At 42.9% G+C, this 56,622-nt stretch overlaps 1 protein-coding gene across 1 annotated transcript; it reads left to right on the top strand.

The window, feature by feature from the left end:
* The first annotated feature begins 5,242 nt into the window (after window positions 1-5,242).
* ERO1A (endoplasmic reticulum oxidoreductase 1 alpha) lies at window positions 5,243-49,061 on the top strand. Its single transcript, XM_067463115.1, has 16 exons — window positions 5,243-5,387; window positions 15,312-15,431; window positions 17,860-17,943; window positions 20,020-20,058; window positions 20,846-20,925; window positions 23,283-23,356; window positions 28,550-28,670; window positions 31,757-31,803; window positions 34,031-34,048; window positions 39,852-39,878; window positions 43,250-43,342; window positions 43,453-43,699; window positions 44,135-44,204; window positions 44,339-44,425; window positions 46,807-46,940; window positions 48,262-49,061. The coding sequence occupies exons 1-16, from the start codon at window positions 5,292-5,294 to the stop codon at window positions 48,320-48,322; spliced, it is 1,398 nt and encodes a 465-aa protein (XP_067319216.1). The 5' UTR covers window positions 5,243-5,291; the 3' UTR covers window positions 48,323-49,061.
* The last annotated feature ends 7,561 nt before the right edge of the window (window positions 49,062-56,622 follow it).

Raw genomic sequence — 56,622 nt, 5'->3', positions numbered from 1 at the left:
AGGCTTCCTGTTCACCCGATGGATAGACACGGCTCCCCTGTATGCTAGATATGAGATACTCCCCTATACACCCAGATTCATCAACAAAGGCCCCACCTATATATCTGCACTGAATAATCAGATAGCAATATTGCTTATTCGGTGCATCCGCTCAGAGATCTAGATAATTGCAAACATAGTTTTCCAGGCAGATGAACCAAGGCTGGGGCTACAGCTAAATACTGGGACAAGATCAAGGATGAATACAGCAAGACTATGGCCCCTTCAACACTGCCATATAAAATCCAAATTATCTGTGTCGAACTGGATTATAAGGCAGTGTTGTTGTTGTTGTTGTTCATTCATTCAGTCGTCTCCGACTCTTTGTGACCTCATGGACCAGTCCACGCCAGAGCTCCCTGTTGGCCGTCACCACCCCCAGCTCCTTCAAGGTCAGTCCAGTCACTTCAAGGATGCCATCCATCCATCTTGCCCTTGGTCGGCCCCTCTTCCTTTTGCCTTTCACTTTCCCCAGCATAATTGTCTTCTCTAGGCAGTGTAGACTCATATAATCCAGTTCAAAGCAGATAATGTAGGTTATATCATGCTTTGATAATCTGGATTACAGGGCAGTGTATAAGGGGGTCTAGATCTCTTTCCCAGGCATTCTCATATCCTATTTCTGTTCATATCATTTTTATTGCCTAAGAGTAATACCTTGCATTATTCTCTGTTCAGATTCATTCACTTTTGACACGACACAAATAGAAAGAATGCCATAGCAAAAGCAACAAATCTCATTTTACATGGCTCATGTTTAAAATAATTTTCAACCTGCCACAGAATGCCAATTGGTTCAAAGCATATGCTCTGAAATGACCGATTTATTTATTTATTTATTTACTATATTTGTATGCTGCTTTTCTCAGCCCTCAGGCGACTCAAAGCGGTTAACAATAGCAAAATTCAATGGTCAGAACAACATAAAACAGTTAAAAACAATTAAATCAGTAGCATATTAAACAATCAGTTATAGAATCATAGAGTTGGAAGAGACCTCATGGGCCATCCAGTCCAAGCCCCTGCCAAGAAGCAGGAAGTTATACATCAATAAACATCGCGTTAGCGTCTCATAATTAGAATCAGGATCCAGTTTCATCATCCAATTGTTCCATATTCCTATATTCTTTACACTGCCTATTCAAATGCCTGCTCGAACAACCAGGTCTTCACTTTCCTCCGGAATGATAACAAGGAGGGGGCCGATCTAATATATGTATGAAGGACATTCCACAGCCGAGGGGCCACCACTGAGAAGGCCCCGTCTATCGTCCCCGCCAGACGTACTTGTGACACAGGTGGGACCAAGAGCAAACAATCTTAATGTCCTAGTGGGTTCATAGGAGGAGATGCGTTCGGACAGGTAAGTTGGGCCAGAACCGTTTAGGGCTTTATAGGCTAAAGCCAGCACTTTGAATTGTGCCCGGTAGCAGACTGGCAGCCAGTGGAGCTGGCACAACAGAGGAGTTGTATGCTCCCTGAGCGCCGCTCCTGTTAATAACTTGGCCGCTGTCCGTTGGACCATTTGAAGCTTTCAGACAGTCTTCAAAGGCAACCCCACGTAGAGAGCGTTGCAGTAATCTATACAGGATGTAACCAGAGCGTGGACCACCGTGGCCAAGTCAGACTTCCCAAGGTACGGCAGCTAGTACACAAGTTTTAACTGTGCGAATGCTCCCCTGGTCACCGCCGAAACCTGAGGTTTCAGGCTCAGCGATGAGTCCAAGATCACACTCAAAGCGGAAGCTGCGAACCTGCATCTTCAGGCCATTGGATCTATGCCTATAGTCACATGGGAAACTTCCTGGTTTGTCAGTTGCTCTAATACACTATACAATATATATATATATATATATATATATATATATATATATATATTAGCGGTCCCCTGCCACGCGTTGCTGTGGCCCAGTCTGGTGATCTGGAAAATAAAGTGATGAGAAAGTGTTGGTTTCTAATATGTGTAATGTCTTTCTGCTTGTGGGTAAACAGTATTTCTTGTTGTTTCTTTGTCAGTGTTGATGTGGAGATTGTCTGGTTTGCCTACTCTGGAACATGCAACATATCATTGTCCTTCTTTAGGGGTCCCTTTCAAGTCTTTGATACTGCATCTGTCATATACATATATGTGTGTGTGTGAATGACTGGATGGCCCTTTGTCAGGAGGGCTTAGATTATGTTTTCTTGCCCTAGTGAAGGGAGTTGAACTGGATGGTGTTAAGGCAGGATTTCTCAACCTGGGAAGTCAAGACCCGGGCGGGGGGGGGGGGGGGTGTCACCAGGGGGGTGTCAGAAGGGTCACCAAAGACCACCAGAAAACACAGTATTTTCTGTTGGTCATGGGGGTTCTGTGTGGGATGTTTGGCCCAATTCCATCATTGATGGGGTTTGGAATGCTCTTTGATTGTAGGTGAACTATACATCCTAGTAACTACAACTCCCAATTCCAATGTCTATTTCCCTCAAACTCCATCTGTGTTTACATTTGGGCATATGGAGTATTCGTGCCATGTTTCGTCCAGATCCATCATTGTTTGAGTCCACAGTGCTCTCTAGATGTAGGCGAACTACAACTCCAGAACTCAAGGTCAATGTCCACCAAACCCTTCCAGTGTTTTCTGATGGTCAGGGGAGTCCTGTGTGCCAACTTTGGTTCAATTCCATAGTTGGTGGGGTTCAGAATGCTCTTTGATTGTAGGTGAACTATAAATCCCAGCAACTACAACTCCCAAATGACAAAATCATAATTTTTTGAGTGATGGGGTCACTCCTTGTGTTGTGAGACGTTTTGTTGCCAAATTTGGTGTGATTCCGTTCATTGGTTCAGATGCACAGAGTATTTATAGATAGATAGATAGATAGATAGATAGATAGATAGATAGATACAGATAGATAGATATAGTAATTCAAGCCTGAACTTTCATCAGAAGGTAAGATGAGAAAACTAATTATTCTACTTATGCTACATGATAGGACATCCTTCATAGATAAATGCATAAAAAATACATAAATGCAACAAACATTTTTTCAAGAAAAGAGGGATTGACTCAGTCAAGGAAGCCACAGTAAGATCTTTTTGCAACGCACTGACTCATAGAGTTGCTGCAATCTGAGATTGACTTGACGGCACATAACACACGGACACAGAGACACACAACACACGGACAAACACATGAAATCATTTGTCTTGCTAATATAATTGAAATGTCATGGAGATCCTACATAGGGTTGCATAACTCTCATAACTCTTCCATTGTACAACGTATGCCTAAGTAGAAAGGCAGTGTAAAATAGATGATGATGATGACAAGCTGGAACGTGTCCAGAGGAGGGCGACTAAAATGATCAAGGGTCTGGAGAACAAGCCCTATGAGGAGCGGCTTAAGGAGCTGGGCATGTTTAGCCTGAAGAAGAGAAGGCTGAGAGGAGATATGATAGCCATGTATAAATATGTGAGAGGAAGCCACAGGGAGGAGGAGGGAGCAAGCTTGTTTTCTGCTGCCCTGGAGACTAGGACGCAGAACAATGGCTTCAAACTACAAGAGAGGAGATTCCATCTGAACATGAGGAAGAACTTCCTGACTGTGAGAGCCGTTCAGCAGTGGAACTCTCTGCCCCGGAGTGTGGTGGAGGCTCCTTCTTTGGAAGCTTTTAAGCAGAGGCTGGATGGCCATCTGTCAGGGGTGATTTGAATGCAATATTCCTGCTTCTTGGCAGAATGGGGTTGGACTGGATGGCCCATGAGGTCTCTTCCAACTCTTCGATTCTATGATGATGATGATGGTGATGGGTCTTAAATCCTACTGGGTGACCTTGGAGAAGTCACACTCTCTCAGCCTCAGAGGAAGGCAAGGGAAAACCCTCTCTGAACAAATCCAACCAATTGACACACAATCCAGATTATCAAAGCAGATTATAAACATTATCTGCTTTGTACTGGATTATAGGAGTCTACACTGACATATAATCCAGTTCAAAGCAGATGATCTGTGTTTTATATGGCAATGTTGATGGGGCCTAGGATAGGTTGGCCTAAAACTGGATTTACACTTCCATATAATCCGGTTTTTGAATCCAGTTTATCTGTTTTGAACTGGATTATATGAGGCCCTTCCACACTGCCATATAACATTTAGATTATCTGCTTTGAACTGAATTATAGGACAGTGTAGACTAATATAATCCAGTTCAAAGCCGATCATGTGCATGACCTGCTTTGATAATCTGGATTACATGGCAGTGTAGAAGGGGCCTCAGGCTGGATCTACACTGAATTATATCCCAGAATGCAATCCCAGATTATCTGCTTTGAACTGGTCTTTATGGCAGTGCAGACTCATATAATCCAGTTCAAAGAAGATCATGTGGATTATCTGATTTGATAATATAGATTACAATACAAGGCAGTCTAGAAGGGTCCTCAGGCTGGATCTACACTGAATTATATCCCAGGATCCAATCCCAGATTATTTGGTTTGAACTGGATTATATGTTAGTGTAGACTCATATAATCCAGTTCAAAGAAGATCATGTGGATTATCTGCTTTGGCAATCTGGATTACCTCGCAGTCTAGAAGGGTCTTCAATTTGGATCTACACTGAATTAGACCCCAGATTATCTGCTTTGAACTGGATTATATGTCTGTGTAGACTCATAATCCAGTTCAAAGAAGATCATATAGATTATCCACTTTGGCAATCTGGACTACATGGCAGTCTAGAAGGGTCCTCAGGTTGGATCTACACTGAATTAGATCCCAGATTTTCTGCTTTGAACTGGATTATATATCAGTGTAGACTCATATAATCCAGTTCAAAGGAGATCATGTGGATTATCTGCTTTGACAATCTGGACTACATGGCAGTCTAGAAGAGGCCTCAGGCTGGATCAACACTGAATTATATCCCAGAATGCAATCCCAGATTATCTGCTTTGAACTGGATTATATGCCCCTTTACACACAGCTGTGTCAAATCCACATTGAACTGAGTTAAATGTCAGTGTGGGCTCAGAAAACCCAGTTCAATGCAGACATTGTGTATGATCTACCTGGATATCCTGGACTATAGGGTATAGGTATAGATCTATAGATGTTGCCGTTTTGGGGGGTGGGCTAGATGCCCTCTGGGGTTCCCCTCGGTGGAGTGGAGTGGAGGGAGGCTCCTCCTCTTGCTCCTCCTCCTCCTCCTCTTGGGCCAGCCTTTTCCTTCCTTGGCCAGAAGAGCCAGAGCCAGAGACAGAGAGCCACGCCATGCTTCTTGCCTTCCTCCTGCTCCTCCTTTCCTCCTTCTCTTCCTCCCATTCTTCCTCTTCTTCCTTCTCAGCCGAGCAGCGTTGCTTCTGCCAGGTGAGACCCCCAAAGACCCCCTTAAGACCCCGCACTTCCATAGGAAGCCTCAGGTTTGGGGTAGTTGAGAGAAGAAGGAGGAGAATGGGGTCTGTTTTGTTTTGATCATCATTTCTAGGCTGGGTTTCCCTATCCTGTTATTTTGTCATCATTTTAGTGGGAGTTTCTATTATTATTTCATTTTTAGTGAGAGTTTCCCAGCTGGGTAGTTGTAGGTTTTTTCGGGCTATATGGCTATGTTCTAGAGGCATTCTCTCCTGACGTTTCGCCTGCATCTATGGCAAGCATCCTCAGAGGTAGTGAGGTCTGTTGGAACTAGGAAAATGGGTTTATATATCTGTGGAATGACCAGGGTGGGACAAAGAACTCTTGTCTGCTGGAGCTAGGTGTGAATGTTACAACTGATGACCTTGATTAGTATATAATGGTCTGACAGTGCCTGGAGCAAATCACCTCTCAACAAAAGTTTGCTCCAGGCACTGTCAGGCCATTATATGCTAATCAAGGTGGTTATTATTATTATTGTTGTTGTTATTATTATTATTATTATTATTTGAAACACAACAAGATATCTGTGGAATGACCAGGGTGGGACAAAGGACTCCTGTCTGCTGGAGCTAGGTGTGAATGTTTCAACTGATGACCTTGATTAGCATATAATGGCCTCACAGTGCCCGGAGCAAATCACCTCTCAACAAAAGTTTGCTCCAGGCACTGTCAGGCCATTATATGCTAATCAAGGTGGTTATTATTATTATTATTATTATTGTTATTATTATTATTATTATTATTATTATTATTTGAAACACAACAAGATATCTGTGGAATGACCAGGGTGGGACAAAGGACTCTTGTCTGCTGGAGCTAGGTGTGAATGTTTCAACTGACCACCTTGATTAGCATCTAATGGCCTGACATTGCCCAGAGCAAACTTTTGTTGAGAGGTGATTTGCTCCAGGCACTGTCAGGCCATTATATGCTAATCAAGGTCATCAGTTGAAATATTCACACCTAGCTCCAGCAGACAAGAGTCCTTTGTCCCACCCTGGTCATTCCACAGATATATCAACCCTTTTGCCTAGTTTCAACAGACCTCACTACCTCTGAGGATGCTTGCCATAGATGCAGGCAAAACGTCGGGAGAGAATGCCTCTAGACCATGGCCATATAGCCCGAAAAAACCTACAACAACCCAGTGATTCCGGCCATGAAAGCCTTCGACAATACAGTTTCCCAGCTATTACTATTGCTCAAATATTGCTACTATGTTGCTACTAATGATGGCACCTTTGTTTTCCCATAACCTTTGTTGTTGTCAGCTATTATTATTGTTCCTATTATTGCTACAAATATTGCTACTATATTGCTACTAATGATGGAATCTTTACGTTACCATAATTTTTGTTGTTGTTGTTATTATATTTATTTCTTCTCTCCTTTATCTCTCCCAAATGGGACTTTATTGAGAGTTTTCCTCGAGTTCTCTTTTTTTATCATAACTTTTAGCAAGAGTTTTCATATTATTATTATCATCATCATCCTTACTACGATCCTGCAATTATTTTAACATAATTTAGTGGGGTTTTCTATTATTGTTGATGTTATCATCTTCATCATCATCATCTTCTTCATCATCATCATCATCGTCATCATCATCATCATCATCAAGGTCCTGCTATTATTTTATCATAATGCTGTGGATTTTTCTATTATTATTATTACTACTACTACTACTACTATTTGCTGGTTGTTGAATTGGATCACACATCGGACACGTCCCAAGTGTCTAGGACTGTGTGATGTATTGGCAAATAAGGAAAGGAGATTCCATCTGAACATGAGGAAGAACTTCCTGACTGTGAGAGCCGTTCAGCAGTGGAACTCTCTGCCCCGGAGTGTGGTGGAGGCTCCTTCTTTGGAAGCTTTTAAACAGAGGCTGGATGGCCATCTGTCAGGGGTGATTTGAATGGAATATTCCTGCTTCTTGGCAGAATGGGGTTGGACTGGATGGCCCAGCAGGTCTCTTCCAACTCTAGGATTCTATGATTCTAAGAGCTTTCATATTATTATCATCATCCTTACTAAGATCTTGCAATTATTTTAGCATAATTTAGTGGGGGTTTCTATTATTGTTGGTGTTATCATCATCATCATCATCACCACCATCAAGGTCCTGCTATTATTTTATCATAATGCTGTGGAATTTTCTATTATTATTATTATTATTATTATTATTATTATTTGAAACACAACAAGATGAGTCCAGAGCAGATACTCTGCTGGCTGTTGAATTGGATCACACTTCGGACATTTTCCAAGTGTCTAGGATTATTATTATTATTATTATTATTACTATTATTATTATTATTATTTATTTGAAACACAACAAGATGAGTCCACAGCAGATACTCTGCTGGCTGTTGAATTGGATCACACATCAGACACTTCCCAGTTCACTAGAGTGGCCTTTTGCAGCTGGCAGATGGTACTTGTGTCAGCGCCGATTGTGTTTAAGTGCAGGCCAAGGTTTTTAGGCACTGCACCCAGTGTGCCCATCTCTACTGGGACCACCTTGACTGGCTTATGCCAGAGTCTTTGCAGCTTTATTATTATTATTATTATTATTATTATTATTTATTTCTATGTTACATTTTAAGTGAGAGTTTTTCCAGTTATGGTGATGATATGATGATGATTGATTGATATTATATTTAACATTAATGCTTATGGAGAGTTGCCCAATGTCTAATTGGAGAAATATCCAAATAAAAATGTAATGTTCGTTTGTGGGATTAACAGAACTCATAAACCACTGGACGAATTGCCACCAAATTTGGACACAAGACACCTAACAACCCAATGTATGTCCTTCACTCAAAAAAAATGTATTTTGTCATTTGGGAGTTGTAGTTGCTGGGATTTATAGTTCACCTACAATCAAAGAGCCTTCTGAACCCCACCAACGATGGAATTGAACCAAACTTGGCACACAGTTCTCCCATGACCAACAGAAAATACTGGAAGGGTTTTTTGGTGGGTAGTGTCCTTTGGTTTTGGAGTTGTAGTTCACCTACACCCAGAGATCACTGTGGACTCAAACAATGATGGATCTGGACCAAACTTGGCATGAATATTCCATATGCCCAAATGTGAACACTGGTGAAGTTTGGGGAAAATAGAATCTTGACATTTGGGAGTTGTAGTTGCTGGGATTTATAGTTCACCTACAATCACAGAGCATTCTGAACCCCACCAATGATGGAATTGAACCAAACTTGGCACACAGTTCTCCCATGATGAACAGAAAATACTGGAAGGTTTTTTTGGTGGGAAGTCTTTTGGTTTTGGAGTTGTAGTTCACCTACACCCAGAGATGACTGTGGACTCAAACAATGATGGATCTGGACCAAACTCTACACGAATACTTAATATGCCGAAATGTGAACACTGGTGGAGTTTGGGGAAAATAGAATCTTGACATTTGGGAATTGTAGTTGCTGGGATTTATAGTTCACCTACAATCACAGAGCATTCTGAAACCCACCAAATCTCCCACACAGAACCCCTATGTGGGCCACAGCAACGCGTGGCAGGGGACGGCTAGTGTTATGATAAGAATTAAAAGAGATCATAACCACCATATCATCACCGTAATTGGAGAACATACTGCATGGGGTTTTCTTAGGCTGCATCTACACTGCCCTATACAATCCAGATTATCTGCATTCAAATGGATTATATGACAGTGTCAACTCATATAATCCAGTTCCAAGTAGAACATGTGGATGATCTGCTTTGATAATCAGGATTATATGGTACTGTAGATCCAGCCGAAGTCATCAAAAGCATAGGGCAGGGATTTATGCCATGGGAACAAGTGTGTATGTGCTTTCAGGTTGTGTTGACTAATGGCGTTGCCATAAATTTCATCAGGTTTTCTTAGGCAAGAAATGCTCAAAGGTGGTTTTGCCAGTTCCTTCCCTCTGAAGGACAGCCTACAGCACAGTATTGACTGGCGGTCTCCCATCCAAACACCAACCAGGGCTGACCCTGCTTAGCATCCAAGACCAGATCTCTTCTGGTTGCCTTTAGGGTATTTAGATTGATGTTACATGTATTTCAAAAAAAAGATGAGAAAGAAATATCAATGCTATGGAATGGCAGGAGTTGCAGTTTGGTGATGCATTAGCATTCTTTGCAAGAGAACTAAAACTACAACTCCCATAATGCCATTGCATTGAGCCCAGGCAGTTTAAAGTGGGGCCAAACAGCATTCATTCTACGGTGCACATGTATGTAATATGATATAATTCTATGTTTCTGTCTTTGCAATGGTAAATTGAGGCTTTCGATGGTGAACAGATGCCATTTGGTTGTTGTTGTTGTTGTTGTTGTTGTTGTTGTCTTTTCTGACTTATGGTGATCCCAAAGTGAACCAATCAAGTGGGTTTTGTGAATATAATAATAATAATAATAATAATAATAATAGTAATAATAATAGTAATAGTAATAATAGGTTGTTGTAGGTTTTTTTGGGCTATATGGCCATGGTCTAGAGGCATTCTCTCCTGACGTTTCGCCTGCATCTATGGCAAGCATCCTCAGAGGTAGTGAGGTCTGTTGGAAGTAGGAAAAAGGGTTTATATATCTGTGGAATGACCAGGGTGGGACAAAGGACTTTTGTCTTGAGCTAGGTGTGAATGTTTCAACTGACCACCTTGATTAGCATTTAATGGCTTGGAAGTGCCTGGGGAGAATCTATTGTTGAGAGTGATTTGATGTGCCTAATTGTTTACTCTCTGTTTTGCTGTTGTAATTTTTGAGTTTTTTAATACTGGTAGCCAGATTTTGTTCATTTTCATGGTTTCTTCCTTTCTGTTGAAATTGTCCAAATGCTTGTGGATTTCAATGGCTTCTCTGTGTATTCTCTGTGTAATAATAGTAATAATAGTTCTATTTCCTATCTGCCTCGCCTCCATGGCTCAAGGTGGGTTACAACATTGCTAAAATACCTAATCAATAATAATAATAATAATAATAATAATAATAATAATAATAAATTATTTGTAGACTACTCTCTCTCCCCGAGGGGACTTGGGACAGTTTACAAACACAAGATTCAATGCCCTTAGCAAATACAAACACCTCAAAACAATACAAAATAATAACAGCTCCCAGGATTCCCAGAATTCCCTAGCATTTGTGGTGTAATGTCAAAATAAACCATGTGTAGTTTACGTTTGATCAGCCCATACATTGCCATGCAGATGAACAATAAAGAATAAGTAGTTCACTTTTCTTAGTTCAGAACAGCATATGTGCAATGTGATTGGTTGCATCAACACACATAATGTACTTTTATGAGACATTTAAAATTGTCTTTCTTTGTCCAAATGGATAAACTCCTTCAGCAGCTCATAAAGTAAGAGCACACTCCAAACTCTGTCTCTCTCTGCTTCTCTCTCTGCTGCTCTAAGCACACACATAGCCCAAGCCTGAACAAAAATGTAACAATATCCAAAAGTCCCAGGCTCAGCCTGCTCCCCTGGTGTAGCCCGACCATGCACACGCATAGCTCAAACCTGAACAAAAATGTAACAGTATCCGAAAGTCCCAGGCTCAGCTTTCTCCCCGGTGTAGCCCGACCATGCACATGCATAGCTCAAGCCTGAACAAAAATGGAACAGTATCCAAAAGTCCCAGGCTCAGCCTGCTCCCCTGGTGTAGCCTGACAATACACACGCATAGCTCAAGCCTGAACAAAAATGTATCGGTATCCAAAAGTCCCAGGCTCAGCCTGCTCCCCTGGTGTAGCCTGACCATGCACACGCACTAGCTCAAGCCTGAACAAAAAAGTATCGGTATTCAAAAGTCCCAGGCTCAGCCGGCTCCCCTGGTGTAGCCCGACCATGCACATGCATAGCTCAAGCCTGAACAAAAATGTAACAATATCCAAAAGTCCCAGGCTCAGCCTGCTCCCCTGGTGTAGTCCGACCATGCACACGCATAGCTCAAGCCTGAACAAAAATGTAACAGTATCCTAAAGTCCCAGGCTCGGTCTGCTCCCCTGGTGTAGCCCAACCATGCACACACATAGCTCGAGCCTGAACAAAAATGTAACAGTATCCAAAAGTCCCAGGCTCAGCCTGCTTCCCTTGTGTAGCCTGACAATACACACGCATAGCTCAAGCCTGAACAAAAATGTATCGGTATCCAAAAGTCCCAGGCTCAGTCTGCTCCCCTGATGTAGCCTGATCATGCACAAGCATAGCTCAAGCCTGAACAAAAATGTAACAGTATCCAAAAGTCCCAGGCTCAGCCTGCTCCCCTGGTGTAGCCCGGCCATGCACACACATAGCTTAAGCCTGAACAAAAATGTAACAGTATCCAAAAGTTCCAGGCTCAGCCTGCTCCCCTGGTGTAGCCCAACCATGCACACGCATAGCCCAAGCCTGAACAAAAATGTAACAGTATCCAAAAGTCCCAGGCTCAGACTGCTCCCTTGGTGTAGCCAAATAAATCAGCTTCATGCTTCTTATTTTACAGTCGACACACACACTCACAGATTCCTTACATGCTCCAACAACATTGAGCCACATTAAAGTGGTGTCAAACTGCTTTATTTCTACAGTGTAGATGTGCCCTAGGTCAGGATCCTCATGGGCCCACACAGCTGAATCAAATCCCACAGTGTCTGCTTTGAACTGGAATATATGGCAGTGTGGACTCAGATAACCCAGTTCAAAGCAGATACTGTGGGATTTTCTGTCTTGATAGTCTGGGTTATATGGCTTTGTGGATGAACCCATGGTTTGGGTACTGCAGTGCAATTAAGTTTTCCAAGCACTATTTAAGACCAAAGAGGAATTAAAATGATGTAAAACAATAAATTAATGAAATGACATGCATTCGAAAGGGACTCAAAGCCAGAAGAGGATTGCTAGATCGATGCAAAACTTTTGCAAAGTTGTGCCCAATAGCCTTTGCAAACACATGCATTCACTCTGCTTTAGAAAGCCTTAAGGAAAGTGCACTTTCACCCAGGAAGAAGCAGAACAGAAAGCCTTGGAAGATTTGCATCTCTGGGTTTTACCACTTCCTTTTTGTCTACGTGCCGCAAGGCCACTACCGCAATCTTGCTGGGAAATTATTCCTGCTTCGAGGTGTTGGTTTTCTGAGTTGGATTTCCTGCTTGTTGCCTCACCCTTTGAAGAACGGAAGAGGCCGCTCGCCCAAAATAAGGGTGTGAAAACTCCCTTTGAGTGGCAGACAATAATAATAATAATAAATGCATTCGAATCTAAGCTGGAAAGTTATATGCTTTTTTTCACTTTAATGTCCCCTGTTTCTTCCAAAACAATAACAACAACAAATTTATATAAATAAAAATGTAATGTTCGTTTGTGGGATTGACATAACTCAAAAACCACTGAGCGAATTGACACGAAATTTGGACACAATTCACCTATCAGGCCAACGAGTGACCATCACCCATAAATTTATTTATTTCATTCATTTCTACCCAGCCCTTTCCCCCACACACATACACACACACACACAAAACTTCAGCAGAACAGACTTAAAAACCCCCAAAATACACCATATATACATATACACATACACTCATATACATATGCACATGCACACATTCATACACACATGTATATATATGCACAAATGCACACAAATATACACATATACACACATACATATACATGCACACATATACATATCCACATACATACATACATACACACAAATATGCAAGCACACACATATTATCGGAACTCAGATGCCTTTAAAGAGCCAGACACAGTATTGCAAACAATCCACAGACCTCACTACCTCTGAGGATGCTTGCCATAGATGCAGGCGAAACGTCAGGAGAGAATGCCTCTAGACCATGGCCATGCAGCCCAAAAAAACCTACAACAACCCAATCCAGAGTTTATTAAATCAAAGAAAACAGAGCTCATTGACTCGCGTGGCTTCTTCTCGGTGGTCTTGCAGCTCTTCTGATGTCTGAGGTGGAGTCTCCATTGGCCTGTAGAGCCCAGTTCAGGTGGTTCAGTTCATCTTGGAGGAGGTGGGCTTCGCAGATTCTTTTTGCACGGTCTGCCAAGGCTTTGATGGTGCTTCTTTTTTGACTTGGGTGATGGTTGGAGTTTTTATGTAGATATCTATCTGTGTGTGTGGGTTTTCTGTAGACGGTGTGACCCAATTGTTGATCTGGTTTGCGGATGACTAGGACATCTAGAAAAGGCAGTCTTCCTTCCTTTTCTTTTTCCATGGTGAACTGGATGTTTGGGTGGATGGTGTTCAGATGGTCCAGGAACCTGTTGAGTTCTTCTTCTCCATGGCTCCAAATGGTGAAGGTGTCCTCCACATATCAGAACCATATCGTGGGCTTTTTGGTTGCTGTCTCCAGGGCTTGTTCTTCAAAGTGTTCCATGTAGAAGTTAGCTATGACCGGGCTGAGAAGGCTCCCCATAGCTACTCCATCTTTCTGTTCGTAGAACTCATTGTCCCACTGAAAGTAACTGGTGGTGAGGCAATGGTGAAACAGAGCTGTGATGTCTTCTGGGAACCTCTGGTTGATGAGTGCCATGGTGTCTGCTGCCGGGACCATGGTGAATAGAGACACCATAGAATCATAGAATCATAGAATCAATGAGTTGGAAGAGACCTCATGGGCCATCCAGTCCAACCCCATTTTGCCAAGAAGCAGGAATATTCCTGATGAGGTTGGGGAAGCAAGAAGCCATCTTGTTCCCTTCTGCTTCAGGATAAGCCTTGTCTTAAAGGGCACTAGAAATCTAAGTAAGTGTTTAAAATCAGTTGCTTTGAGTGTGCCACATCGAAGCTGACCAGTTTGTCGTTGGTATTTAGCTTGAGATTGCTGATTTTTTCTATGAAGTGGGCTGAGTCCTTGATGTAGTGTGTAGTGAGCCCAATATGGCTTTGTAACTGTGCAGCAAGAAATTTTGCTAAGTTGTACGTGGGGGATCCAATGGCACTCATGATGGGTCTGAGTGGGGTGGATTCCATATGGATTTTGGGGAGTCCATAAAGCCTAGGTGGCTTTATGCAGACTGTAGCCAGGAAATCAGAAGACGCTTCCTTCTTGGGAGGAGAGCAATGTCCAGTCTCAATAAAATAGTAAAGAGTAGAGACATCAGACTGGCAACAAAGATCCGCCTAGTCAAAGCCATGGTCTTCCCTGTAGTCACCTACGGATGTGAGAGCTGGACCTTAGGGAAGGCTGAGCGAAGGAAGAGAGATGCTTTTGAGCTGTGGTGCTGGAGGAAAGTTCTGAGAGTGCCTTGGACTGCGAGAAGATCCAACCAGTTCATACTTCAAGAAAGAAAGCCCGACTGCTCACTGGAGGGAAGGAGACTAGAGACAAAGTGGAAGTCCTTTGGCCACATCATGAGGAGACAGCAAAGCCTAGAGAAGACAATGATGCTGAGGAAAGTAGAAGGCAAAAGGAAGAGAGGCCGACCAAGGGCAAGATGGATGGATGGCATCCTTGAAGTGACTGGACTGACCTTGAAGGAGCTGGGGGTGGTGACGGCCGACAGGGAGCTCTGGCGTGGGCTGGTCCATGAGGTCATGAAGAGTCGGAGACGACTGAACGAATGAACAACAAAGCCTAGGTGGAAGGGCTTCCGATTTATATCCTGCTTTGTCTCTCCAAAAGAAGAATCATTTCTATAGATCTAAGGTGTTATATATTGAATATAATACTGCTTTAAAAATCCCTATTAGCTTATTCCAGCCATAGAAAAGAAGAGTCTCGTGAAACCTTGAAGACTGTGCAATTTAGCTTTGACGTTTTCCAAGCCTGATGATGCCAGTGTCGTCATTGTTGGACGTCACTTGATTGTTTTGGAATATATTTAAACAAACCTGTTTCTTCCACAGGTGACAGGGCATCTCGACGACTGCACCTGCGATGTTGAGACGATTGACGCCTACAACAATGGCAAGGTGTTCCCTCGGCTGCAGGAACTCCTCGAAAGCGATTATTTCCGATATTACAAGGTAACTCTTGGGATTTATTCCCTAATATCTTTGCAAGTCTTTTCTCAAAACACATACTTGTGAATATGGGGGCATTATTTGGCCTGCAACTCCCATCATCCACCTATCACAGGCTGATGGGAATTGTAGTCCTTTGGACTCTGGATAATAATCCACTGTTTCCTCAATCCTGATGTTACAGAAGGCACACTGTGCTTCCAAAATAGGGATGGGAGCCATAGAACCCTTGGCCTTTGTAGGACTGCATCTCCCAGAATTCAGTAGAATGCTGGGAGTTGCAGTCCAAGAACATGTGCAGGGCTGCATGTTTTCAAACTACAAGAAAGGAGATTCTATCTGAACATTGGGAATAACTTCCTGACTGTAAGAGCTGTTCAGCAGTGGAACTCTCTGCCCCGGAGTGTGGTGGAGGCTCCTTCTTTGGAAGCTTTTAAACAGAGGCTGGATGGCCATCTGTCGGGGGTGCTCTGAATGCGATTTTTCTGCTTCTCAGCAGGGGGTTGGACTGGATGGCCCAGGAGGTCTCTTCCAACTCTAGGATTCTATGATTCTATTAAACTCCAACCTAGCCGTTTCGTTTTAATTTCCTTACGAGTCAAATATCAGATGTGGTTAGTTGATGATAATATTGTCTTACTTCTGGTCCCAGCATCCCCCATTATGTAAAGCAAATGCAATTTGTATTCTATTTTAGGGAAGAGGGGAAACTGAATAACTTGCAATACCCAAGACTGTATACTTGGGTATTACAAGACTGTTGATTAACATCTACAAGAAGTCATTGGGTGAGATAATAATAATAATAATAATAATAATAATATAAAACTTTATTTATACCCCACCACCATCTCCCCAAGGGGCTCGGAGTGGCTTACATGAGGCCAAGCCCAACAACACATCAATAAAACAGGAAAGCAATAAACAAAACAATACAATGCTTTGGTACTCTGGATTATATGGCAGTGTAGAAAGGATCTGGACTGGGAATCAGGCTGCTGTCCAGATGTAATTCCCAGCAGCCTCACTAACACAGGGTGCATCTACATGGCAGAGCTAATTCAGTTTGACTCCGCTTTGACTGCCATGGTGCAATGCAATGCTATGGAATCTTGAGATTTGTAGTTTTACAAGGTCTTTAGCCCTCTATTATTATTTATTTATTTACTATATTTATATACCGCCTCTCTCAGAATGAAAGGCAACTCAGAGCGGTTTACAAATGGCAACAATTCGATGCCTCAACAATCATAACAATTAAAAAAATATAGCAATCATAAAATACCATTAAAAACATCAGCACACAATATAAAAATATAAAACCGTACAAGCTTTAAAATATTGTCGTAGGCGTCTCGTATCAAGTCATTAGTAGTACTACACTACTAAAATATAGTATTTATCCATGGCTTAACTGCATCAATTCTGCAGTGTAGATGCACCCATAGACGCGAATGAGGAATGTTGGGAATTGCTGTCCAAGGTTTGGAGAGTTACATGATTCTTATCATGAGACATGATACATGGAAGAACCAAAGAGTCAAGCAAACAGGACAAAAATGGGCTTTTAGTTTCATTGCAGATTATTATTGTTGTTATTATTATTACTATTGTTATGTGAGTTGAATCCAGGGAATGGGGTGAGCTCCTTCTGTTAGCCCCAGCTTCTGTCAACCCAGCAGTTTGAAAACATGCAAATAAGTAGATCAATAGGTACTGCTTCTTCGGGAAGGTAATGGCGTGCCATGCCATGTGGTCATGCTGGCCACATGAGCTTGGAGGTGTCTATGGACAATGGCGGCTCTTTGGTTTAGAGATGGAGATGAGCGCCAACCTCTAGAGTCAGACATGACTAGACTTAATGTCACGGGAAACCTTTACCTTTTTTCATACCTGCCTGGTGGCACAGTGGGTTAAACCCTTGTGCTGGCAGGACTGAAGACCAACAGGTCACAGGTTCGAATCCGGGGAGAGCGTGGATGAGCTCCCCCTGTCAGCTCCAGCTCAACATGCAGGGACATGAGAGAAGCCTACCACAAGGATGGTGAAACATCAAATATCCTGGCGTCCCCTGGGCAACGTCCTTGCAGACAGCCAATTCTCTCACACAAGGAGCGACTTGCAGTTTGTCAAGTTGCTCCTGACACAAAAATAATAATAACCCTGCTTTATAACTCCCGAAGGAGACACAAAGCAGCTTAACATAAAAGCATTAGTATGCATTTTAAAACATGCAAACATGAAACAGAATTAAATATAAGCAATATTTTAAAATTTCCAGTTAAAAGCCATTTTAAACATATTCAAAGTTAAAGTTAAGGTTGGGCTTGACTTGGTAGGTCAAGCTTTCCTCCCTCTTTTGGGTCACTTTTGGGTTTTTTCCCTTTCTGTATTGAAAAGACTTTTCCTCCGTGTCTTCCCATCTCTTTAGGTGAATCTAAACAAGCCGTGTCCTTTCTGGAGCGACAACAGCCACTGCGGGATCAGAGACTGTGCCGTAAAGCCTTGCCCAACGGTCAGTGCAGAAAAGCCTCGTATTCTTTCATACAATCATAGGGTTTTAGAGAGTTGGGGAGCAACCACAGAGAAGGCCTCCCTCTCTCGTTCCCACCAGCCATGCTTGAGACAGGGTGGGACTGAGAGGAGGGCCTCCTCTGCGGATCGCAATGCTTGGGCCGGTTTGTATATGGAGATGCGGTTCTGCAAATAGCTTGGGCCTGAACCATTCAGGGCTTTATAGGTAACGACCAGCACTTTATATTTAGCCCACAAGCAGATCAGCAGCCAGTGGAGTAGAACAACTACTTTGAAAGTCAGGACCGCACAATTCAACAGGAAATACTCTTTGAAACCAGGAATGGAATATATTTCAAATTTTGTTACATAGTGTTGTTTGTAAACATTTTTGTAGGAAACAGGATAATAAAATGAAAAGTATCAATGTGCCAGGGTTTAACACAGCTGGTAAAATCATCAGCAATGATAACGTCTACCAACCGAAAGGTTGCTATTTTGAAGCCCCGGGTTGGCGTGAGCTGCCGACTATCAAGTTCAACTGACTGCTGACCTAAGCAGTTAGAAAACAGCTTGTGCTGTAATTAGAGAAATTAGGTACTGCTAAAACAAGTTTGGGGAGGGGAGGGGGGGGGAGGTATTTTACGACAGCATAAAAAGAAAAAGACCAGAAAATGGCAGTAACTAAAAAGGAAGGAGGAAGTCCTGATGGCTGTTTGTCATAGAGCATGGAGCGACAGCACCCCCTTGTGACTGGATTTCAAGCACAACTTTCCCAATGTCAATACAACATGTCTCCATTCTGTCTATTCCATTCTCTTCATCCTGGAAAGAAGTGACAAGTGGAGTGCCACAAGCAGAGTTCCGTCCTGGGCCTAGTTGTGTTCAACATTTTCATTAATGACTTGGATGAAGGGCTAGAAGGCAGGATCATCAAGTTTGCAGACAACACCAAATTGGGAGGGATAGCCAAGACTCCAGAGGACAGGAGCAGGATTCGAAACGATCTTGACAGATTAGAGAGATGATTTGCCAAAACTAACAAAATGAAGTTCAACGGGGACAAATGCAAGAGACTCCACTTTGGCAGGAAAAACGAAATGCAAAGGGACAGAATGGGGGACAATGCCTGGCTCGAGAGCAGGATGTGTGAAAAAGATCTTGGAGTCCTCGTGGACGACAAGTTACACATGAGCCAACAATGTGATGTGGCGGCAAAAAAAGCCAATGGGATTGTGGCCTGCATCAATAGGAGCATAGTGTCTAGGTCCAGGGAAGTCATGCTCCCCATGCTCTATTCCGCTTTGGTTAGACCACACCTGGAATATTGTGTCCAATTCTGGGCACCACAATTCAAGAGAGATATTGACAAGCTGGAATGTGTCCAGAGGAGGGCGACTAAAATGATCAAGGGTCTGGAGAACAAGCCCTATGAGGAGCGGCTTAAGGAGCTGGGCTTGTTTAGCCTGAAGAAGAGAAGGATGAGAGGAGATATGATAGCCATGTATAAATATGTGAGAGGAAGCCACAGGGAGGAGGAGGGAACAAGCTTGTTTTCTGCTTCCTTGGAGACTAGGACGCAATGGAACAATGGCTTCAAACTACAAGAGAGGAGATTCCATCTGAACATGAGGAAGAACTTCCTGACTGTGAGAGCTGTTTAGCAGTGGAACTCTCTGCCCCGGAGTGTGGTGGAGGCTCCTTCTTTGGAGGCTTTTAAGCAGAGGCTGGATGGCCATCTGTCAGGGGTGCTTTGAATGCAATATTCCTGCTTCTTGGCAGAATGGGATTGGACTGCATTGCCCATGAGGTCTCTTCTAACTCTGTGATTCTGTGATTGTCTGTCCAAACGGCATTGAATGTTTGCTATGTATGTGTACTGTGATCCACCCTGAGTCCCCTTGGGGAGATAGGGTGGAATATAAATAAAGCGTTGTTGTTGTTGTTATTATTATTATTATTATGTGTCCCTGTTCCAAAAATCCTCCCCAATGAGAGAATTATGCTTTATGTTTTACTTTGACCAGGAAATGACTTAAATGGCCTAGACTTTGATCTTTTAACTTTCTGTTTCCAGGATGAGGTTCCTGGTGGGATTCGATCCGAGAGTTACAAGGTAAGAAATGGTTGGATTTGGAACCAAAATTGATTTTGGTTCAAGAAAACATGGCCCATAGAGCACCTTCACCTGTTTTGTACCTCCTGGGTTGCTTTGCTCAAGTATCTTGCTCTCCTAAAATTTGAGAAAAAATAGGGTCAAACACCCATACTGTTGCAGACACAAAGAACTTAATGGTTTGGGTAAATTTGAATCCACAACCTTGTCGTCCCCCCTCTCCAATTGATGATTTTAACCCACTATCATAGTCATGAGCAAACTTGAGTGTTTTGGACTTCAACTCCTATGATTCCTAACAGTCTATATTTGTTAGGAATTGTGGGACTTAGAGTCTAAAACACCTGGAAGGAGAGCCAAAGTTTGCCCAGTCTTGCTGTAGATACACTCATGGTTGCTTTGATTTTTTTGTGTATGTGTCAGGAGTAATTGAGAAACTGCAAGCTGCTTCTGGTGTGAGAGAATTGGCCGTCTGCAAGGACGTTGCCCAGGGGATGCTTGGATGTTTGATGTTTTACCATCCTTGTGGGAGGCTTCCTTTATGTCCTCGCATGGGGACATAAAGCTAGAGCTGACAGGGGGAGCTCATCCACACTCTCCCTGGATTGGAACTTCCTACCTGTCGGTCTTCAGTCCTGCTGGAACAAGGGTTTAATCCATCGTGCCACTGGGGGCTCCTGGGTTGCTTTGATCAAGCTCAGCTTCTTTTGAGAATGCGTGAATGAACGGCAAATGCTCTGAACGGTTGCATCTAATTCTATCTCCCGATTCCGTCCTTGCTTTATAGTATTCTGAAGAGGCCAACACTTTGGCCGATGACGACTGCGAAAAAGCAGAGAGACTGGGAGCCGTGGACGCATCATTGAGGTACTTTTTCTTCTTCTCCTCCAAAATGGAATTGAGTTCTCCTTTCCCTTAGAGATTGTGAAGGCAATTCCCTCAAGCTTTGTCCTCCCTATAGCTTATCCCCGAGGCATTGATTCAATGCTTAATAACTTGTTTGGGGGGGGTGGGGGGGAACGACGACTCTGTAGCCAAAGTGGTGGCACTCCAAAATCTGCAAATATAGGCATTCTGTAATCTGCAGATATAGGCAGTCTAACATCTGCAAATACAGTATTCCGACACCTGCAGATACAGGTATTCCAACATCTGCAAATACAGACATTCCAGCACCTGTAGAGACAGGTATTCCAACATCTCCATTCCAACATCTGTAAATATAGGGGTTTTTTCTTGTGTAAATATAGGTAATTCAACATCTGCAAATACAGGTATTCTGATATCTGCAGAGACAGGTATTCCATCATCTGCAAACACAGGTATTCTGACATCTGCAGATACAGGAACTCCGACATCTACAGATACAGACATTCTAACACCTGCCGATACAGGCATTCCAACATCTGTAAATTTAGGTAATTCAGTGTCTGCAAATACAGGTATTCCAACATCTGCAGATACAGGCACTCCAACATCTGTAAATATAGGGAATTCAACATCTGCAAATACAGGTATTCCGATATCTGCATTCCGACATCTGTAAATATAGGTATTTTTTCTTCTGTAAATATAGGTAATTCAACATCTGCAAATACAGGTATTCTGACATCTGCAGACACAGGCATTCCAACACCTGCAGATACAGGCATTCTGAAATCTGCAGATACAGGCAATTCCAACATCTGTAAATATAGGTAATTCAACATCTGCAAATACAGGTATTCTGATATCTGCAGACACAGGCATTCCAGAGACAGGTATTCCAACATCTGCAGAGACAGGCATTCCAACACCTGCAGATACAGGTATTCCAACACCTGCAGAGATAGGCATTCCGACACCTGCAGATACAGGTATTCCAACATCTGCAGATAAAGGCATTTCAACATCTGTAAATATAGGGAATTCAACATCAGCAAATACAGGCATTCCGACATCTGCAGAGACAGGCATTCTGAAATCTGCAGATACAGGCATTCCAACACCTGCAGAGACAGGCATTCCAACAACTGTAGAGATAGGCATTCCGACACCTGCAGATACAGGTATTCCAACACCTGCAGATACAGGCATTCTGAAATCTGCAAATACAGGCCTCCAAAATCTGTAAATATAGGTATTCCAACACCTGCAGGTACCGGCATTCCAACATCTGCAGATATAGGCATTGCAACATCTGAAAGTTCAGGCATCCAAACATCTGCAGATACAGGCATTCCAACATCTGTAAATATGGGTAATTCAATGTCTGTTAATATAGGTAATTCAACGTCTGTTAATATAGGTAATTCAACATCTGTAAATACAGGTATTCCAACATTTGCAGACACAGGCATTCCAGCACCTGCAGAAACAGATATTCCAACATCTGTAAATCTAGGCAATTCAGCATTTGCAAATACAGGTATTCCAACATCTGCAAACACAGGCATCCCAAAATTTTAAGAAAAATCTAACACTTCTGGTCTGAATTATTTTGGATAAAGGATACTCAACCCATATAATATAAGGACTGCATTCATGCACATGGAACAGAACTATAAATATATATATTTACATTAAACTGGGACAATGGGGGATCCTGGGCAATATAGGACCTTGTCCAATGTGTGCAGCACTTCTGAGTGTTGCAATGCAATTGCATCAGACTTAGTATACATTTACTCATAGCTATAGGCTGCCATGGCTTCCTGGGCTCTAATTTTCTGAGGAAATGTGGGTAAGACATGAAATTGGTTGTTGTCAGTTTTTCGGGCTATATGGCCGTGTTCTAGAAGCATTCTCTCCTGATGTTTCGCCTGCATCTGTGGCAAGCATCCTCAGAAGTTGTGAGGTCTGACATGAAATTATTATTATTATTTAATACACAACATAGCACACAAGTTCTCTATGCTGGCTTTTGTATTGGATCACCCGCCGGACACTTCCCAAGTGTCTAGGACTATGTGATGTATCGGTGAGTAATGTGTACATCTACACTGTAGAATTTGATACCAGTTTAACTGCCATGGTTCAGTGCTATGGAATCCTGGGAGTTGTAGTTTTACAAGGTCTTGAGTCTTCTCTGCCCAAGAGGGCCGATGCCTCACCAAACTACAAATCCTAGGATCCCATAGCATTGAGCCATGGCAGCTCAAGTGGAGTCAAACTGCATTAATTCCACAGTGTAGATGTACTTTTGGTAGGAGAAAACATATTTTTCTCCCTTGCTTTTTCTGCAGTGAAGAAACTGCCCAAGCTGTGATCCGTTGGACCCGGCACGACGACTCTGAAGACAGCTTTTGTGAAGTTGACGGTATGGCTTATTTCCAAATACTCGTTGTTTAAGACCATTCCCATTTTGAAATTTAATAATAATAATAATAATAATAATAAATCCCCAAATTATAACAGAATGAAACAGAAAGCATGGGTTAAAGTTAATCAGTTAACTTGCAAATTCTGCCCGTTCTAGAACTTTTGCAATCCGGTTTTCGTTCTTTGTGTTTCCATTTTTGTGCATAAAACTATTCTTGCTGCTATAATCGTAGTAAGATACGTTTCCTTAAAATAAGTATTCTAGTTAGGTTTTGTAAACAAGGGAAGGGACCCTACATTCTATGTTTACTGTGTTTGAGCTTTTGTCTTAGGTATTTTGATATGTGTATGTGTTAATATATGCTTTTATGGTTGCATTTTAACTTAATTATTTAGGCGATCGTTCATAGCTTGAGGATGATGGTCCCCCAAGTGTAATGTCTTGGCGGTGGGTTCGTAGGTGGCTGTGGAGCCCTATTCTTGATCCAGATGTGCTCCTGCAGTGAGGACATCAGTTTCCAGATGGAAGGCGGACCTGGCCAGGATTGGCTTGATGCACCTTCCTCTTGGCATGTTTCTTCCTTTTGCTCTCCATCCGTGCCTTTTTGAATTCTGCAGCACTGCTGGTCACAGCTGACCTCCAGTTAGAGTCCTCAAGGGCCAGGGCTTCCCAGTCCTCAGTGTCTATGCCATAGTTCAGTGTTTCTCAACCTTCCTATTGCCATGATCCCTTAATACAGTTCCACATGTTGTGGTGACCCCCAACCATAACATTATTTTCGCTGCTACTTCATAACTGTAATTTTGCCATTGTTATGAATCGTAAATGTAAATATCTGATATGCAGGATGTATTTTCATTCATAATTTGGCACAAATACCCAATACACCCACATTTGAATACTGGTGGGGTTGGGAGGGGGATTGATTTTGTCATTTGGGAGTTGTAGTTGCTGGGATTTATAGTTCACCTACAATCAAAGACAATTCTGAACTCCACCAACGTAGGAATTGAACCAGACTTGGTATACAGAACTCCCATGACCAACAGAAAACACTGGAAGGGTTTGGTGGGCATTGACCTTGAGTTTGGAGTTGTAGTTCACCTACATCCAGAGAGCACTGTGGACTCAAACAATGATGGATCTGGACCAAACTTGGCACAAATACACAATATGCCCAAATATGAACATTGGTGGAGTTTGAGGGGGGGAAATAGACCTTAACATTAGTGAGTTTTAGTTGCTGGGATTTATATCCAGCACTTTTTAACCTGTACCCATCATTGGCCCGGCCCTGTTTTTAATGTGCAATAGTGTAATGTTTTTGTCATTGCTTATGTTTTAATTTTTGGTTTGTACTGTATTGTTATTGTCTGTTGTTGTTGTGTTGAGGCCTTGGCCTTTGTAAGCCGCATCGAGTCCTTCCGGAGATGCTAGCGGGGTACAAATAAAGTTTAATAATAATAATAATAATAATAGTTCACCTACAATAAAGGAGCATTCTGAACCCCACAAACAAGAGAATTGGGACAAACTTCTCACACAGAACCCAGATGAACAACAGAAAATACTGTGTTTTCTGATGGTCTTTGATGACCCCTCTGACACCACCCCCTCAGTGGTCCCGACCCCCAGGTTGAGAAACACTGCCATAGTTTTTAAGGTTGGCTTTAAGCCCATCTTATTTATTTATTTATTTATTATTTATTTATTTACCTTACTTATATCCCGCTGTTCTCAGCCCGAAGGCGACTCACAGCGGTTCACAACAAATACAAACAGCAAAAATTCAGTGCTACAGTATAGAAACAGTTAACAACCTAACACATTACACAATTAATAAACAGTTACTACAATACCCATTCACTGTCGTCTCGTCATCAAAAACATGTTCCAGATTCGTCATCCATTGTTCCATTCCAGTGTTCATTAACCAATCATTGCACTAATCATTCGAACGCCTGCTCAAACAGCCAGGTCTTCACCTTTTTGCGGAATACCATTAGAGATGGTGCTAGTCTAATGTCCGTAGGAAGGGCGTTCCACAGCCGAGGAGCCACCACCGAGAAGGCCCTATCTCTCGTCCCCGCCAGCCGAGCTTGAGAAGCAGGCGGGATCGAGAGCAGGGTCTCCCGGGAAGATCTCAAAGTCCTGGTGGGTTCATAGGCAGAGATGCGGTCAGATAGGTAGCTTGGGCCGGAACCGTTTAGGGCTTTAAAGGCTAACGTCAGCACTTTGAATTCAGCCCGGTAGCAGATCGGTAGCCAGTGGAGTTGGCGCAACAGGGGGTTTGTATGCTCCCTGCGCTCCGCTCCTGTTAAAATCATGGTTGCCGAGCGTTGGACTAGTTGGAGCTTCCGAGCCATCTTCAAAGGCAACCCCACATAGAGAGCGTTGCAGTAGTCTAAACGGGATGTAACCAGAGCGTGGACTACCGTGGCCAAGTCAGACTTCCCAAGGTATGGGTGCAGCTGGCGCACGAGCTTTAGCTGTGCAAATGCTCCCCTGGTCACCGCCGAAACCTGGTGTTCCAGGCTCAGCGATGAGTCCAGGGTCACACCCAAGCTGCGAACCTGCGCCTTCAAGGGGAGTGCGACCCCATCCAACACAGGCTGTAACCCTATGCCCTGTTCTGCCTTACGACTGACCAGGAGTACCTCTGTCTTGTCTGGATTCAATTTCAATTTGTTTGCCCCCATCCAGACCGTCACAGCGGCCAAGCACCGGTTCAGGACCTCGACAGCCTCCTTAGTAGCAGGTGGAAAGGAGTGACAGAGTTGGACATCATCCGCGTACAGATGACACCGTACCCCGAAACTCCGGATGAGTTTCAGTCTCTTTTCCTGTTACTATACTCTCATTATTAAGTTGGGAGTATAGTAACTGCTCTGGGAGACGGTGATCTATGGACATTCGGACAACATGGCATTCAGTCCAGCGGAGTTGATGGCATAGGAGCATCGCTTCAGTGCTGGTGGTCTTTGCTTCTTCTTCCAGCACGCTGACATTTGTCCACCTGTCTTCCCAATATATTTGCAGGATTTTTCAGATGCAACAGTAATGGAATCGTTCCAGGAGTTGCATGTGACGTCTGTAGACAGTCCACGTTTCGCAGGCGTATAGCAGGGTTGGGAGGACAATGGCTTTATAAACAAGCCCCTTGGTCTCCCTACGGATATCCCGGTCCTCAAACACTCTCTGTTTCATTCAGAAAAATGCTGCACTCGCAGAGCTCAGGCGGTGTTGCACTTAATTTATTTATTTAAAATTTTTATATCCCAATCTTCTCTACCTCTGTAGAGGGAGTCAGACCGGCTGACAGCAAGAATTCAATGCTAACAGCAAAAATCTAAATTAACAAATACATATAAAATAAATACATAAAAGCCATTTGCGGAGATAATAATAATAATAATAATAATAATAATATTTATTTATTTATTTATTTATTTACTATTCTTGTATACCGCTGTATCTCAAGCCCGAGGGCGACTCACAGCGGTTTCCAAACAGCAGTAACTAATATACAATAACAGTTAAATTACACATTTCCATTAATAACTAATAAGCAATCATCAATACACAATTATCACAAATCCCATCCCCGATCGCCTCATCATCCAAGCATGATCCAAATTCGTCGTCCATTGTTCCGTTCCTATGTTCAAGTTACCAAAATTGCACTGAATTACTCAAACGCCTGCACAAACATCCAGGTCTTCAACTTTCTATGGAATGTCATGAGAGGTGGTGCCAGCCTAACGTCTACAGGAAGGGCGTTCCACAGCCGAGGAGCCACCACCGAGAAGGCCCTATCCCTCGTCCCCGCCAACCGTGCTTGAGAGGCTGGCGGGATCGAGAACAGGGCCTCTCTGGAAGATCTCAAAGTCCAGGTGGGTTCATAGGCCGAGATGCGGTCAGATAGGTATCTTGGGCCGGAATAATAACACTTTATTTGTACCATCTCCCCAAGGGACTCGGTGCGGCTTACATGAGGCCGAGCCCAAAAACAACAATACAAGCAATAATAACAACAATACAACCAATTAAAATAAAACATGGACAATACAATAATGCAACATTAACAATAAGACCGCACGATTAAAAACTATGGGAAGGCCAAATGTAAAATTAAAATTGAAAGTAATGCTGGAACATGGGCGAAAAAGTGATGGGGCATTTGTGGAAAACATACAAGCAGACCTAAAAATGTAAAGTGCTTTGGAAGACAAAGTGCTATGGGATCCGGCCCAAGCTTCCTATCCGACCGCATCTCTGCCTATGAACCCACCAGGACTTTGAGATCTTCCGGGGAGGCCCTGCTCTCGATCCCGCCTGCCTCACAGGCACGGCTGGCGGGGACGAGAGATAGGGCCTTCTCGGTGGTGGTCCCTCAGCTGTGGAACACCCTTCCCACAGATATTAGGCTAGCTCCATCATTAATGGTATTCCGCAAAAAAGTGAAGACCTGGTTGTTCGAGCAGGCGTTCGAATAGTTAGTGCAATGAGTGTAATGAACATAGGAATGGAACAATGGATTACGGATCTGGATCATGTTTTCAGTGATGAGACGCCAGTGAATGGCTATTGTTGTTAATTATATAGGATTGTTTAGGTGTTATGATGTTACTGTTTTTTTTACCGTGTACTGTATTTTTGCTGTTCGGTTGTTAACTGCTGTGAGTCACCTAAGGGCTGAGAACAGCGGTATACAAATAAAGTAAATAAATAAATAAATAAATAAATAATTCTGGGAAGGCACACTGGAACAGCCACGTCTTCAAGCTCCTCCTAAAGACTGTCGGAGTTGGGGCCTGCCTGATGTCCTCAGGGAGTGAGTTCCAGAGTCGAGGGGTCACCACCGAAAAGGCTCTCTCTCATCCCCACCAATCGCGCCTGCGATGCTGGTGGGATCGCAAGCAGGGCCTCTCCAGATGAACGGAGAGATCATGTGGGTTCGTATACAGAGATGCGGTCACGCAGGTAGGCGGGTCCCACACCGTTCAGGGCTTTGTAGGTAAGAAGCTGCACCTTGAATTGGTTCCGGAAAATAAATGGCAACCAGTGGAGCTCCTTGAACAGCTCCTAAAACATCCACAAAGCAGATGATCCACTCCACTGAAGGATGCAACCCTCTTTCTTAGCTTTTCTCTTCCTCTTCCCTTAATCTGTGGATTTATTCCTTCCTAGACATTCAGTCTCCTGAGGCAGAATATGTGGATTTGCTGATCAATCCAGAGCGCTACACAGGCTACAAAGGGCCTGAAGCCTGGAAGATTTGGAACAGCATTTATGAAGAGAACTGCTTCAAGTATGTGCATTTATTTTCCCTCCAAGAGTATTTTATACATACTGTTTTTCATGTAAAAAAAAAAACATGGTTAGCAATGAAAATGGCTCCAAAATTGTTAGAAATAATAGAAGTGTAACAAATTGAGTAATTGACTGAAAACAGAGCATGAATAACCAGGGGGCATAACTAAAAATTCTAGTGATCAGGAAAATGCTTGAGAAAACAAGTGCTCAGTTGGCTGCAACAACAAGAACAACAATTTTATACAGACATAAATACTTTGTTAGAGGGAACACTTCTCTAGGAATAATAATAATAATATCAAGAAGGATCATAAGCCTGAAAGAGCCCCCGGTGAAGCAGTGGGTTAAACCTCTGTGCCGGCAGGACTGAAGACCGACAGGTTGCAGGTTCGAATCCGGGGAGAGGCGGATGAGCTCCCTCTATCAGCTCCAGCTCCTCATGCAGGGACATGAGAGAAGCCTCCCACAAGGGTGATAAAAAGATCAAATCATCCGGGCGTCCCCTGGGCAACGTCCTTGCAGACAGCCAATTCTCTCACATCAGAAGCGACTTGCAGTTTTTCAGGTCGCTCCTGACACAACAAAAAAAAAAAAGCCTGAAAACGTTACACAAAATGAACACGTCAAACTCCTCTGGGACTTCTGAATTTAGACTGACAGAGTTTTGGAGCACAATACTCCTGATATGAGGATTTAAAGATCGAGCTGCAAAGATTCTGGCAAAAATCAGTCAAGGAGGTCCCAGTAGTGATGGGCACACTGGGTGCAGTGCCTCAAGACCTTGGCCTGCACTTAAACACAATCAGCGCTGATAAAGTTACTATCTGTCAGCTGCAGGAGGCCAGCCTATGTGGATCTGCACGCATTATTCGCTGATACATCACACAGTCCCAGACACTTGGGAAGTGTCTGACGTGTGATCCAATACAACAGCCAACAGAGTGACCTTGTTTGCTTTGAACTCATCTTGTTGGGTTTCAAATAAATAAATAAATAAATAAATAAATAAATAATCACACATCAGACACACTTGAGAAGTTTCCGACGTGTGATCCAATACAACAACCAGCATAGTGATTTTGCTGTGGGCTCATCTTGTTGTGCTTCAAATAATAATAATAATAATAATAATAATAATAATAATAATAATAATTTTTATACATACATACGTTGCCAGAGGGAACACTTCTCTATGAATAATAATAATAATAATACAGTAGAGGCTTGCTTATCCAACAGAACGTTGGATAAGTGAAAACGTTGGATAATAAGGAGGGATGAAGGAAAAGCCTATGATTTTACAAATTAAGCACCAAATCATCATGTTTTACAACAAATTGACAGAAAAAGTAGTTCAATACACAGTAACGTTATGTAGTAATTACTGTACTTACGAATTTAGCACTAAAACAGACAAGGGTGCTTTCTTTCATAGAATCATAGAATCAAAGAGTTGGAAGAGACCTCCTGGGCCATCCAGTCCAACCCCTTTCTGCCAAGAAGCAGGAATATTGCATTCAAAGCACCCCCGATGGATGGCCATCCAGCCCCTGTTTAAAAGCTTCCAAAGAAGGAGCCTCCACCACACTCCGAGGCAGAGAGTTCCACTGCTGAACAGCTCTCACAGTCAGGAAGTTCTTCCTCATGTTCAGATGGAATCTCCTCTCTTGTAGTTTGAAGCCATTGTTCCGCATCCTAGTCTCCAGGGAAGCAGAAAACAAGCTTGCTCCCTCCTCCCTGTGGCTTCCTCTCACATATTTATACATGGCTATCATATCTCCTCTCAGCCTTCTCTTCTTCAGGCTACAACTCCTTAAGCCGCTCCTCATAGGACTTGTTCTCCTGACCCTTGATCATTTTAGTTGCCCTCCTCTGGACACATTCCAGCTTGTCAATATCTCTCTTCAATTGTGGTGCCCAGAATTGGACACAATATTCCAGGTGTGGTCTGACCAAAGCGGAATAGAGCATGGGGAGCATGACTTCCCTAGATCTGGACACTATGCTCCTATTGATGCCGGCCAAAATCCCATTGACCTTTTTTGCCGCCACATCACATTGTTGGCTCATGTTTAACTTGTTGTCCACGAGGACTCCAAGATCTTTTTCACACGTACTGCTCTCGAGCCAGGCATCCCCCATTCTGTATCTTTGCATTTCGTTTTTCCTGTCAAAGTGGAGTATCTTGCATGTGTCCCTGTTGTACTTCATTGTGTTAGCTTTGGCCCATCATCTCTCTAATCTGTCAAGATCGTTTTGAATCCTGCTCCTGTCCTCTGGAGTCTTGGCTCTCCCTCCCAATTTGGTGTCGTCTGCAAACTTGATGATCCTGCCTTCTAGCCCTTCATCATTCTAAGTCATTAATAAAGATCCTGAGCAGGACCGGGCCCAGGGGGGAACCCTACTTTTGGCACTCTGCTCGTCACTTCTTTCCATGAGTGTACATGAGTGTTACACAGATTTTTTTACTGGTTTCATTGCTAATTTTATTCTGTCATTATTCAAATCTCTGCTCAGCCATGTAAATGCACTATAAGTGACCCTCGGCAAGTCACACACTCTCAGCCTTGGAGGAATTAAAGAAAGGCAACCCCAATTTGAATAAATCTTGCAAAAAAATCCCAACAACAACAAATATGTTCTCCCTAAAGTTGCCATAAGCCAGAAACAACTTGAGATACACAACTGCCTCAGCTTTTTTTTTTTTTGGTCGTGTCAGGAGCGACTTGAGAAACTGCAAGTCGCTTCCGGTGTGAGAGAATTGACCGTCTGCAAGGACGTTGCCCAGGGGATGCCCGGATGATTTGATGTTTTTATCATCCTTGTGGGAGGCTTCTCTCATGTCCCCGCATGAAGAGCTGGAGCTGATAGAGGGAGCTCATCCGCCTCTCTTCGGATTCAAACCTGTTGGTCTTTAGTCCTGCCGGCACAGGGGTTTAACCCACTGCGCCACTGGGGGCTCCTACTGCCTTGGCTCACTGTTAGAGACTGTTGGTTTGGTTAAGAAAAATATGTTATTTCTCTTAAAATATATCAGGACATTTTAAATAAATAACCTTTCTTTTTCCCTTTCTCCTTTAGGCCGCAGTCCATAAAAAGGCCTTTAAATCCATTGACATCTAGCAAAGGTAAGCTTGCCCTCTTTGCATTGGGGAAGGGCTGGGATATATTGTGCAGATCAGTAAAGATTCAGCCATAGGGAAAAGACAGAAGAACCTGAGGTTTTGCATAATGTATTGTCGAAGGCTTTCATGGCTGGAATCACTAGGTTCTTGTGGGTTTTTTCGGGCTATAGAGCCACGTTCTAGAGGCATTTCTCCTGACGTTTCGCCTGCATCTATGGCAAGCATCCTCAGAGGTTGAGAAGGTCTTCTCAACCTCTGAGGATGCTTGCCATAGATGCAGGCGAAACGTCAGGAGAAATGCCTCTAGAACATGGCTCTATAGCCCGAAAAAACCCACAAGAACCTTTTGCATAATGCATATAAATTATTGGGCCAGGTTGTGAGCTCACAACCTCAGAGGATACCTGACAAAGATACAGGCAAAACATCAGGAGGGAATGCTTCTGGAACATGGCCATACAGCCCGAAAAACAGCAACTCGAAGTTTTTGCAGTTTAACAAACTTTTTCTATGTTTTAATGAACCAATTAGGAAATGACATTCATAACCCAGGAACAAAAATCAAGTTACGTAGTGGAATCAATGACCTTCTTCGACTCTCCTCCAGCACATGCCATATAATATATTGCATATACATATAAGATTTATAATATTATAATGTAATGCAATATAATACTACTACTACTAATAATATGATATTATAATTATATATTTATATTACATGTAATATTACTAATAGTATTACAATATAATGGTATAGTACAATATAGCAATATTTAAAACTGATATTGTACTTATTTATTTATCGTGTCATCAGCAACCATACCATTATATTACAATTCTAACAGAGCAAAACAAACACACAGATTAAAAAGGAAAAGAAAAAGAAAACACAAATTTTGCAAATTTGGTATTTGGTTAAATGTCCTTTGAGCAGTATCTGGCCACTTGGAGTGCCTCTGGGGTTGCCGCAAGAAGGTCCTCCCTCGTGCATGTGGCAGGACTCAGGGTGCATTGCAGCAGGTGGTCTGTGGTTTGCTCTTCTCCGCACTCGCATGTTGAGTATTCCACTTTGTAGCTCCATTTCTTGAGGTTGGCTCTGCATCTCGTGGTGCCAGAGCGCAGTCTGTTCATCGCCTTCCAAGTCGCCCCGTCTTCTTCCGTGTGCCCAGGGGGGAGTCTCTCCTCTGGTATCACCCATGGATTGAGGTGCTGGGTTTGGGCCTGCCACTTTTGGACTCTCGCTTGTTGGGGTGTTCCAGCGAGTGTCTCTGTAGATCTAAGAAAACTATGTCTTGATTTAAGTCGTTGACGTGCTGGCTGATACCCAAACAGGGGATGAGCTGGAGATGTCTCTGCCTTGGTCCTTTCACTATTGGCTGCTACTTCCCGGCAGATGTCAGGTGGTGCAATACCGGCTAAGCAGTGTAATTTCTCCAGTGGTGTAGGGCGCAAACACCCCGTGATAATGCGGCATGTCTCATTAAGAGCCACATCTACTGTTTTAGTGTGGTGAGATGTGTTCCACACTGGGCATGCATACTCAGCAGCAGAGTAGCATAGCGCAAGGGCAGATGTCTTCACTGTGTCTGGTTGTGATCCCCAGGTTGTGCCAGTCAGCTTTCGTATGATGCTGTTTCTAGCGCCCACTTTTTGCTTGATGTTCAGGCAGTGCTTCTTGTAGGTCAGAGCACGGTCCAAAGTGACTCCCAGGTATTTGGGTGTGTTCCAATGCTCCAGTGGAATCCCTTCCCAGGTAATAATCCTCAGAGCTCGGGATGCTTGTTTGTTCTTAAGGTGAAAGGCGCATGTCTGTGTTTTAGATGGATTAGGGATCAGCTGGTTTTCCCTGTAATAGATATTGTACTATGCTAATAATATATTGTATGTATATATATATCTTGTAAGCCACTCTGAATCCCCTTCGGGTTGAGAAGGGCAGCATATAAATGTCATAAATAAATAGATAAATAAATTTCCAGTGAGTTGATTATTATTTTCCTTCAGGTCTTTTCACTGCCCAACTTTCACATCCATCCATAGAGGTCAGAAATACTGTGATATTGTTGATCCTAGATTTTATATTTAATGTGTATATCATTATATCATTGGAATAGTTTTAATATTGTCTTTAGGGGAATAGTCAACAAATCCACAGATACACCCTTTCTTTAAATGGTATCTTACTAATATTTCTGAAACTAATATGAATTTTCATCTTTTTAAACAGGAACAGGAAAAAATGAAGGTGAGTATTTCTAGTTGGATTCTGTTGTGTTGTTGTTGTTGTTGTTATCATTTTTGCTATTATTGCTGCTGCTGGTACAGGTTGGGTATTGTTGCACTCCAAGCCTGGAAACACCTATGGTTACCACACCACACAAAAATCCAAGAATATAAGCAAATGGTTTGTTGTAAAAAGCATACAAAAAATCAGGAACAAGAAAGGAAGATATATCATCCAAGAAAGTTTAGCAACCTTCCAAATGTCTCATAAAATTCCAAATGTGACAAAGTCCAGGAACAGCCAAGAATCACAGATGCAACGTAAGTCCACAATCAGGAAAATCTAACTAGTAAAACTTAAACAGGAGTACATGAACAGGAACATATAAAACTCCCAATATATTTGAAATCCAAAACCAAAGCTTGACTTGAACCAGGAACAAGAGAATTCAGGCTTAGCTTTTTACTGTAACGCAGCTTTGCTTGAACTGACCTTAAAGTAAACTTGTTTAATAGACACCCATGAAATCATTCCTTTTCCCATGACTTTCTTCAAAACTTCCCGTGTAATCTCTCTGAACAATTCAATCTATTTTTGGCTCTGATTTGCAAACAAAGACCTTTGTTGATCTCCGTAGCTGCAGATTAGAGAGATGGGCCAAAGCTAACAAAATGAAGTTCAACAGTGACAAATGCAAGATACTCCACTTTGGCAGAAAAAATGAAATGCAAAGATACAGAATGGGGGATACCTGGCTTGAGAGCAGTACGTGTGAAAAAGATCTTGGAGTCCTCGTGGGCAACAAGTTAAACATGAGCCAACACTGTGATGTGGCGGCAAAAAAAGCCAATGGGATTTTGGCCTGCACCAATAGGAGCCTAGTGTCTAGATCTAAGGAAGTAATGCTACCCCTCTATTCCACTTTGGTTAGACCACACCTGGAATATTGTGTCCAATTCTGGGCACCACAATTCAAGAGAGGTATTGACAAGCTGGAATGTGTCCAGAGGAGGGTGACTAAAATGATAAAAGGTCTGGAGAACAAGCCCTATGAGGAGCGGCTTGGAGAGCTGGGCATGTTTATTTATTTATTTATTTATTTATTTATTTATTTGGTACACTTGTATACCGCTAATATCTCAGCCCGTGCGGCGACTCATTGCGGTTTACAACATATTTAAAAATACAATATTCACTTTAAAAATATAAAATAAAATATAAAAATACATACATATACATACATAGTATTGGGCCACCAATACATGTTTAGCCTGAAGAAGAGAAGTCTGAGAGGAGATATGATAGCCTTGTATAAATATGTGAGAGGAAGCCACAGGGAGGAGGAGAGAGCAAGCTTGTTTTCTGCTTCCTTGGAGACTAGGACGCGGAACAATGGCTTCAAACTACAAGAGAGGAGATTCCATCTGAACATGAGGAAGAACTTCTTGACTGTGAGAGCCGTTCAGCAGTGGAACTCTCTGCCCCGGAGTGTGGTGGAGGCTCCTTCTTTGGAAGCTTTTAAGCAGAGGCTGGATGGCCATCTGTCAGGGGTGGTTTGAATGCAATATTCCTGCTTCTTGGCAGAAGGTTGGACTGGATGGCCCATGAGGTCTCTTCCAACTCTTTGATTCTATGATTCTATGCAGGGGGTTGTCCGGGGAACCCTCTTTATCACTAAGCTCTTCACTCGATTCCTTATTTGCTGTTGCTACTTCAGCCTCCCCTGGATGGCCTTGAGTCCCTGCATTTTCAGAGCCACAGAGAGAAAGATCATTTCCCAGACTTGAGAACCCAATACTTTGTGCCACAGGAAAGCTTACAATCCTCTCTAAATCATCAGTTAAACTGCCAGCTACAGGCTGATCTACGACAAGCATTCCTTATCCAGAAATCCAAAATGCTTAAAAGTTCTAAATTGTTTGCATGGGTGGTTGAGAAAGTGAACCTTTTTTTGGTTTATTGATAGTTCAATATCTATAAAAATTAGCTTAAGACTATGTATACTGTTAGAGGTTGGAAATGTAAATAAACAGAAGCTTTGCCACTGTTTCTGAACCAAAATATACCCTGCAGTATAATGTGTCACTCAGATTTGTGTAACAAGTAACAGTAACTTTACTTAAGTTCAAAAGGTCAAGCAGAGCAACAATGTATACAGCAGTCTCTCTGAATTCTAGCAGAGAACAGAGGGAATAAACAGTCCTTTTAAACAGTCTATATACTTCATGCCTTAGAAATGATCAGGCTTCAGAGAGTTATCAGCCATTTCCTTCCTGGCTGTTTCCAGTCAGCACTCTCTTCACTCTTTGAGGTGAAAGTGACAGTTAGAACCGTTTCTCTCAGCAGCAAGCTAGAGACAGTAGCCAGTCAGAATTCTGGCTCCTGGCATGCTCAGCCAATCAGCTGCCGACACATGATTTTCCAGTCAACCCATTGCATCTATTTACAAATCCCCACATATAAAATGGACCCCATTATCCACTGTGATTTTGTTACCAGCTTTATTTGGACACAGAATTATTATCGTTATTGTTGTTATTTATTTATACCCCACTTTATCTCTCCTGAAAGAGACTCAAAGCTAAATTGTATTCTAATTGTGTTGAGATTAATTTCACAATTCAGCAGCAGATCAGTTGCACAACTTCAGTGCTTTCCAGTAGCTTCTTCCTGCACAGTATTTTCAGTCAACTGCTCCCACAAACTGCAGTCACTCTGAAACTCTTTTACAAACACTTGAGCACATGTCCGGCCATTGTCAGTTTTACTATTGTTTTCTCCTCCAATCTAGATGACATTACAAACTTACCACAGCACACAGTTATATCTTGTCTTAGCAGACAGGTTCTTTTAATCAATTACATAGAGCCTTTGACGAACAGCATCACAACACAAGGAGAGAGTATACACTCTACATGACTTCCTTATATACAATTCTATACAATTACACATAGCAATCTCTGATTGGTTCCCAACTCATTATCTTAACTCAGACCCAGGATTACATCATTCACAATCACCTGGACTAGGCCAGAACACATTCCCCAAATGATTCCCTATATACAGTTAATGCATGACTCAGCATTTCCAATAGAATCCTATTAGCAGTGCATGTCTCAGCTATATTACATTACAATACATTGTGAAACCTGACATGCTAATTGTACTAATTTAAATTGGATATTATTGCTTTTGTTATGAATAACTTTTCAGTAACTTTAAAGCATAGGTTCTTTTTATTGCAATTTCCCGGTAAGAGCAAGAGTGTCAAAACTTTTAAAGAGCAACACAAAGGATGACGTTGGACATACTGACATACAGCTTCTATGTAACTACATTGAATCCACAAACAACCTACAGTTACATTGGCTAGCAAACAAACAAAGGGCATTTACATTTTTACTTAGCATTCACATTACCATACACATTCATTCACCTTCATGCATCCAAATATTACTATATCCTTTCTCTGTTTACGAACCCACACGATCTCTTCGATCATCTGGAGAAGCCTTGCTCACGATCCTACCTGCATCGCAAGCGTGATTGGTGGGGACGAGGGACAGGGCCTTCTCGGTGGTGGCCCCTCGACTCTGGAACTCTCTCCTTAAGGACATCAGGCACGCCCCAACGTTGGCAATTTTTAGGAGGAGCTTGAAAACGTGGTTGTTCCAGTGTGCCTTCCCAGAATAAGGAAACTCCAAGACATATGTCCCCAAATGCACTTTACTAGAGACCCAGGATATTTGCATTCCCCATCCCCCTCCAAATACCTACCCTTTTCACCTAGTCATGCCCAGCATATTTTTAATTTTAACTATTACATTTGGCCCTGCCATAGATTTTAATGTGTTGTGGTGTTTTGTTAATGTTATTACTTTGTTTTGATTTCATTTTGTTGTATTGTTGTTGTTGTTGTTGTTGTTACTGTTGTATTTGGGCTCGGCCTCATGTAAGCCGCACCGAGTCCTCTGGGAGATGGTAGCGGGGTACAAATAAAGGTTTATTATTATTATTATTATTATTATTATTATTATTATTATTCTCCTTCCTTGGAAAAGCACCTGCTTAAGCCAGACCTTGCTTTACCTGCAGCCTGCCAACACACAGTTCCAAAACTTCCAAAATGCCAAAGGTACACCAAAGGTACACCATCTCTCTCCTTCCCATGGAGCAGAGTGTCAGGGTGGGCTGGACTCCTCCGGCCTGCCACAATTTTGGAATATTAGAAAGTCTCTTATATAGCAATATTTCTTGCTGATGTTGTTCCAAAGTTATAAACGAATGATCGATTTTTTCCAGCCTGAAACATCCTGGCTTCATCTCAGTTCCTGGACACATGTTGACTCTCCTTAATTGGTGTTGGTAAACATAAGGAGCCTTGTGTTGACTTCCTTCTTAATGTTGATCTTAAACACCCTTTTCTTTAAAAGCCTGTCTGAATAAAAAGGCTATACAGTAGAGACTCACTTATCCAACATAAGCGGGCCGGCAGAACGTTGGACTAAGTGAAAATGTTGGATAATAAGGAAGGATTAGGGAAAAGCCTATTAAATGTCAAATTAATTAGCAGGATTCAAAACGATTTTGACAGATTAGAGAGATGATTGGCCAAAACTAACAAAATGAAGTTCAACGGGGACAAATGCAAGATACTCCACTTTGGCAGGAAAAACGAAATGCAAAGAGACAGAATGGGGGACAATGCCTGGCTCGAGAGCAGTACGTGTGAAAAAGATCTTGGAGTCCTCGTGGACAACAAGTTAAACATGAGCCAACAATGTGATGTGGCGGCAAAAAAAGCCAATGGGATTTTGGCCTGCATCAATAGGAGCATAGTGTCTAGATCTAGGGAAGTCATGCTCCCCATGCTCTATTCCGCCTTGGTTAGACCACACCTGGAATATTGTGTCCAATTCTGGGCACCACAATTCAAGAGAGATATTGACAAGCTGGAATGTGTCCAGAGGAGGGCGACTAAAATGATCCAGGGTCTGGAGAACAAGCCCTATGAGGAGCGGCTTAAGGAGCTGGGCATGTTTAGCCTGAAGACGAAAAGGATGAGAGGAGATATGATGAGGACCATGTATAAATATGTGAGAGCAAGCCACAGGGAGGAGGGAGCAAGCTTGTTTTCTTCCTCCCTGGAGACTAGGATGCAATGGAACAATGGCTTCAAGCTATAAGAGAGGAGATTCCATCTGAACATGAGGAAGAACTTCCTGACTGTGAGAGCTGTTCAGCAGTGGAACTCTCTGCCCCGAAGTGTGGTGGAGGCTCCTTATTTGGAAGTTTTTAAACAGAGGCTGGATGGCCATCTGTCAGGGGTGATTTGAATGCAATGTTCCTGCTTCTTGGCAGGGGGTTGGACTGGATGGCCCATGAGGTCTCTTCCAACTCTTTGATTCTATGATTCTGCGTATTGATTTTACAAATAAAGCACCAAAATACCATGTTTTACAACAAATCGATAGGAAAAAGCAATTCAATACATGGTAACGTTATGTAGTAATTACTGTATTTACGAATTTAGCACCACAACAGACAAGAGTTCTTTCTTTCTCCCACCCTAGACATTATTCCACAGGTAAATATACACTCCACTTCCCTCAGCTGTGGATCCGGGTGGGAGGCAGACTGTGTTGGATAATACAGAATGTTGGATAAGTGAAGGTTGGATAAGTGAGACTCTACTGTAGATTAAATATTCACAGAATGCAAAAGTTTTAAGGAAGTTAAACCATCCAAAATATTAAAATTATTTAAAAGCTCTTGTGAAGGAGAAGAATCTTTTGTGATTTTGATCTTGTGTCTTTGTTTTCAGGGAATATGTTTTACAGCTGGCTGGAAGGTAACTTTTTTAAATGTTATCAATCCCTATTGCTGCCATAATCCTTTTATTACTAACTAGCCATCCCTTGCCATGCGTTGCTGTGGCCCAGTCTGTTGATCTGGAAAATAAAGTAATGAGAAAGTGTTGGTTTCTAATATATGTAATGTCTTTCTGCTTGTGGGTCAACAGTATTTCTTGCTGTTTCTTTGTCAGTGTTGATGTGGAGAGTGCCAGGTTTGTTTACTCTGGAACATGCGACATATAATTGTCCTTCTTTAGGGGTCCCTTTCAAATCTATGATACTATATCTCTGTGTGTGAGAATCATATCTATCTATCTATCTATCTATCTATATATCTATCTCTATGGCTGGATGGCTCTTTGGAGGGCTTTTATTACGTTTTCTTGCCCTGGTCATGGGGGTCCTGTGTGGGAAGTTTGCCCCAATTCTGTTGTTGGTGGGGTTCAGAATGCTCTTTGATTGTAGGTGAACTGTGAATCCCAGTGACTACAACTCCTAAATGTCAAGGTCTATTTCCCTCAAACTCCATCTGTGTTCATATTTGGGCATGTTGAGTATTCGTGCAAGTTTAGTCCAGATCCATCATTGTTTGAGTCCACAGTGCTCTCTGGATGTAGGAGAACTACAACTCCCAAATTCAAGGCCAATGCCCACCAAACCCTTCCAGTATTTTCTGTTGGTCATGGGAGTTCTGTGTGCCAAGTTCGGTTCAATTCCATCATTGGTGGAGTTCAGAACACTCTTTGATTGTAGGTGAACTATAAATCCCAGCAACTACAATTCCCAAATGACAAAATCATAATTTTTTGAGTGATGGTCACTCCTTGTGTTGTGAGACGTTTTGTTGCCAAATTTGGTGTGATTTCGTTCATTGGTTCTTTTGTTTTTAAGGAACTCATTATGCACAGAGCATTTTTATATATATAGACTAGCCATCCCTTGCCATGCATTGCTGTGGCCCAGTCTGTTGATCTGGAAAATAAAGTAATGAGAAAGTGTTGGTTTCTAATATATGTAATGTCTTTATGTTTGTGGGTAAAAAGTATTTCTTGTTTCTTTGTCAGTGTTGATGTGGAGCGTGTCTGGTTTGCCTACTCTGGAACATGCAGGATATCATTGTCCTTCTTTAAGGGTCCCTTTCAAATCTTTGATACTATATCTGTCATATACATCTATATATATCTAAATGCTCTGTGCATAATGAGTACCTTAAAAACAAAAGAACCAATGAACGAAATCACACCAAATTTGGCAACAAAACGTCTCACAACACAAGGAGTGACCATCACTCAAAAAATTATGGTTTTGTCATTTGGGAGTTGTAGTTGCTGGGATTTTTAGTTTACTTACAATCAAAGAGCGTTCTGAACTCCACCAATGATGGAATTGAACCAAACTTGACACACAGAACTCCCATGACCAACACAAAATATTGGAAGGGTTTGGGGGGCATTGACCTTGAGTTTGGGAGTTGTCGTTCACCTACATCCAGAGAGAACTTTGGACTCAAACAATGATGGATCTGGACCAAACTTGGCACAAGCACTCAATACGTCCAAATATGAACACAGATGGAGTTTGGGAGAAATAGACCTTGACATTTGGGAGTTGTAGTCACTGGGATTCACAGTTCACCTACAATCAAAGAGCATTCTGAACCCCACAAATGACAGAATCAGAGCAAACTTCCCACACAGAACCTCTCATGAGCAACAGTAAATACTGAAGGCCATCCAATCCAACTCCCTTCACCAGGGCAAGAAAACATAATCAAAGTCCTCCTGACAAAGAGCCATCCAGCCATTGTTGTTGTTCATTCGTTCAGTCGTCTCAGACTCTTCGTGACCTCATGGACCAGCCCATGCCAGAGCTCCCTATCGGCCGTCACCACCCCCAGCTCCTTCAAGGTCAGTCCAGTCGCTTCAAGGATGCCATCCATTCATCTTGCCCTTGGTCGGCCCCTCTTTCTTTTACCTTCCACTTTCCCCAGCATCCAGCCATAGATAGATAGATAGATAGATAGATAGATAGATAGATAGATAGAGATATAGAGATATATATGATTCACACACATAGAGATATAGTATCATAGATTTGAAAGGGACCCCTAAAGGACAATGATATGTTGCATGTTCCAGGGTGGGCAAACCAGACCATCTCCACATCAACACTGACAAAGACACAGAAAGAATTACTGCTTACCCACAAGTATAAATAAATTACATATATTAGAAACCAGCACTTTCTCATGACTTTATTTTCCAGATCAACAGATTGGGCCACAGCAATGCGTGGCAGGGACGGCTAGTATACATATATGTGTGTGTGTGAATCATATCTATATTTATTGCTGGTTGGCTCTTTGTCAGGAGGGTTTTGATTATGTTTTCTTGCCCTAGTGAAGGGAGTTGGACTGGATGGTCTTAACTCACCATTTCTCAACCTTGGGGTCAGGACCCCTGGGAAGGGGGTCTCGAGGGGTGTCAGAAGGGTCAGCAAAGTCCACCAGAAAACACAGTATTTTCTGTTGGCCATGGGGGTTCTGTGTGGGAAGCTTGGCCCAATTCTATCGTTGGTGGGGTTCAGAATGCTCTTTGATTGTAGGTGAGCTATAAATCCCATCAACGGCAACTCCCAAATGTCAAGGTCTATTTTCCCCAAGCTCTACCAGTATTCACATTTGGGCATATTGAGGATTCGTGCCAAGTTTGGTCCAGATCTAACATTGTTTGAGCCCACATTGCTCCCTGGATGTCGGTTAACTACAACTCCAAAACTCAAGGTCAATGTCCACCAAACCATTCTAGTGTTCTCTCTTGGTCATGGGAGTCCTGTGTGCCAAGTTTGGTTCAATTCCATTGTTGGTGGAGCTCTGAATGCTCTTTGATGGTAGGTGAACTGTAAATCCCAGCAACTACAACTCTCAAATGACAAAATCAATCTCCCTCCAATCCCACTAGTATTTAGACTTGGGTGTATTGGGTATTTGTGCCAAAGTTGGTCCAGTGAATGACAATACATCCTGCATATCAGATGTTTACATTACAATTCCTAACAGTCATAAAATTACAGTTATGAAGTAGCAACAAAAATAATTTTTTGGTTGGGGGTCATCTTTGATTGTAGGTGAACTGTAAATCCCAGCAGCTACAACTTCCAAATGACAAAATCATATTTAAAAGTGATAGTCACTCCTTGGGTTAGTAGGTGTCCTGTGGCCAAATTTTGGTGGCAATTCGTCCAGTGGACTTTGAGTTATGATGTCACTCAAAACGAACACAGCATTTTTATATATATAGAAGATGGACCTTGGATGAAAATATTGTTTTAAGTCGCTATCTTAGGTCCTTTCAATGCCTTCTTGCAGGCCTCTGCGTGGAGAAGAGGGCTTTCTACAAGCTCATTTCGGGGCTCCATGCCAGCATCAACATCCATCTCAGCGCCAGATATCTCCTGAAAGGTTGGTACCAATGTTTTCTTGGTGTGTATTGTACATAGTGCAGCATCTGGACGGACGCATAAATTGACTTTGAGTTTGACTATGATACCAAGTTCCTATCCTCCCCACAGACACCTGGGCCGAGAAGCAGTGGGGGCACAACGTCACCGAGTTCCAGCAGCGCTTTGACGAAGTCCTGACGCAAGGAGAAGGTCCCAGGAGGCTGAAGAACCTGTACTTCATCTACCTGATCGAATTGAGGGCCCTCTCCAAGGTCCTGCCCTTCTTCCAGCGCCCGGACTTCCAGCTCTTCACGGGGGACGCAACGCAAGACGCAAAGACCAAGCAGCTCCTTCTGGAGATCCTACACTTGGCCAAGTAAGCATCAAGACCTTCCAAACAGAGCAGGCCAGGGCCAACTTTGGCTCTCCCTCCAGGTGTTTTGGACTTCAACTCCCACAATTCCTAACAGCCGGTAGGAAGAAAATGAAAGGAAAGTAAGAAAGGCAAAAGGAGGGGGAAAGGGAAGAAGGAAAAGAAAAAAGATGGGAGAAGGAAGCAAAGGAAAGGGAAGGAAGGAAGGGAAGGAAGAAAAGAGGGTAAGAAGGAAGGGAAGAAGGAAGGAAGGAAGGAAAGGAAAAGGATTTCATGGCATTACACTGTGGTAGTCAAATTGGTGTCAAACCCTATTAAATTCTGCAGTGGAGATGCACCCTAAGTTGAGCCCTTTGAGAAATCTCATTCATACTATACCCATAATTCAGAGAACTTTAAGTCTGTTAGAAATGACTTTTTTATTCCTTTCTGCTTTAGGTCTTTCCCTTTGCACTTTGACGAAAATTCATTTTTTGCTGGAAAACAAAGAGAAGCTGCCAAACTAAAGGTATTTTCCCAAGCCATGTTTTGGTGGTTCCCATTTACACTCCTGCTATAACTGTTTCTACTTATATATTGTACATGGTGCAGTAAAGCCTCCCGCTCTGTTACATGTCTTCTTTTCCTTCGCATCCCTATCAGGAAGAAGTTAGGCTCCATTTTAGGAACATTTCAAGGATTATGGACTGTGTCGGGTGCATTAAGTGCCGCCTTTGGGGGAAGCTCCAGGTAAGTCCCTGTAAAAATCAGTTGGTGAGTGTGTTAACTGAAAATGCAAAGCATGAAGCTGATTGGTTGGGCCACACCCGGGGAGCTAGCTGAGCCTGGGAGTTTTGGCAACAGTTACATATAAAGGCCAGCAATATATTTAAGGGAAGGCCTGTCGTTTTCATTTGGTGCCTGAACAGGGACACAAAAATTTTGCTCCAGGTAAGTCCCTGTAAAAATCAGTTGGTGAGTGTGTTAACTGAAAATACAAAGCATGAAGCTGATTGCTGGGCCACACCTGGGGAGCTAGCGGAGCCTGGGAGTTTTGGCAACAGTTACATATAAAGGCCAGCAATATATTTAAGGGAAGGCCTAGCGTTTTCATTTGGCGCCTGAACAGGGACACAATTTTTTTTGCTCCAGGTAAGTCCCTGTAAAAATCAGTTGGTGAGTGTGTTAACTGAAAATGCAAAGCATGAAGCTGATTGGTTTGGCCACACCCAGGGAGCTAGCTGAGCCTGGGAATTTTGGCAACAGTTACATATAAAGGCCAGAAATATATTTAAGGGAAGGTTTGCCATTTTCACCTGGCGCCTGAACAGGGACGTGATACATTCTCAGTGTTTCCCTTTGAAACCTCCTGCTAGGAACTGTTGCCCTCCAAGCCAGGAAAACCCTCTGACTTTAAACACTACACAGCTGAGTAGAAATGCAAGCAGTTTATTGAAGATATTTTAAAAGCAGTAGCAGTAAAAAAAACACTCGATAAAAATAGGTAAATCCAATTAGGTAGAAAGACAATCAGGAACAAATAGTCCAGGAAATAGTCTGGGACATCTAATCACCTCTCAACAAAAGATTGCCCCAGGCACTGTCAGGCCATCAAATGCTAATCAAGGTGGTCAGTTGAAACATTCAGACCTAGCTCCAGCAGACAAGAGTTCTTTGTCCCACCCTGGTCCTTCCACAGATATATCAACACTTTTTCCTAGTTCCAACAGACCTCACTACCTCTGAGGATGCTTGCCATAGATGCAGGCGAAACGTCAGGAGAGAATGCCTCTAGAACATGGCCATATAGCCCGAAAAAACCTATAGCAACCCAGTGATTCTGGCCATGAAGGTTTTCAACAATACATAATCCAGGAAATTAATCCATCAGTTCATGAAAAACAAATACAGAAACTTCCAAGGTGGAACTCCAAAACTTGAATCATGAATCAAAAAAAGGCACTTAACACATGAATCTATCCAAGGCAAGACTTCCAAGGACCAGGAAAGATGTTGTTTGAACTACAGATTCTGTACTTGGCACTTTTATCTCCTAATCTATTCATTGTCCCAAGCGGCAAGGAACGTATTTTGTTTCAGCCTTGACTCTGTAATCAATCTCTCTCTCTCTCTCTCAGCCTGGCAGAATGCCTAAGAGATTGGGTTGTTTGCCTGTGCTGACTAAAAACATGCCTTCTATCTACTGGCTCATTAATTTCTGCTAGTGTGTCTTTGGTAGAATGCAGTGAATCCCACTTGAAATGCATCCCATCCCTCAAAGAATTCCAGCTTTTGGAATGGATTCACCTCCTTCCATTCAAGGATTGAAAAATAGGTGAATCCAATTAGGTGGAAAGATAAGCAGGAACAAATAGTCCAGGAAATTAATCTATCAGAGTTCATGAAAAACAAATACAGAAACTTCCAAGGTGAAACTCCAAAACTTGAATCATGAATAAAAAAAAGGCATTTAACACATGAATCTATCCAAAGCAAGACTTCCAAGGACCAGGAAAGATGTTGTCTGAACTACAGATTCTGTACTTGGCATTTTTATCCCCTAATCTACTCATTGTCCCAAGTGGCCAGGAACGGATTTAGTTTCAGCCTTGACTCTGTTATCAATCTCTCTCTCTCAGCCTGGTAGAACACCTAAGAGATTGGGTTGTTTGCCCGTGCTGACTAAAAACATGCCTTCTATCTACTGGCTCATTAATTTCTGCAGCTGGGCCAGGAGCCGAGCTATTCTCAGGCTCAAAGACATGAGAATTCTTGGGATCAAATCCTGGGAATTTTCTGGTCCTCTTCCAGGGACCATACCATCATCCCCAAACCTGAACATTCTCATCAGAAAAATACACTTTGAACAGGAATCCCACTGTCACTCTCTGCATCTAAAGCAATCTGATCATTAGAAACATCATTGCCATTCCCAACATCCAGAGTGCCCTGATCATTAGACACAATCACAGGCCGAACTCCAACAGGAACCCTACGTTCACTGGTGTGTCTTCAGTAGAATGCAGTGAATCCAACGTGAAATGCATCCCATCTCTCAAGGAATTCCAGCTTTTGGAATGGATTCACCTTCCTCCTGACTGACTCTGCTTCTCGCTCCTTTTTGACCACAGACTCAGGGTTTGGGAACGGCGTTGAAGATCCTGTTCTCCGAGCGCCAGATAGAAAGCCTGGCAGAAAAGGGCCCTTCGCCCAAATTCCAGCTGACGAGGCAGGAAATCGTGTCTCTCTTCAACGCGTTTGGAAGGTGAGGAAGGCGCAATCTGCAAATGTGTTATGTCCCCCTGTGCGTGTAATTGCACATTTTTATCTGTAATGATGTTTAGGCAAAAAGGAAGCAAGACTTTTAGAGAGCAGGCATCTCACTTCCCTTCTCTACATGTTCATACAGTGCATTAAAGTGATGTTGTTGTTTTTTTGTTGTGTCAGGATAGAATCATAGAATCAAAGAGTTGGAAGAGACCTCATGGGCCATCCAGTCCAACCCCCTGCCAAGAAGCAGGAATATTGCATATCTGGACCAAACTCTACACGAATACTCAATATGCCCAAATGTGAACACTGGTGGAGTTTGGGGAAAATAGAATCTTGACATTTGGGAATTGTATTTGCTGGGATTTATAGTTCACCTACAATCACAGAGCATTCTGAACCCCACCAACGATAGAATTGGGCCAAACCTCCCACACAGAACCCCCATGTGGGCCACAGCAATGTGTGGCAGGGGATGGCTAGTTTTATATAGTTTTAGAGCCAATTTCCAAAAAATGAAGGAAACACTGAGCAGCATTCCGTGGACACAGATACTAAAAGATAAGGGAGTTATGGATGGATGGGAATTTCTCAAGAGTGAAATACTCAAGGCACAATTGCAAACTGTGCCAACAAAGAGAAAAAAACAGGACAAGTGCAAAGAAGCCAGAATGGATGTCCAAAGAACTTCTAACTGTGCTAAAACACAAAAGAGACATGCACAAGAAGTGGAAAAAGGGAGAAATCACCAAAGAAGAATTCAAACAAATAGCCAACACCTGTAGGGAAAAGGTCCGCAAGGCTAAAGCACAAAACGAGCTCAGGCTTGCCAGGGGCATTAAAAACAATAAAAAGGGCTTCTTTTCTTATGTCAGTAGAAAAAGGAAAAACAAGGAGGCGATAGGGCCTCTTCGAGGAGGAGAAGATGGGGCAATGCTGACAGGGGGTAGGGAAAAGGCAGAACTACTTAATGCCTTCTTTGCCTCGGTCTTCTCACAAAAAGAAGGTCATCTTCAACTTCAGCAAGACGGAGTGGATGAGGGATTAGAGGACATCCAACCCCAAATTGGGAAACAAGTCGTCCAGGAATATCTGGCCACTCTAAATAAGTTCAAGTCCCCAGGGCCATATCAACTACATACACCCAAGAGTATTGAAGGAACTAGCGGAAGTCATTTCGGAACCATTGGCAATCATCAATAATAAAAATTGTTTATTATTATTATTATTGTTCTTGTTCTTGTTGTTGTTGTTCTTGTTCTTGTTGTATCAGTCACAAAGCAAAGCTAATTTTCTGCCTTTCCTCCTTGTTTCAGGATTTCAACCAGCATCAAACAACTGGAGAATTTCAGAAACCTCTTGCGACCTCTACAATGAAAAAAAGATTGGTCCCTTTGTTCTGCAGAGGCGAATCTCAGGGGTGTTTTCGGACGACCTGAGCATTGGGATTGCCTCGCTTTTGGCAAGGAAGGCTTCCCAAATCCTGCAATGATCTCCGGCTTATTCAGTGGTGGCTAAAATCCTCAGCCAAGTCTGACTTTACAGGCAAAGAGATCCGGCATCCTGTTTCCTTGAATCCCGATGTGTTCCTACTTGGCGGAAATCAGCCCGGCCTTCACTGTTCTCAGGGAGTTCCTTCTGCTTAAAAACAGATTGAATGAAGCCTACGCTGGATTTTGGATCACGCTTTGCAATGATCCACACCCGAGTTGGGTGGTCCTCTGTTTTAGGGGGATTTGGGGGATGCACCATTTTGTAGGCTCCAAATGATGCCGACTTTATGGTCAGTTCATTGTATTTATTATGGCGGACCCTCAGTCACAACCCCAAAACATGGGAATGACAGGCAAATGTCACGAAACCCACACAAAGTACAGGTTGAGTGTCCCATATCTGGAATCCAAGAATCCTCCAAAATCCAAAATTATCCACTTCAGTGGCTGAGAGAGTGATTCGGGATACCCAAATTTCGGATGGTTCGGGATACCCAAGTTTAGTTTCAAGTTTCAAATTTAGGGTTCAAGCTGTAAGACAGCCATGGGCAAACTTGGGCCCTCCAGGTGTTTTGGACTCCAACTCCCACAATTCCTAACAGCCTACCGGCTGTTAGGAATTGTGGGAGTTGAAGTCCAAAACACCTGGAGGGCCCAAGTTTGCTCATTCCTTCTATGAAACATACTGAATTTCATGTACACATATGCAAACCCAAATCCCAAGCCATATAAACCCAAATCCCAAACTTTTTCTGGTCCCCAGCATTTTGGATAAGGGACACTCGTCCTGTACGACCCTAAAAGGATTCTGTTGACCCTCCAGCGCGACACTATGATCGGCTTCCTTAGAGAGGTATTCTCTTGGGTGAAAAATAAAGATATTTTATTCCATTTTTTGTGGAGTTCTTGGTCCCTCAACTACACCAAATGGGGAAGGTGGACTATATTTCAAAACTGGGTATTAGAGTCTTAATTGCAAGTTACGAGTCAGTCCAAAGTGGATGTGGAATTGCAGTCTGTCCTCATGATAATACCTTGCAGACCGCAGAAAATACCTTGCAGACCGCATCTCGGCCTATGAGCCCACGAGGGCCTTGAGATCATCCGGAGAGGCCCTTCTCTCGGTCCCGCCTGCCTCACAGGCACGTCTGGCGGGGACGAGAGAGCGGGCCTTCTCGGTGGTGGCCCCCCGGCTGTGGAACACCCTCCCTGCTGAAGTTAGGCAGGCGCCCTCTTTGATGGCCTTTCGTAGGGGCCTGAAAACATGGCTCTTCGAGCAGGCCTTCAATTGAGTGTATCTTGAACGACTCTGGAATGGACTAGGACTATGAATTTTGGCTACGACCCCGGGACTAGACGAAGCGGACTTTTAGTATAAGTATATGTTATGTTTGTATTGTCTGGTTTGTGTTGTCCTGACTTATTGTACACTGTTTCTTTGTGTTGTTGTTCACCGCCCCGAGTCGCCCTCGGGCTGAGAGGGGCGGTCAATAAATGCAAATAATAAATAAATAAATAAATAAATAAATAAATGATGGGTTAGTAAAGGGAAAGGTTTCCCCTGACATTAAGTCTAGTTGTGTCTGCCTCCGTGGGTGGTGCTCACCTCCATTTCTAAGCCGAAGAGCCGGCGTTTTCCATAGGCACCTCCAAGGTTATGTGGCCAGCATGACTGCATGGAGCACCATTACCTTTCTGCAAAAGTAATGCCTATTGTTGCGAATAGCAGGTTTCAGTGAGGTCCAGTGCAGAAGACACAGTAACATTGCACCCAGGAAAGAGGAAAAAGAACAGAAAATCTTGGCTACCTCTATGCAGTGTTATTAACAGGCTCTACTTATTCTGCATAGAATTATGGAAAAAATAGACCCCTGTCTGATCCCACAGCAAGCTGGCTTCAGGAAAGGCAAAAGCTGCACATCGCAAGTGCTGAACCTGACTTTGCACATAGAAGATGGCTTTGAAAGGCAGCAGATCAGAGCTGTCTTCATAGACCTGTCAGCGGCTTATGATACTGTGAACCACCACCACCTCCTGAGAAAAATGTATAGTATTTATTTATTTATTTATTTGCTATATTTATATACCGCCGTTTCTCAGCCTAGCCGGCGACTCAACGCGGTTTACAACATAATATAACAATCAACAGTAAAAAAGTTAAAAGCATAAAAAACATAAAAAACATAAAAACACAATTCATACATCAATACCAATCCAGTTCGACTCTTAACTAAAAACGTGATCCAGTTCATCATCCATATTGCCAGTCCTTTAGTCAGTTACCATTCGTTGCATTGGGTTAACCAAATGCCTGTATCACAAAGGAAACCTGCTACAAAACAGGAGCTTTTTTGCTGAGTTCCAGGGCCAGAGAAGCAGATGGCGGAAACAGAAGAACGGCCTGCCTCAGGGGAGCGTGCTTGCTCCATCCATGTTCAACATCTACACAACTGACCAGCCACTGCCAGAAGGGACAGAGAGTTTCATCTATGCTGATGATCGTGCCATCACTGCTCAAGCAGGGAGCTTTGAGATGGTAGAACAGAAGCTCTCTGAAGCTCTAGGTGCTCTTACTGCCTATTACAGGGAAACCAGCTGATTCCTAATCCATCTAAAACACAGACATGTGCCTTTCACCTTAAGAAGAGACAAGCATCCCGAGCTCTGAGGATTACCTGGGAAGGAATCCCACGGGAGCATTGCAGTGCACCCAAATACCTGGGAGTCACTCTGGACCGTGCTCTTATCTACAAGAAGCAGTGCCTGAACATCAAGCAAAAAGTGGGCGCTAGAAACAATATCATACGAAAGCTGATTGGCACAACCTGGGGATCACAACCAGACACAGTGAAGACATCTGCCCTTGCGCTATGCTACTCTGCTGCTGAGTACGCATGCCCGGTGTGGAACACATCTCACCACACTAAAACAGTGGATGTGGCTCTTAATGAGACATGCCGCATTATCACAGGGTGTCTGCGCCCCACACCACTGGAGAAATTACACTGCTTAGCCGGTATTGCACCACCTGACATCCGCCGGGAAGTAGCAGCCAATAGTGAAAGGACCAAGGCAGAGACATCTCCAGCTCATCCCCTGTTTGGGTATCAGCCAGCACATCAACGACTTAAATCAAGAAATAGTTTTCTTAGATCCACAGAGACACTCGCTGGAACACCTCAGCAAGCGAGAGTTCAAAAGTGGCAGGCTCAAACCCAGCACCTCAATCCATGGGTGATACCAGATGAGAGACTCCCCCCTGGGCACACGGAGGACTGGGTGACTTGGAAGGCGCTGAACAGACTGCGCTCTGGCACCACGAGATGCAGAGCCAATCTTAAGAAATGGGGCTACAAAGTGGAATCCACGACATGCGAGTGCAGAGAAGACCAAACCACTGACCACCTGCTGCAATGCACCCTGAGCCCTGCCACATACACAATGGAGGACCTTCTTGCAGCAACACCAGAGGCACTCCAAGGGGCCAGATACTGGTCAAAGGACATTTAATCAGCTACCAAGTTTGCAAAATTTGTGTGTTTTTTTATCTGTTTGTATGTTTTTGTTCTGTTAGAAATGTTAGAAATGTAATACAATGTTCTGGTTGCGGATGACACGATAAATAAATAACAGGCTCTACTACAACACCGACAGCACAAGGGTTTAACCCATTGTGCCAACGCGGCCCTCTCATAAACTCTCAGGCCAAAATGACATTGTGGTACAATGCCGTAAATCCAAAACCACTTCAAGGAATTCTGGCGGGTACTGAAAAAGTCAAGGATAAAATCTGACTGACACCCAATCATCCCAGAAGTCATTCCTGAAGTCTCACAAGGGTTAAAAACAAGCCATTTTTATTTCAAAATCAGACATTATTACAGTTTTGGGTGGAGGAATGAACACAATACATTCATCAGCTGCACCTTTTGCTTTCAACTTGCCCACTATTTGGGGAGGCATTGGAGGCGACAAATGGGGCCACACCATGGAAGACCATGCTGAAGGAAGACCCTGGCTGTTAAAAGAACACATGGGATAATTCACATTAGTAGAATGTGGGACAGGTGTTCCTGCAGAGCGTCACAATTTATATACGCGTGGAGGAGATTTTTTGGGCGTTCATGTGCCCCAACCAGCTCCATTTAAGTCATATTGAATATTGAATTCTTTCAGGATCAATTGGTACCATTGAAGGCAGCAAGCCATTGGACCTTTGCTTGAAGCCCTTTCTACAACATCCCATTTCCCTCCGAAACAAACCTAAAGTGCACAGTGTGTGTTGTGAAACACAAGCAAAACAAAAAACACAATTAAGGTGGTGCAATGTGGCTCGATCCATCTTTGGCGCTTCATAGGATGTTTTTGGCACAAAGAAATGGCAACGTGCAGAAAACCTTTAGCCCGGTTTGCAAGATTTTCTAACTCTTTACAATTTGTGTTCCAAAAAAAGGAACTTTCCCAGGTTCCTGATACACGTGACTAAGTTTTCCAGTGGTGGTCAAAGCACGGCAACCATTGAATTTTATATATCCTTGCTGGCAGGTTGTGTTTATGTTTGAGATGGTGAAAGAATGGCAACACCGCAATGTGGGCATTGACATTGTGGGCATTGGCATTTGCATGAAATCTGCTAACACACCATATAATACTTGCATATATACCAGGCATGGGCCAACTTGGGCCCTCAAGGTGTTTTGGACTCCAACTCCCACAATTCCTAACAGCCTACCGGCTGTTAGGAATTGTGGGAGTTGGAGTCCAAAACACCTGGAAGGCCCAAATTGGTCCATGCCTGGGGTAAATGATGCTCAACCAGTACATCATAGCAAAGTTAGGGAAATTATTTTGGACACTTTACAAATTGTAAACAATAGTACAGTTGACCCTCCACATTTGCAGTTTAATAAACTTTCCCCATGTTTACATGATAGATCCAATTGGGAAATAACATTTATAACCCAGGAACAAAAATCGTGTTACATAGCGTTATAAATGGCCCTTTGAAGGCAACTACAAGAGTTGAATGAAAAGTAATGCCTCCACCATCGTAAGTCAACAGATGGTAATACTAGTATGCGGCAGGTACTGGCTTGTTCAGTAGCCTCTCTTCTACAGTTCCATTTTTGGTGGGAAGCCTTAGCATTGAACGGTTGTGTTGTTAAAGTGCAAAGTATGGAGCCCTGCGCAGACGGTCGGTCAATGCGACTTAAGCAATGTGCAGTCATTGAGTTCTTGACAGTAGTAGGTGTCACCCCAAAGGAGATTCATCAGAGAACGCAAGCTGTTTATGGTAGTTGTGTTGATGTGAGTACTGTGCATCGTTGGGCAAGTAAGTTTAAAGATGTTGATGTGACACTTTCTGCTGTCAAGAATTCAATGACTGTACGTTGCTTAAGTGGCATTGACTGACCGTCTGCGCAATGTATAGCCTGCAGAAGAGACGGCTGAGAGGAGACGTTATAGTAATGTATAAATGTGTGAGAGAAAGTCCTAGGGAGGAGGGAGCGAACTTGTTTTCTGCTGCCCTAAAGACTAGGACGCAATGGAGCAATGGCTTCAAACTACAAAAAAGGAGATTCCATCTGAACATGAGGAAGAACTTCCTGACTGTGAGAGTTGTTCAGCAGTGGAACTCTCTGCCTCGGAGTGTGGTGGAGGCGCCTTCCTTGGAAGCTTTGAAACAGAGGCTGGATGGCCATCTGTCGGGGGTGCTGGTTGGAAGAATCCTGGGAATTTAAGAGTCCCAAACAAAGACTTTTGACTTATGTATTGGGAGTGTCTCCGAAGCATTAATTTCGCTACAGCAGCGCTTCCCAAAATGTGGATATTTTTGGGTTTCACCTCCCAGAAGCTCCAGCCATTTTGGACAAGGAATTCAGGGAAGAAAAAGCCAAAATACTCGAAAGCCCAAAATTTGGGAAACCTTGCCTTGCAGGAATTTCTGCAGCTCCATGTGGTTTCCACCCTACAGAATTATGGCCTGTTTCAATGCTCTTCATCCCATCAGAAGCTTGGATTTGGGAGTTTCGTGGAGTGTTTACACTTCCCTGCCAGTGAGTTCCAATGGCAAATAACAAATTTCCCCTAGCAAACTACAAATCCCAGAATTTCAAGTGTCAAAACCTGTTTCAATGCTCTGCGTCCCATGAGAAGCGTGGTTAGGGGTTTTGTGGAGTGCTTACACTTCTCCGCCAATGAGTTCCAATGGCAAATGATAAACCTTCCCAAGGAAACTGCAAATCCCAGAATTTCAAGCATCAAAACCTCTGAGTCCCATGAGAAGCTTGGATTTGGGAGTTTCGTGGAGTGTTTACACTTCCCTGCCAGTGAGTTCCAATGGCAAATGACAAATCTCCCCTAGCAAACTACAGATCCCACAATTTCAATAGTCAAAAACCTGTTTCAATGCTTTGCGTCCCATGAGAAGCTTAGATTTGGAGTTTCGTGGAGTGGTTACACTTCTCTGCCAGTGAGTTCAAAGGGCAAATGACAAATCTCCCCTAGGAAACTACAAATCCCACAATTTCAAGAGTCAAAAACCTGTTTCAATGCTTTGCGTCCCATGAGAAGCTTAGATTTGGAGTTTCGTGGAGTGGTTACACTTCTCTGCCAGTGAGTTCAAAGGGCAAATGACAAATCTCCCCTAGGAAACTACAAATCCCACAATTTCAAGAGTCAAAACCTGTTTCAATGCTCTGCGTCCCATGAGAAGCTTTGATTTGGAGTTTCGTGGAGCGTTTACACTTCTCTGCCAGTGAGCTCCAATGGCAAATGACAAATCTCCCCAAGGAAACTACAATCCCATAATTTCAAGTGTCAAAACCTCTGTGTCCCATGAGAAGCTTGGATTTGGAGTTTCTTGGAGTGCTTAGACTTCTCTGCCAGTGAGCTACAATGGCAAATCTTTCCTAGGAAACTAGAAATCCCATAATTTCAAGAGTCAAAACCTGTTTCAATGCTCTGTGTCCCATGAGAAGCTTGGATTTGGAGTTCCGTGGAGTGCTTACACTTCTCTGCCAGTGAGTTCCAATGGCAAATGATGAATCTCCCCAAGGAAACTACAAATCCCAGAATTTCAAGAATCAAAACCTCTGCACCCCATGGAGTTTTGTGGAGTGCTTACTTCTCTGCCAGTGAGTTACAATGGTAAATCTCCCCAAGGAAACTAGAAATCTCATAATTTCAAGATTTAGATCACACTTGTGCAATGGGAAAGGAGGCAAATCTCCCCCAGGAAACTACAAATCCCATAATTTCATGAGTCAAAACCTGTTTCAATGCTCTGCATCCCATGAGAAGCTTGGATTTGGGAGTTTCGTGGAGTGCTTACACTTCTCTGCCAGCGATTCCCAATGGTAAATAACTAATCTCCCCTAGTAAACTACAAATCCCATAATTTCAAGAGTCAAAACTTGTTCCAATGCTCTGCGTCCCATGAGAAGGTTGGATTTGGAGTTTCAAGGAGTGCTTACACTTCTCTGCCAGTGAGTTCCAATGGCAAATGACATCTCCCCAAGGAAACTACAAATCCCATAATTTCAGTGTCAAAACCTCTGCGTCCCATGAGAAGCTTGGATTTGGAGTTTCGTGGAATGCTTAGACTTTTATGCCAGTGAGTTACAATGACAAATCTCCCCTAGGAAACTACAAATCCTACAATTTCAAGAGCCAAATCTGTTTCAATGCTCTGCATCCCCATGAGAAGTTTGAATTTGGAGTTTTGTGGAGTGCTTAGACTTCTCTGCCAGTGAGTTCCAATGGCAAATGATAAACCTCTCCAAGGAAACTACAAATCCCATAAGTTCAAGGGCCAAAACCTCTGCGTCCCAAGAGAAGCTTGGATTTGGAGTTTCGTGGAGTGCTTAGACTTCTCTGCCAGTGAGTTACAATGGCAAATCTTTCCTAGGAAACTAGAAATCCCAGAATTTCAAGATTTAGATCACACTTGTGCAATGAGAAAGAGGGAAAATCTTCCCTAGTTAACTACAAATCCCAGAATTTCATGAGTCAAAACCTGTTTCAATTATCTGTATCCCACGAGAAGCTTGGATTTGGAGTTTCGTGGAGTGCTTACACTTCTCTGCCAGTGAGTTCCAATGGCAAATGACAAACCTCTCCAAGGAAACTACAAATCCCACCATTTCAAGTGTCAAAACCTGTTTCAATACTCTGCATACCATG

This window comes from Anolis sagrei, chromosome 1, assembly GCF_037176765.1.
Source record: "Anolis sagrei isolate rAnoSag1 chromosome 1, rAnoSag1.mat, whole genome shotgun sequence".
In the NCBI taxonomy this organism is placed as follows: Eukaryota; Metazoa; Chordata; class Lepidosauria; order Squamata; family Dactyloidae; genus Anolis; species Anolis sagrei.
Note: the sequence above shows the minus strand (reverse complement) of the source record. Positions and strands in the feature narration are given on the sequence as shown.

Coding starts and splice junctions, on each gene's coding strand:
- ERO1A (XM_067463115.1), top strand. CDS start 5,292: ATGCTTCTTGCCTTCCTCCTGCTCCTCCTTTCCTCCTTCTCTTCCTCC. Junction 43,700..44,134: donor GAGATCCTACACTTGGCCAA/GTAAGCATCAAG, acceptor TTTCTGCTTTAG/GTCTTTCCCTTTGCACTTTG. Junction 44,426..46,806: donor GCCTTTGGGGGAAGCTCCAG/GTAAGTCCCTGT, acceptor TTTTGACCACAG/ACTCAGGGTTTGGGAACGGC.